We start from the raw sequence: 70,669 nt of genomic DNA, 5'->3' as shown, positions 1-70,669 counted from the left end.
CCAACTGTTTCTGCATAACAGCTGGAAATGATCTTGAAGGTGCTTCTTCTAAACCCATCAGCTTGGCAACCAGATTGGATCGTCTTTCCCTCCTTGAAGTTGTTGGTGAGAAAGAAGAATCAGAAAGCTTATCATTCCAAGCCACAGAAGATTGGCTTGAGTTTGTGGAGTGGAATGTGGATGCTGAATCCAACCCTTCAGTGGTAGTGAACAAATTTTGGCTAATCAGGCTCTCCTTGATCACTTTCTTAAGCTCCTCAGTGCAACTACTTGAAGAACCATCAGCTGAAGGCCAATGTCTTTGGAATCCCATTGGATAACTTTGTTCACCAAAATGATCACAATGTGCAGTTCCATCCATCGGCATTTCATCAAATCTCCCTCTTTCAGGTTTCCCATTTTGTCTTCTCTTCAAGCTAGCCATGTGTTGTGAAGCTTCTTGCACCTTGCGCAGCATTAGTAGAGATTCTTGCAGGTCAAGAGCCCCTTTTAGCAAATCTTTTGCTATATCTTCAGAACTTCCATCATACCTAAGACCCCTAGACCATGAATCAATCATGTTGTTCAACCTTTGAGCCCCTCTAGATACCTCCATGAGCTGCAAGGATGATGGATCAAAACACCTTTCTGCGGATCCTTTTGAAACCTTCTCCTCTTTGTCTTGTTTGTTAGCCAATGATGTCTCAGCCGGCCTCCTAGTTTTTGTCTTGTCCTTCATTTTCTGTGAACTGGTCCTGTATTTCCTTATAGCCCCACACTCAACTACCCCTTTTGGATCATCACATGTCATGAATGGTCTATACATGACTGAGTCTTGAGGGGATATTCTGTCACAGAAATTTCATCAACAAACTGGGTGTCTAGTAATATTTTAACAACCAAAATAAACAACAATTGTTATTAAAATCTCAGAATACTTACATGGTCTTGTCCTCTTGGATCTCAGTTTGTCTACATGAGACAAAAATGAGGCTTGTTTTTTTTCCAACTGAAACATGTGCAATTAATTAATTAGTCCTCATCGAAACAACAATTCTAGCAAAAATGAGGAGGTAGATCAACATAGAAACAAACAAAAAAGGTCTCGATCATTAGCACACTTGAACCATGAAAATGAAACTGTTTGCATATGTTTCAAATTGGACTCTTGAAGCAAGCACAGAAAGAGAGTTGGAGATCTGTGTGTAATTCTCCACTGAAATCAGAAAGGACCCAACTTGGAAATGATTCCAAAAACTCCAACTTTAATCACACATCATCATAGTATCCACGAATCCATTGGCAAGCTAAAACATTTTTGCAATTCACACTCCATTTTTTCGTTCCCAGATTAATATAAAAAAACAAACATTTTTCTTTTGTTTCTCCTCAGAGTTGATGATGGAACCAAATATTCAACATTCTCAGAAACTCACAACAAAGAAGCTAAAACGCCAACCCTTTAATCCAAAAAGAAGTAAGAATTCACGGTTTCATGCAACACTTACAACTTACCCTTGATTTTCCTTCAACTGTTCATCACAATCAGCAGCACCTATCCAAACCCAGATGAGAAACTCATGAAAAAAAAATAAGAAAAAAAAGTTGCATTTATGGTGAGGAGGAGCCAGGAAGGTTTAGAGAAGCTTCGTCCAAGGGAGCGAGGTGCAAGCAAGAGACTCAGATCCACATGGGAGGAACAAGACAGTCAAATGGTTGCATTGACTTTGTGATTGGATGAATGAAGGGTAGATACTAGCAACAAACAACCTTGAGCTTTCAAAAAACACCACACAGTGAGTGTTTTGCTTAGCATTGTTTAAAGGGATTTGTTTAGAGACAAGAAAATCACTGAAAGATCATGGATGTGAAAAATGGCAGCAAATGGCTTTGGTGGTACACATTGGTTGCAGAGTGCCAAAGAAGCAAAGCAAAGCCTGTTTCAAAAGCACACGGGTCAGACAATCAGAGTGGAAAAATGGCTCCACGCAAACCAGTTGATCAAAACAAAAATTTTGGTACTTCTTTTCTTCTAAAGTTATTATGTCATTATTATTTTTTTAAACATATTACCATAAAAAGGTAGTTTTCATGAGACCCTTTTGAAAATCAATAAACCAATGAGAAAATAGTTCATGTCATCGTAAAGTAACTATTACAAATTTATTAACTTTATATAAAGTTACAATTTTTACAAACACCATCTTCTTATAATACTAAATTATTGGTTTAAGTAATATAAAACTCTAATTTTGTTAATTATAGTGAACATGGTCATTGAGCTTCTTCAACATATTGTAAATTATCCATATCAGAAAAAAGTTAAACCTGTGTAGTGATATCAGTTAAACTCTATAATAAATAGTGCAGTTAGAAACCTGGTCTTTACGGCACTCTACTGTTATGAAGACAGAGATTGGTGAGCTTGGCCATTTGATTAAGGTTAAATTCGTTATTTGCTGTCATACATAAATCATTGCCTCTATCATATAATATCTAGCAATGCCACCATATGATCTTATGTTTAATATTTGTTTATAATGTTTTGTCACATTGCTTGAGAAAAAAAGTGTCTTAAAACAGTGCAGGTGCAGATAATTGATGCAAACAGACAATAAAAAAACTAGGAATTCAGCAATGCAGACAACCTAATAAATCATCACTAGTTCTGCTAAGTTTTGTTTGTGTCGGTATGGAAAAACAAATTCATGTAAAGTTATAGTAAAATCATTTTTCCTAATCCTAGAATACCCCTTAATGAGATTTTAATATGAATCTCTGAAAACACTAAAGTTTATTTAAAAAGTTAACTTCTTTCAACCAATACCACTTCTTTGCATACACAGAAAATCATAAATGTGAGTTGAAATATTAATATATATGTTGTCCCAATATTAAATTTTGAAAGATAATCAAATCCTCCCAAACAGGTTCTAAAAAATTATGAAATGTCTTTAGAGAAGGAAACAAAGTTGCTGATTTTCTTGCAGAAACATGGTCTTCAATCCAGATAGGTGATAATTAATTGAGTTTTATCAAGTTTTAGTCCCTTTGCATCACTGAAAAAAAGTCCTTCTTCATTATAATATTTTCATTATTAATTTAATTACAATTATTGTTATTAAAATTTGAGTCACTGGTTACATATATGAGTGTGATAAACACAATTAGTGTTGAATGAATAAATAAATAAATATAATAATAAAAGCATTTGAAGTCAAATGTTTACTTATAATGAAATATTAATTACTAAAGATCCACTTGTCCCTACACTCCAACTAAAGTCTAAATTGGCCGGCATATAACTCAATCTTCAAACCAAATTCTCAATATTTAATGTTCATAATTATTTTCATAAAAAAGTTTTACTTGTTGCCTCTTTCCCAAGCATACCAAGGAAACAATTTTCCCATCATTTATTTTTTAATAAAATTTATTTCACACTTAATAGTAAAAGATAATATTCTATAACTATTTTAAAATTATTCTAATAAAGATAGACGTCTTTTAATTAAAACATTTAATTTAGTCAGAAACAATAGTTAAATTATTATTTTGCCTTATCAGGTTATCTTCTTTCCTTTATCTCTTCCTTTTTTCTTTGTATTTGGTATTATTTTCAGCTACATTCTCATATTGATTACAATTCCGCATATTCTTCAATCAATCTCCGTAATTAATTAATGTTCCTTTTTCTTTATGAAAAATAAATAAGATATTTTTCATTAATTTTAGATATCGGTACTACGAGGATCAACTAACAATAATTTTTTTTTTATGTATCAAGTAGATGAAATTGATGTCAAATTATTGTGTTATATTGATTTTTGTTTAAATTGATGGGTGCATTTGGTTCACTGAACAAAGAGGAAACCAATCCATTCATTGTTCACACACCCCATATGTTCATCATAATAATAATATTCATTAAAGCCAAAGTGTTACTAATTGCATTAGTTGAAAAAACATATAACCCCACCTATATCTTTAATGTTGAAAAAATTCCTCATTGCATGTTCTCAAGTACAGTGAGTAGCTATGAACAATATTTCTTCATACCTATAAGATTAATTAATGTATTAATTTCTTTCATGAATTTTGCAGAGCATGTATTAAATAAAAAGTAGTCATAATAAACTAAATAAACCAAACTGTACAAATAACAATTGGCAACATACCACACAAAATTTGCCACCCAAAATGTCTTATTATCAAAGGAAAACATTATTTAACAATACTTTTTTAATATTAAAAATTAGGGTTAAATAGGTTTTTGGTAGTTATAAAATTGGATAACACACATTAACTGCCACAATGAAATTAACATGTTTATTGAATATTGAGTATCAAAAATACTATTTTTTTTAAGATACCATTTTTATTAAAACAAAAAATTATTTAATCTTACAAATATAAGTGCAACTTTACCATTTTAAGATGTTTATTTATTTATTTATAAAGTGTGAAAGAGACTGCTTTAAAAAACCAAATCAACAAGAGTTTATTATTTAATGCAGTTTTTACAAAATATATAAAAAATTAAATTAAAATATTATATCTAATCTCCGTAAATGAGCTTTTGCAGTGTTTGGAATAACACTACCATATGATAAAAAAAGAAGGCAACAAGTTGAATTGATTTTGAAGCTATTTCTTACACTTTGGTTACAGAAAAAAACTGTAATTTCCCAAACAAGCCCTTATCTTCAATGAATTCCAAGTTTTCACTCTTCAAATGAACTTCATCTGCATTTTACACCTGTCAAGTGGGTACCCTGAACTCTCAAACAAGTTATTGGAATCACTTTTTTTTTAAATTAAGTCACAGGACTCTTGCTGCATTTCACATTTTGGTCCCTATAATAAATGTAACTCAACCCTCACCACTTTCTTTTTTCCTTGTTTGGTTACAAATTTGAATTGAAGTCAGAGTCTGTTATTTTAAAAAGGGTGCAACTTAGACTTCAATGCTTCTCTCTAACTAAGCAACACCCAATGAGCACAAAATTATGGTTGTTGCAATTCAATATGTGGGCATACCAAATTAATTGATTAAAAAAAATAAAGACATTTTATAGTATATAAATAAAAATAAATTTGATCATCTATAAATATATAGTCTCACATATGGATGACAATGTAAGACGGGTCATGCAGGACGCCCCGCAATCCGCTATTAACAAGTATGGAACAAACTCACTAATCTTTTTTGTTTTTATCAGCAAAGAATAAATAAAATAAAATGAGACACTTCAGGGTGTCACAACCCTTATACAAAACACCCCAAAACAAGTTTCCTAACACCCTACCAACACAGGATACACTACAAATCAACCAAAATAAACCAGTCCGAGATATAGAAGCCCCACAAATACAGTTACAACAACCCACCATGAGCTCACACTCCCAAAAAAGGACATGCACCGCACAACTAAACAGGATCTTTGCCAGCAAACAAGCAAGCTCACTAATCTAGTCTAGTGATCTGCTTAGGCTCATCCTGCATAACTCGCAGTCTGTGTAGGCCATGTGGGCTGACCTGTTACTAAAAAAATGTATGAAACAAACTCACTAATCTAGTCTACTCACCCGTTTAGACTCATTGCGCATAACTCGCAACCCGTGTGGGTCATGTGGGCTGGCCCGTGTCTACCTCTTATACGGGACGGACTAGTAAAAGGAACCTACATTCTTTGTATAGGACAAACCAACTCAGTGCATATTTTGTAAGTCAAACATGAAGTGAGCCTATGTAGAACGGACTAGCCCGCATTGACATCCCTAATCTCTTACACGAGTTGTCAGGTCTCGCAAAATCAATATCGTGAAAAATATATAGAAAGAAAGTATTGTGCTTCCCGCCTCATGAAGGGACATAGTTTTACAAAATAAAAACTTGCAAAGATGGGCAAAAAGTATGTGCAATTGCATCTCAGTTGGATTTAGACAAACGAGGAAAACAAAAATTGACGTGTAAGCTTGGCCCATTCCTCAATTATGGTCTTCAACTCTAAAATCAGTGTAGCCTTTTCCCTACTAAATGCAACTTTTTTTTTCTGCTTTAAGCTGTTAACTTTCCCCAATCAATTCCCCATCATCTAATTCAAATTTTTCATGTTCTCTTCATTTCTGGTGGCTAAGCAAATAGAGTGAAATCATGAATGAAAGAGGAAAGTATCTTCAATTTCAAAATTTGTGGTTGATTAAATGTGAGCAACATGATATCATGAAATTTAGCAAATACGTATCTCACTGAGACATTGAAGACAAAAGAAGACTACTACTACTTTGTAGCATATAGAATAGAAGGGTCACAAAATCACAAAAAGCTAATTAGCTACCAACACTTTTGGTTTCCCTTCTCATATATCAATCAAACTTTGCATTAAATAATTGGAAGATAAACAAAGCAATTGTGTTTTGTTTGTCCAAAGTTTCTTCCACATCTTCAAAATCTCTATGGAGACACACCATCTGCAAAATTTGAATTTAAACTTAGACAAAGTATAGGTGGCAACATTTGCAGGCAATAATCTTGAGTACAGTTATGTCTTGTCATGTGGAGCTTGTGCAGAGACATTACATGGTAATACATTTGCTTCACTCAAAATTATAACATGTGACAAGGGAAAAGCCAACAAATGCACATATTTATAATAAATTTGGTTAAATTTGTTTTTACTTAATGTATTATAACACGAAATTAGTTTTTATTCCTGTTTCAAAATTTAAATCATAGTATAGAAATAATTAGAATTGGTCATTCTATATATATGATTGTTAGTTTTTTAAAAAATTAATAGTTTTTTCAAAATTCGTCGTTATTTTGATTGCAGACTAATGTCTGCAGTAACTACTTCCGATTGATTGATAAAGTGAAACCTCAAATTGAATCAATTTCATATACAAAATGACTCATTCCAATCATTTTCATATTACATACACTTGATGATTTAAAGTTCATCACGATAATATGTATGAAAAAAAATTCTGAAATTTCATTTTTTACAATGTTTTCAAATTGATTATTTTTTTATATCAAAATGAACGATTCCATGATTTATAATTAAAAAAAAATATTTATGTTCGTATTATATTACAAGGATGAAAAACATATTTAATCTTAATAAAAAAACAAAATAAAATTATTTCAAATTGTTTTCAACTCAATGTTATGTAATTTGTTCTTTTTTAACAAGGCATGTTACAAAGTGGACTTTAAACTTAACTCAACTTCATAAAACCGGCTAATGGGGTGAGGTTTGCACCCACTTATATACAATGAAAGGCTCTAATATCTAGTGGAGGTGGGATCTCCATCAAGGAAAAAAAAGACTTTATGAACTTCTTTTAACTCCATTTATGTGACATTTTTATGCAGATAAAAACGACTGAGATAATTCTTAACCTGCATAATAGTAAGTTAAGTGAAAGTTTGTATAATTTGAAAAAAAAGTGAAGTAGAAAGTGTTGGAGAAAAAGAATGTATGACAATGTTATCTGGATTTGAATGATGTTGAACAGAGATTCTCACACACATGGTCCCACTGCTACAAAAGAAAACAATAAAAAGCCAGCTGCTGCTTGTATTTTTGTGAGCCATGATGAGTGTTGGGAATGAGACATCTTGTTCTCTACCTTCTTCTCTCAATGCTCATTGATTTGATATTTTTGTAGCCTTTCTTTGTTTTTATCTACTTTGTATATATATGAAACTAATTCTTCAATAATTTCATACTTAAACTCATTTATAATGCAGCATGTATAAGGAAAATGATTAAAACTGTAAACTAATCATGGTAAGATAATGATAGTTAGAGACTGTTACTGATAAAGCTAAACAAAGTGGTTGTTCATCTCTCTTTGTCAATAGTGATTCTTATTTTATGTTTTTCTTCTGCCTTTTTCTTGTCAATAGTTAGTTCTAGATCTTCCAAAGGTTGACCAAATCATATGTTTAAAAGCTTAGAACAACTTATTGCATAAACTATTGTTAATTAAATTCAATGGTTGTTTTCCCAGTTCTTGACTCAGAAGGTGGTAAAGGTTGAAGAGTTTGATTTTAGAATGAAAAATTTAAATAATTATCATAAAAATTCACAGCTTTTTACTTGTAATAGTTTATGAATGAGGAAAATATAATACATCTTTTTCTGTATTATTATAAAATTTTATGTTGTTCAAGTTTCTTTACTTTTTTTTAATATTGTTTCAAGATGGAGTTAAACAGAGTGTTAGGAGAGGCCCACATGTGAATTCTTTATATTGCAAACTATAATTCTATTAAACTAAGTTATCTCACATAAATAAAAGCGACATTAGAATTAAGAAAAGATTTTTTATTTTATGTTTTTTCTGCCAATCTCTCGACTGAATATGTGATAAACGTAGATGAATTTACTTGCATGATATTACTGATAAAAAATGAGAGAAAAAAAATTATAAACATTTATAAAAAACACTTATTTTTTTAATATTCTTATAAAACATAGACCGTCATTCTTTCTAGGTATATGTGAATATGGTAAAAATTTTCGAGTTTTTCCATCGGTGATGATGTATTTGTAGAAGATTATTGGACGTTCAAATAAGTTAGAATACAAATAATTTTGTATATGTATATAAGTAAATGAATAATGAGATAAATTTACTTCCCGAGAGGATTGATATTTCTATATATGAATAGTTACTGCGTAACTATAAAATATTTGTCATTACTGTTTAATCGATTTTCATTCAATAATATATTATATTTTGTAAATCTCTATTATTTATTTAGGTCATTCAATAATATATTATATTTTGTAAATCTCTATTATTTAGGTAATGAGTATTACAGTAAATTTTACTATAATGCCATGTCCAAGAAAGGTGCGAGACATGACCAAAAAATCATATGTTTCCTCCTTTTTAAGTTGAAGTTAGTGTCTTACGTTGATGTCTACTTCAAAACACACGTCTTCACATAGATTTCAATTTATGTTTCAGAGGATCACGTGTAATTATAGAAGTATGCACAAGTAGATATATGAGTAGAAGATTTTTTTGGCAATAAATTCAATCGACTCTATAATATTACTGAAATTTCAATTTGATTGATTGATTTGAATCCATGTGAAACAAAAAAAAAAATCTAGTTTCTAACTGTTCTTAACAGCAATTAAAAATCCTTTGGAAAATTATAAACATGACTTTATATATCTTTTACATGTTTAAAATTAAGAGTTTCGACTAAGTAAATTGACTCCTACGGGTAGAACTCATTAAATAGTTTAATTTATGATAAATGATAATTTTTGTAACTCTACACAACTGAGCTGACTCACTTAACTATATATATTTAGTTCTCCAACTTTTTTTTAACCTATTATATAAACTACATTGAAAATGCTTCAATGTTTTCAGAAGCTCAACTCCATATTTGAGTTTAAAAAAACAAAAAAAAATATTATAAAAATGTTCCAAATCTATCTAGTTTGAATTTAAATAACAAAAATATTATAATAAATTTAGGGATTTAAATGGAAAATAATAGTGAATCAATTTATCACCAATAAAATTTGTAGTGGCAGGGCTGACCGACATTCTGACGTGTCTCAGACACTCTGACCGAACCGTCGGAGACACCATGCACGGTCAGACTGACCGACACATATATCTCAAACCAAGGTCAGTGAAGTTAAACTACCATTAACAATTAGGTAATAGGTAATGCAACTATAAGTGTGATTCATTCCACTAATCAGGCCCAATGAGGTAAGCCCATTAAAATAATATAAATAACACACATTCCAAGGAACAAGTACGTCATTATTACTATACACCTACCCGAGTGTCGAATACCCTTTACTGACTTGACGTCGGAGTGCCTTATGCAATATCTCCTCCATTTGACATTCACCTGAGATTGAGAGCCGAAGGAGTATCACGAAGGCAAGAAGGATCCCGGTGAAGCCCTAACAACCTACCTGAAGGAAGGAGAAAGACGAAGACTTCAATAGTTCTCTAGGTCTCATCTCCCTAGCAGGAACAAAGTTCAAACTTGTATATATTGTCTAGTTTTAAAACATTGGCGTTGATGGTAGAAATGGAAAAGTAATTCCAAAGACGGATATTCGCTCATTTGGACTTTGACAAGATGAATCCTTGTTCCCCATAGTTCTTGACTGAGGCTTTATTCCAGTACGTTCAATAGTCTCACTTTGTTGACAAATTAAGGTCAAGAACAATTTAAATACATATTTTGATGAGTTGGCTAATTTATGATTTATTCATAGAGAATCATTTCATTGGTATAATAGGCTTCCATCTAGTATGTTATTAAAATTCTTTATGAATATGTTATAGTTTACCTATGTATCGTTTTTATTAACATATGAGTTTTTCTAATAATATTTTTTTCATGGGAGGCAGATGATTATTGTTACTTGAGGTGTCAACCTACCTGAAATGTCAAGTTGCATAATCATGTCTAACATGAAAGCATTTTTATAAAAGAAATACATATTCTTTCCTTAATCTTTTCGAAGTGCCTTTTAAAGACAACCATTATCCACCTCTAAATTCCAAAAGAATATTATTTAACATTACAAAACTACAACTGAGATTGCAATTTTAATGATATATCTTATACATAGTTTAATTTTTATAAAAGAATTTATTAATATACGGTTCAAATACGAGCAAATCATTGAATGCACCTAAACCCGTTAAATGATGAGTCAGGTTTTAATTACACAAGTACTTAAACTCTTAATTTCATATTATAATTCCATCTTACTATTCTATGATATCTCTCTTTTACTTAGAACTTGTAAAAATATTTTTCATGAACAATGGAGCCCCATCATCATATGCATAGTAGCTAAGTTTGTTCTGTTCTAATTATAGTCATTTTGTTGCTCTCCGTAAATTAATCCAAATTTATTTTCAAATTAACAGAAAAATTGTCAACCATTCAATGTATTTGTCTAAATTCTGTTATATTCAATTTTCTTCATCCATTCACTCTTTGAACTTCTTTTCCTTCAATTTGTTTTTGTATTTTTGGCACTGGTTTTGTTGATCAAGAACAGTTTCTATAAGGGGTGGCAGAGAAATAGAGTATGGAAATAAACAGCTATTGTTAGATTGATGATTCTGCTTGTCATTTATGGAAATCAATGGAAGTATGAACCTCTCATCCGTTCATTCAGAAACAAACTCAACAGATTACTGCTATTATCTGCTTCAAACATGAACACCACAATTCTATGAAACAACATCAAGTTATTCATTTTCTCTTAAGTTTCTCTGCTGACATTCTTTGACATAAGTTTTCTATAGAAGGGGTTCTTTTTCCTCAAATAGTACTTTGAAGGAAATAAACATCAAGAAGAGGGAACACAACAAACATAGCTTCAAGGCCAACATTTCACCTTCCAACTACTTGTTCCTTTGTTTTTTTTTAAAAAAAACAAAGGTAACAGTGTGACACTCAAAGAAGGTCGGATCAACGATGGTTCGGGCTTTTCATCACCGAAGCAGCATGCAGAAATCCAAATCTTTTCATTTCAGAAGGATGTTTGAGAATTCAGGGAAACATGGTCATGGTTTAGGTGATAAGGATCATGATGAAGCATGTGAAAGTGGGAGGATATACTCAAAAAGCCTTGACTCTAGGAGCTCATTTAATCACTCCTTGGAGTTTCATGTCCCAAATAGCGATCATAGTCCAGCAGCAAGCTTGGGAGTTGAAGTACCTAGAATGCCTCCAAAGAAACCAACAGGTATATTTGATCTTCCTACTTTAATGCAAGTCAATATTGTGCTGGATTTCAGATAACAGTTAAATTAATATGATCACCCTCAAAGTGATGAAATGAAATCATAAAGTGTTTGTTAGTAGTTATAAGAAGATCAAGAACACTAGGCATAAATTGCTAAAAAGCCTTTTTTTGTACTTTTATTTCAGACTCTGACTTGATGAAGGAAAGGTTTGCTAAGTTGCTTTTAGGAGAAGACATGTCAGGTGCAGGGAATGGTGTTTCTTCAGCATTGGCTCTATCAAATGCCATAACAAACCTGGCTGGTATATGCCTTTATTTTACTTCCAATCAATGTGTGTCAATTGAGTATTTTATAGTTCCTAAGAGCTTGTAAGGGGATTGAAATGGTTTCCACTTTTCCAGAAGAGGAAGTGTGATTTAAATCATGGGGTTTGATTTATGTATATATAACTAATCGATACTGTAGTCATCTCAATTCAAATTCAAACACAAGAATATTTAAAGTGTGACTGACTGAAATTTGTTCTCTCAAGTCTCAGTGAAATTTGCAGTCAATAATTTGCTTGTTTCTGATGCAATGCAGCATCTGTTTTTGGAGAAATATCAAAGCTGGAGCCAATGTCCGCAGACAGAAAGTCAAGGTGGAGAAAAGAAATTGAGTGGCTTCTATCTGTCACTGATCATATTGTTGAATTTGCTCCATCACAACAAATAGCTAAGGATGGATCAAGCATGGAGGTACGCAACCTTATTATGTCTCTACCTTCTTACCCCTCCAAATTTAAGACTAACATATTACTAACTATAAAGCAATATGTTATGATATTGTGCAGATCATGACTACTCGGCAAAGAATTGATCTGCTCATGAACATCCCTGCCTTGCGCAAGCTTGATGCAATGCTCATTGTAAGTTGTTAAATCTTATCTGAATCACTTTATTCAAATGGCTTCACTTCACTTCACACTCGAGACTAATTGGATATGGATGAAACAGGACACCTTACACAACTTTAGAGATCAAGATGAGTTCTGGTATGTCTCTAAAAATGATGAGGATTCTGAGGCTAACTCTAACAGCCTAAGGAGGAGTGACAAATGGTGGCTACCAATAGTTAAAGTTTCCCCAACAGGGCTGTCTGAAGGGGCCGGAAAATGGATACATTTCCAGAAGGACAATGTTAACCAAGTGCTTAAAGCAGCCATGGCAATAAATGCTCAGATACTATCAGAAATGGCCATCCCTGAAAACTATATTGAATCTCTCCCCAAGGTAATATAATTAAACCAAAACGAATCTCTAATTGGCTTAATAATTTCATTAGCACTCAAAACTTGGAACTGGGATCAATCTTCTTCTCCTTCATGTCTTTGTCAGAATGGTAGAGAAAGCCTTGGCGAATCAATCTACAAGAGCATTACAGTGGAATATTTTGATCCTGGGCAATTTCTCTCAACAATGGACATGTCCACAGAACATAAGGTGCTTGACCTCAAGAATAGGATGGAAGCTTCCATTGTGATATGGAGAAGGAAGATGACCAACAAGGATAGTAAGTCTTCCTGGAGTTCAGCAGTGAGCATAGAGAAGAGGGAACTCTTTGAGGAGAGAGCTGAGACCATATTGCTGATGCTCAAACATCAGTTCCCAGGACTTCCACAATCTTCACTTGACATTAGCAAAATACAATACAACAAGGTGAAAACAACACTGCAAATAGTTTGTTCATGTTACAATATTATGTCTAGATGATCACTAACAAACTTTGAATGCTTTCAAAATGAGCACAGGATGTGGGACAAGCCATCCTAGAGAGCTACTCAAGAGTTATAGAAAGCCTGGCTTACACAGTTTTGTCAAGGATTGAGGATGTCTTGTATGCTGATTCAGTGGCAAAGAACCCTTCATTGGTAATGAGCAGCAGAAGGATTTCATTGGATTCTTTACCAGTGTCTGGGAAGACTTCACCAAACTCTCTGGATGAAAATATGAACTTTCACTCTTCAGAGACACCACCTTCAATGACTCTCTCAGACTTCATGGGTTGGAGTTCAATCAAGGAGGAGTTGGACACAAGGAACTCCACAGGAGATTTTGATGAGTATGTGGATGAAAAAGATGAAAAGAATGCAACTAAATCTCCTAATTGTGCAGCCCCTCAGAAATCTTACTATTTGGAGAAACTTGAGTATTTGAATGCTTTAAAAGCTCCCATGGCTCGACATTAATATCAATAACAAATTGGAATGGGGTAGGGAAAAGAAATATTAGAAATATTGGAACACATTAAAAGGGAAGCTATTGTATAAACACTCATCGAGGCTTTGGTTATGCAGGAGTATGATCCTTCTTATGCTTCTTATTATAACCCGCTTGTACATTATGTAACTCAGACTTAGTTGTAAATTATTTATATCTTTACTTCAAAATAGTGGAAGATTCATAGTCCTGGTAAAATCACCGTTGAAATCTTCACCCTTAATTGGAACCCAATTTGCAGTTTATTGGTACCTGAATCCTGGTTATGTTCAAAAGTTCAAGTTCAAAAAGTATGAACATTCACTTGTGCTAAAAGCCTGAAACTAAATCATTATAACCATGATGATTTTTGCTACCAAAATTCTAAAACTAACTACTTTCAAAGTGCCTCAATATATAACTATTTGCAAATAATGTTTGGTTCTGGAATCATAACTTGCATTGAACTGCCCCATGAGTACTTAAGGCTAGTAGCACTTGAATTACAATCAATATAGTTTTTCATTGGATTCGTTTAGTACGCCGTATGAGCCATAAGATGTCACTGCCATGCAAGGATCTTCTATTGCGTGCAACCTTCTGGGAACCCTACAAAAGAAAATAAAAGCCTTTCACAACTACAAATCTATGACTCATAAAAACCAATTTATTAGGTAACATGCACCTTGAACATGAAACAGGTTAGAGTATAGAAAACAAACTCACTTGAAAATGAAATGTAGGATTTGAAACTTTTGTTAAGACTGATAAACCGTCCCGAACAGGTACCACTATAGTTTTAGAATGGAAAGAAAATTATGTTAGAGATGCAACTAAAAAGAAAGCCGTGTAGAATAACAAAATATTACACTTTTCACATTAGAAGAACATGATGTTGTACCCATGGTCAAATTGCTATGTTTGTTCAATGTAGTAACATTGGTTGGCTTCAAATTCTTATCTGCATATGGCTTTTGGGTGTACAAGAAAAGTGGCAATTCCTCCTGCTTATCTAGTATGTGTTTATCTTCTACTTTTGAGGGATCTTTGGTTTTAGAATCTCTGCATTGGATAAAATAAGAATATATTGAAGACCAAAGTGAAATGTAAAATATAGTTCATTTTCATGATGAGAATGTCATGCTCTTTCTTGGTTCTGACAATTAGAAAACATTTGTTCAGTTCAGACATTAACTACTGTCAGATTCATGAGGGTATTGAGGAATGAGTACCTTAATCTCTCACTGCTTGATCTCTCTAGGATGGGTGCTGTTCATAGAAAGAAGGTAAAAAACAACAACAAATAAATGGAAAAACATTAATGGACTGACAATATAATGTACTTGATTAGAAACACTTTTGTCCCTTTCAAAAGAATTAAAAGGTGCATCAAATCTTTACGTGAAGATAAATATCGAGAATGGAATCTTGGCACTTTCTCCCTCCATCTCATCTTTGTGAGCTCAAGCTTATCAGCATATTGTTCACACGAGAAAAGTCTCTGTTGAAAAGGTCCATTCAAGTAACTGTTAAGGATTTGCTACATATGTTAAAGTTTTATGTCTTTTTCTTCTCCATTGTAACATATATTTTATGGCAATGATATTCTTACATTAGTTTTGTACTTTTTCTATGGAAACTAGTAATCTATTATCACATTTGTGATCATACATTTTTCATCACTGATGTGTAAGATATCCTGTGAATAACAAGTTACTTTTTTCAAATAAACATAAATCAATCAGCAAAATAAACAAACTATTGGCTAGCATGTATAAGTGGTTTAATGTTACAAATTGATTTGAGAACATCATTGTTCTGTTTTCTATGCAAATTCTAATTTTTAGATAACATGCTGTAATGTATATTTTGAACAAGTGCAAAGTAAGAATACTAACTTGTTTGAGGCACTGGATTCGTGACTCAGCCTCAGAAAATGCATTTGTTTGAGAAATAAGGCCTTCAAGAGTAGCTGAGACGTTTCCGAGATGATCAACTACAGTGACTATGGCCCTGCATATGTATTCTTTTGTGTTTTCCATCACACTGCAATGTACACAAATTCCACTCAGTCAAGGGTCACAGAACAAACTCTAACAAAATTAGAAATGAAAATGATGTATAACAGAACATGTTTGAAAACCCAGTTGTGGAGGGATATGAAAAAAATAGAGTATATAGATACATGCAAATATCAACTAATAAATCATTTTTATAAGGTTAAATTAAGTAAAATCTCGCTCAGATATCACAAATGTTTGTAAATTATTCAAAACAAAGAGAAAAAAAATTAATGACTAAAATCTTGCCATGTACACATGGACCACCATAGCAAGGGAGAAATGAATCTTGAACCTCATAGCAAACTGTCAAAGATAAAAACACAAGGCTAAAGCAAAAGGCAGAAAATAACATTCATATAGGTATAGAGGAACTCACTCTCTCTTAGCTTCACTTTTCAAGAAAGTTGTTTCACAATAATCTGCAGCATGGTGCAGCTGAGACTGCAGCCCTCTTAGTTCCTACAACCACCATAACCAAAACATGGAACTTCATTAACAGACTGTAGAAATACATACAGCACATTACTTCTGCATGTATGTAGATAGATAGATAGATAGATAGATAGATAGATAGAGAAACACAAGTACCTGAAAAGACTTTTGAAAGCGCATGTCTTCTTCTACTTCAGCATCAGCTTCTGGTTTATCAAGGCAAGGAGACTTGAAACTCACCTCCATCCTCTTGCTGCTGATTCAGAGGAACAAACAAGAGTTTAAGCTGTGAAAATAATGCTTGGGAGTTCCTTATCTTTTCCTTATGCAGAATGAGAGCTGTGGATGTGTATATGACTAAACTACATGGCTTATTTGTGTGCATCTTATAAGGAAGTGACGAAGAGGACTCATGTCAGTAATCTAGGTTTGTGTTGTGCCATGTTGAAACAAACAAAAATCATTAAAGAGCTGATTAGCAAGAACAAAACATATGGTGGAACGTGACAAACAACAGTTTCAGTCCCGTGACATTCTGTTTTTTCTCTTTTGTTGAGCTTTTATGTTAAAAGGCATTGTTATGGCTGACACTACACTAGTACTTCCATTACACATTTTATTTTATACCCTTTTGAAAATTGACTGAACAAAACATTGAAGCTTAGAACTACTGATTTGGATTATCTTCTAAAATTCTTTTGATAAAGGACAAGGTAATGTTGCATTTACATCTGTACCATCTCATATATATATATATATATATATATATATATATATAAAAAACAAAATGGCTCATAAATGGTTGAGATTTTTCAGATTAGGTTTGAGATAAATGGCACACCCAACTATGCAAAGGGTTGATGTGATGGGCAGGCACATTTGTAAAGGATGCCACTCATTGAAGAAATGACAGAGTGACAAGTGTCTCAATTAAGCAAATGACTAAAAGATATTTGTTTTGAAGTTGGATTTTTGAATTGATAAAAGTTCTTGAAATGTGTCCAAATTAATTCTAATTTATAAATTTCACAGTGAAAATGACTTTTACTTGATTTTAATATTCAAGTGTTTTCTAGACGACAGTATATGGTGATGAACATGGTTTTTACTTGCTTCTCACAACATTGACCACCACACAGAAAGCTAGCAACCATGTGCAGTGCATGAAATGCTGTTCTTAAAATCAACTCAGAGACTATAGGGAGTTTTTTTTTTCCACTTTCTACAATGAAAGTTTTTAGTTTTATTTATACTTCCAGCAGCATGTGCATCATGAAAAAGTTTTTTAATGAAGGTTTTGATTTAATTATTTGAATGCCAATGAGAAGAGAAAACTTGAATGGGTTGGTGTGGAAGAGTAAATCATAATCATTCATTTCATATTTTGACTTTTAAAGAAAACATACATATTAATGCTGTTTTCAACCTTATTTTGAAAATCAATTTTAATAATGTTCAATGCATTTAATAAAATACAAATAGTCAAAATAAATCAAAATAGGGAAATATAAATTTTATTTTCATTTCCCTAAATTTATAGAAAAAGTCATACATATATATTGTTTGGGGTAGGATTGCACTAGAGCAATTATAGAAGAATACAAAAGAAATAAAACAGAAAATTTTAATTTAAAATATAGTTCTTTATTTTGATTGGTGTTTGCACCTTACATTTACTACCTCCACTCATAAAAAATATACATTCAGTAACAGTACTTTTCACTGTGGTAATAAAAAATAATACTTTTACACTCCTTAAAAAAATTCCTCTCACTTAGTGAAAAGTTTTTCTTCAAATTGGTTAGGTTTGCTTGAAGAATGAGTTGGGCCATTGGGTGAGGAATTGGGCTCATCATGGGGAAGAAGGTGGGGCTATTATTTCTTGCGTGTTTCTTCCTACACCCCATCATTTCTGGAAAAGACTCTTTCTTCTTAAATGTTTCCAAAACATACTTTTCAAAAACACATTTTATGAATCCAGATTTATTATTTTTGAAAATCAAAAAGATATGTTCTGGAAAAGATATTTCTTAATGATTTTTTCGTCTTTTAGATTTTTTATTCCATAAACATTTTTACTTATAGAACACTCCTATTTTGAAATTATCTAAAATTGTCAAGGGTAATTTTAATATTTCGAAGAATGTAGGGTTGCAAGAAGAAACACCCTTACTTCTTTCATAGGAGGATTATTTTTTGCACCTTCATAATTTTCTTTTGCAGCCTTATAAATATATATATAAAAAAATCTGTTCTTTGCACTTTTGGTTTATGAATAAAAAGGCTTTCAGGTGTACATAGAAGTATTTTTTTATATAATTCAAAAATTGTTTTGACTTTTAAATTATATAATCTAATGTTTTTTTTACTTCTGAATTATACAATTTGATTTTTTTATGAAAAAACTTTAGATTGTATAATCTATAAATATTTTTTTTAAAAAGTTTAAATTGAGTAATTCAATAATAATTTTTCATAAAAAAAAATTAGATTCTACAATTCATAACACTTTCTTCCTTTTAAGTTTATTTATGACACAACACAATGAAATATTTAAAAATGATATAATATTAAATACATAGTGATGTAGAAGTTTGTTGAGGGAAATGAGACTTGACCAGCCACTTTCTTCCATTGGGTCCACTCATCCAAATTTCCTATTTAATTTTGAAGAAACCACATTTCACATTCCCTTCAACTACCTATCAAACATAATGCATCACAACTCTCATCCCTCAAGTCAAATTCTCAAACTAATAAACATTTTCTATCAATTAAGTTTTTCACCCTAAAAAACTTTTTTTTTTAAATATGTTTTTTCTTTTCAGTTTTATAATATGAAATTCGTTTTTGTCTTTAATCTAAATCTTAGACCATCCATTAATCTATTTGTAGATGATTGTTAGTTTTTTTTAAAGATTGATAGTTTTTTTTTAAAAAAAATTGTTGTTGTTTTGATTACAAATTGATACTAGTGTAACTATTTCTAATGGGTTGATGGAGTGAAACTTCAAATTGAACCGATTTCATATACAAAATGACTTATTCCAATCATTTTCATACTGCAAGTACCTGAATAATTTAAAGTTTATACCAGAAATAAAAATCAATTTCATGTTATAATACATGGACGAAAAACATATTTAATAATTTCTTCTATCATCAACATTTTGTATAATCGAAACATCATCTTTTTCTTTGATTAATCATCGTAGTTATAAACATTCTCTCCAAGACAAAGCAAATGAAGTGAGAAGATAAGGGTAATTGGGTTTGGATGAGATGGTTGAAATAAAGATGATAATAAAGAAGAATAATAATATATTCACAACCTACTTCAATATACAAGCTCTGATTGATAATAAAAAATAAAGATATTTTTATCATTTCATATGAAAAACTAATGTTGGTACGAAAATAATTTATTTTCTTTTCCAATAATTTTTTTAATGCACATCATCAACAATAAAGATTTTAAATCTATTGCATTTTTACAAAATTATTTATAAAATAAAAATTATATCCTTATTTAATTTATATGAGGAAATGGAATCTCAATCAATTTTTATCTATTCATTCATCTATTTTTGTTTTCTCTAGTTTAGTTTATTGTTGTTCTAACAACCACTATCTTAAATTTATGCAAAGATCCTCAAATTCCAACCACACTAACCATGCTTTTAACTTTTTCAACCATTAACAACAACAACAACCCTCTCAAACTCTTTTTCCAACTGCATATTCACATTCTATAATCATATATCCATAATTAACTCTAATCTAAATAACCTTCATTTAACAATAGAACCATATTAATTTTCTCAAACACATTTTTCAATTAAAACTTATCTAAACTAATTTTGTAATCTCTATTCCAGAAAAAATTAAAGATTATGTGAAAAAGCCTCAAAAGATATTAGCAAGTATATAATGATAAAATATTACACACACAAAAAATTGAATAAAATAATGATACCTTAATACTAATTACATTTCGATACTTAAATAAATTATTATTTTATTATAATATAACATTTTATTTTAAAAATCAGGCTGTAGAATAATTATTTTTCTTTGATGTTAAATAAATTTTATTTTTTATATAATGATACTTTTAAAGTATATATTTTAAAATATTTTAAAATATTTTAATTTAAATTGTGAATTAATTAAACCTAGACAAACAACGTGATTTGGCCATGTCACATGCATTTTTTTTTTTGTTTAAATGCTAATCGGAGTGTGTCAGTCTTTTAGTTAATGAATACATATTTATTTTACTAATAAATTTTAGAGTGAAAATGACTTTTATTTGGTAGAAATTAAACTATTAATTAAAGTGAAGAATTTAATTTATGGTATTGTCAATTTTGAATTTCAGAATTTTGTCAAGAAATTGTCTTCGGTGAGTTGAAAGAGAAACATCAACTCTTTAATTGTCTGAGGATACTGGAATAATAACTTCTAATAAAATGAAAAAAAATATATAAAATTTTATTTTTATTTATTTTAAAATTTACTTATAAAAAAACTTCAAGTCATATAATAATTATTTTTTTATACACTTTCTTAATATCTTATCCTTAACTTTTGAATAACTAATTTTACGATAGTTGCTTTATTTTAACCGTGTTAACCTTTGTTTTCTATTATCATAAAAAAATATAGACACATGAATGCTATAATATACATATTCCCACTAATAATATTAATGTTTTCTAAATAGAACAACAAAAAATCGCAAAATATTTTTTTTCTCCTTTAAATCTATTTTTTAAGTTTGGATTTAATTTCTTTGAAAAATAAAAAAGACTGAAACCAATTTTAATTTTTTAAAGAAATAAAACTATATTTTACCAAAAACAAACGATAAGCTTCACACAAAACAATGAATAAGCCCTTATCTAACTAAAAATGAGATCGAACATTTAATAGATGATAAATAACTTTTAACTATCTTTTAAAAAAAATATTTCTTTTAACAAGTAATCAATTCATTGGCTGGCATAACAATTTTTTTCATAAAATTAAAATGAAACACCATTACAAAGTTATTACTGCAAAAATTCGTAGATAATAAAAAAAATTCGTAAGTAAAATAAAGTTATATATGAAAAAAATAAATTTAGCATAGATAATTGTTACCTAAAAAGTATCTATATGTGAATTACATATGATAGTAATTGAAATTATATATATAAAAAAATATATTAAAGATCTTACATATACAGTACAAACAAAATATAATATATAGATAAATATAAATATAATGAAATTGAATTAAATTCAAATCTTATTTTAAAAGAAAATTAAACTTAAAAGTAGAATCTGTATATAAATTTTAATAAATAAATTATTAAAATTTTAAAATGTTGAGTTTAAGGTACACTTATTTATGACGTGTCTTAACCTTAATATTTATGACATGTCTTAACCTTAATTATTTTATATAACTTTATTTTAAATTTATTATTATTGTTCTAACAACCACCACACTAACCATGCTTTTAACTTTTCCAACCATTAACATTTTCCAACTGCATATTCACACTCTATAATTTTATATCCATAATTAACTCTAATCTAAATAACCTTCATTTAACAATAAAACCATATCAATTTTCTCACACACATTTTTCAATTAAAACTTATCTAAACTAATTTTTATAATCTCTATTCCCGAAAAAATACAAGATTATATGAAAAGAAAAGATAAAAAATTAACAAGTACATAATAATAAATTTACGAGAAGCAATGATAACTTAATATCGATTATATTCATTTGACATTTAACTAAATTATTATTTTATTATAATATAATATTTTATTTAAAAAATAAGTTCTAATAAATTTTATTCTTTATATAATGATACTTTTCTCAAAGTACATATTTTAATTAAAATTGTGAATTAATTAAACCTAGAGAAACAACTTGATTTGGCCATATCACATGCATAAGTTTTTTTTTTTTATTTAAATACTAATCTGAGTGTGACAGTGTTAGTTAATTAATACATATTTATTTAGGTTATGTGGAATCTTGAAAGAGAATCATACCCACTTTTTCTTTTTAACATTAATACTTATTAAAATATGTTTACTTTTGAAATTGACAGTTACCACAATTTATTACTAATACTTAATTGTGATTAATCATGTTAAGAGGGTTCGAATGTTAGAAAATCATTATTACTTAAAATAAGATATTAAAATTATTTATCACGTATTTTTCTAATTTTTATTTTTTACGGAACACATTTTTGAGATTTGGTCAGTGAAGTCAAATCTATGTGGAAGTGCGCTAAAACCATGTGCAACACATTTTTTTAATATATGTATTTTTATTTATTAAAATTTATAAATATAAAAAGATGATCTCGATGGTTAGTGTTATTATGATCACATATCTTTTCTATAAAGTGTATACTATTTTTTAATTTATTATAAAACCAAGATGAAACATGAAATATTTATCAACTTGGGCCTACAGAGTGTTTGTACAATTGATTTTTCTTTTTTTCTCCTTTTTCTTGTGTTCAGATTTGATTTTTGGTGTAGTGTATTTTTAAAAGGTTATCACGCTCAAGTAAATATATAATATTTAGGTGAAGTTAAATATTACTTTGGTCTAATATTTTATCTATATTATGTATAATAAGTTATATTATTAATAAATTATATTTAACATATATTATTATGTAGTGTAATTTGTATCTTACAATATTTTTTTTTTAATTTTTTCCAGTTCAGACTGATAAATACGTTTCAAAACTTTTTGCCTTAGTTCAATTAAAGGCTTGGTCGTGGTCACTATCCAGTCTCACATTATGCTTTTCTCTTTTTTTGACTGGTGTCTTGATCCTCTAGTCTGTATGAAGACGATTTGTTGATGTTTCTTTTAAGGGTTTGTTTTTTTAGATTAGATCTCAAAGTCCAGTTAAATAAGTTGACTTGAGTTTTTTTTATACGGGTTGAACCACTTCTGAAGTGGTTCATATTTATTGGATTTTTTATTATCAATAAAAAAAAGTATTATTATAAAGAATTTAATTTATTGTATATTTTTTATTATTTTAAGATTTTTATACGGACATTTTTAATATCAAATGTTATCGGATCATCACTTCCGACCAATTTAGTATTTATATTCTTAAAATTAAAAATGTTTTTTTTTCTTTTATTGAGAATGTATAATGAATATGATAGTATTCAAGTCTGCATGATTGTATAATCTTCTAAAAATAAATAAATAAAACTTAAAAAATGTCTCTGAAATTATGATATATTAATTAATGTTTAAGGTTTCAAAATTATGTGTGAAATGATATATTTATTTTTTATCATGTAATAATTTCTTCATTTTTTTTCACATTTTCTATTCGGTGGGGAAACACCCCACGAAATTCATTGTCTTCTAAATCGATTGCCACTTTCCATCATAGTCTTTGGCCTTATCCTTCTTAAACCCATTTTGTGTTCTCTCAGTTTCATGTGAAACAACATAGTTTGATTCGAAAAGGAAGGAACTTGGGACTTGTTTCTCTCAGAGATGGCGTTGCCTAAGGTTGATTTTGAGGTTGGAGCTGATGGGGTTGCTGTCATCACTATGGGCAACCCACCCGTCAATGCTTTGGCCATTCCAAGTAAGCTTGATTCACCAATTCTTCATTCTCTGTCAATTCTATTTTTTTGATTTATTTCATGAATTGACTATGTGTGATGTTTTGATTGTTTTGATCAGTTATCATGGGGTTGAAAGACAGATTTGATGAGGCAGCAAGGAGGAATGATGTGAAAGCTATAGTTTTGACCGGTAAGTGTCTAGGTTTATTTGGATTTTACATGTGTGATGATTTTTTGGTTTAATTTTATGATGCTGCCGACATTGGTTTTTATACAATTCATTGTTCAAGTGAGGAATTTTGCATGTGTGATTGTTTTATCTTGCTTCCACCATAATTTCAGGCAAAGGTGGGAGATTTTCTGGTGGCTTTGATATCAGTGTTATGAAGAAAGTTCACGATACCGGTAAGATATGATAGTATGATCACACATCCGTTTTGCAAAATTTAGATCAGCTATGGTTATGAGTCTTGAAAGTTTTTGAACTTTGAATTAACTGTATTTGCTGTTTTTCTTGGCAGGGGATTCCTCGCATCTCCCTGATGTTTCAGTGGAACTAGTAGTCAATGCGATTGAAGGTTGTAACTTGTAACTATTCTTTTAGTTTGGGCTTACCTTGATGGAGACATTTTCTTGGTGCTTCTGTAAATGTTACTTTTGCTGTTTTATTAATTAACATTATTGACAAATTCAGATTCGAAGAAGCCTGTTGTTGCAGCAGTAGAGGGGCTTGCTCTTGGAGGTGGCTTAGAACTGGCTATGGTTAGTTTTTTCCTAGTTGAGGAGTGATGCTGTTCCTTTAAATAAGAATTGTTGTCCAGGTGTCTTCATTAGTGCATGAACTGTAACACCTTGTCGGTGTGTAGGGATGCCATGCACGCATTGCAGCTCCGAGAGCTCAATTGGGTCTACCAGAGCTGACTCTTGGTATTATTCCTGGATTTGGAGGTAATCAAGATTTGCATGCACGTATATTCAAGATGAGGAACTTTTCATCATTTAGTAGCACTTGCTCAAAATAATATTAACAAAATTTGTAATTTTTAAGGAACGCAACGTCTTCCAAGGCTTATTGGGCTGTCTAAAGCTGTTGAAATGATGCTGGTAAGACACTGACCATTGTTTTTCATTTGTTTGTGTTCCCACTGCATTTTTGACCGTGGTAGATGAACCCCAAAACTTATTTAGTGATTTGTGAAATGTAAAAAGAAAATTAATAGAAAAAAGTGGGAAAACTGGAGATCTTACTTTGTTAGCAAAGTGTCACAAATAATTGCACACACTAAATTCAATGAATACAACTTTGGAAGAATAGCTAGAGAGGAACAACTCTATGATTTGTGGTACTTTGGGATCTTCATTACTGTGCTTAACTTTTTTGCAGACTTCATTCTAGTAAACATTATTTTCTTCCCTGAAATTTATCATGTATATATATATGTGTGTGTATATATATATATATATATATTAAAAAGCTTTGTGATGCAGAACAAATATGTTAATTTTAATGTTGCATTTCTTGCAGAAATCTAAACCTATTACGTCGGAAGAAGGGAAGAAATTAGGACTTATTGATTCTATTGTGTCTTCTGAGGAGTTACTAAAGGTATCTAGGCTGTGGGCTCTTGAAATAGGAGAGAGGCGCAAACCCTGGGTTCGTTCACTTCATAGGACAGACAAAATTGGTTCCCTGTCTGAAGCACGTGAGTTGTTGGGAACTGCCAGGCAACAAGTAAAAAAGACTGCTCCACATTTGCCTCAGCAGCTGGCTTGCGTAGATGTGATTGAATATGGAATAGTTCATGGTGGCTATAGTGGTGTGCTAAAGGTATTATTGGTTCTAAGATATAGTCTTTGTTCAGAAGGAAATATGTGCTTTCTTCCTTCCATTTTTATGCACTTAGTTTCTTGTCATATTAATTTCTAGTCCGAGATAGATGTAGTTTTTGGTCTAGCATTGTTAGCATTCACAGCTTATAACCAGTTCTAATTACAGGAGGCAGAAGTATTCAAGCAATTAGTTGTGTCGAACACATCAAAAGGTTTAATTAATGTCTTCTTTGCTCAGCGGGCTATAACAAAGGTACATGGTTAGATATGACCTTTGTGGGTTTGGGTTTTTAATATGGATTTCTCATTTTATATTGACTAAACTTGAGGAAACAACTGACTACTCTGTTTTGGCAGGTGCCTGGTGTAACTGATATTGGTCTTAAGCCGAGAAATGTTAAAAAAGCTGCTGTTGTTGGAGGAGGTCTAATGGGATCTGGCATTGCTACTGCTCTTCTACTTGGCAACATTCATGTCTTACTCAAGGAAATCAATTCTGAATTGCTTATGAAGGGAATAAAAACAATAGAAGGTGACTATTCCAGTCATGTGAGTGAATTAGGAATAATTTGATACAGGTGATCAATTGGTTAAGTAGGGATACTTGGATGCAGAAGACCAATTGTTAATTGGTTGAAGTTAATAACAAGTTGTTCTTAGTTGCTGTGAGTAGTGTCTTCCATAGTCTTGGACTTGTATGTACAAATATCATGCTCAGCAGAATTAGTCTTTGGGGCATTTTTAATATGCACCTGCTATCAAATGGTTGGTTTAATATGTATATCATCAATAGTACATTTTCTGGACATTGATTTGTTTATATAATCTAATTGCTATTAAAATAGATGTTAGTGAATTAATGCTCTTTGCTTTATGTATCTGTTATTTGTCATATTTGAAGGAAGGTTTTCTCCTTTGTAATCATTTTAACGAAATGCTAGGCCTTTATGAAAAGTGTAAACTACTCACAGTCTCACCTTTGATACATGTGATAATCTTGTAGACTTTTTTTAATTTATGTTTGCTTCATCTTGCTTGGCAGGAAATGTTAATGCCTTACTAAGAAGAGGAAAGTTGACGAAACAGAAGGCAGATGCTGCACTGTCACTGCTTCAAGGTGTTCTGGATTACTCAGAATTTAAAGATGTGGACTTGGTTATTGAGGTTGGTTGCCTGAAGTACTTTTGTTTTACTGGGAAAATAGGTGACATGTTTTTTAATTTTGGATCCTTTCAAAAACTTAGCAAAGTGCTTTTCGTGTTAACATTTATTCTTCAGTTCAATTCCTCAGTTTCATGGCACTGAATACTTTTCAAACAGTGGAAATATTTAACATTCAGCTGAGGATATATGTAATGGAACATTTCTTTGCTTATACTGTTGTCTGTTCAAATCTAAATAGCATTAATTTTCTCTCTCTGTAGGCTGTAATTGAAAATCTCAGTCTCAAACAAACCATATTTAGTGATCTTGAGAAGATCTGTCCTCCACACTGCATTTTAGCATCAAACACATCAACTATTGACCTTAATCTTGTTGGTAAAATGACCAGCTCTCAAGATCGCATTGCGGGTGCTCATTTTTTCAGGTTATCTATCTCATTTTTCTTATTATCTTGATTTTTAAAATAAAGAGGACCTTTTTTATTTTCTTGATCAGTGAATTCAGTTTACGAGGGAGTATTTTTGTGAGAATAGGAACAAATACTACATTAGATTTCTTTGTATTGTTGTTTTTATATGCTGAGAGAAGTCAACAGCGCTTGATTCATAATTTATAATTTATGCCCCTTTGGCACGTATTCCTGTTCTCGGGGGAATTAATGGAATGTGAAGTCTGTCATGCTATTCTATGTTGAACATTATGAAAAAATATGATTGAGCATCTTTTTATGAATAATTCTTGTTGAAAATGCTGGGCTAGTGTTTTGGGGCTGCAGGTGGGTGCTGTAGCATGTATGTTTAATTTCTGGCAGCAAGTTATTCCTTTAGATTTATCCATGATAGACTTGCTTGATCCACCAGAAGAATTGCCCCCGACTTTTTAGAGTATTCTTTTATACAAGGGATGTAGAAGCTTTAATTACTCCTCTTTATGAAAACAATATGAGAGCATAATATTGTTGGTTGATTTTAAAAAAGTTCTATTTAACTGTAAGCTCTATATAGTGAAGCCACATAAGTTCCATTCTATACTTTCTGGTAATCTATTTCCTGCATTGATGTGAATGACAAAGAAACTACATTTTTCAGAAATAGGTTCTATGATTTCTTTGGTCAGAAGAAGTAATCCAGTCCTATATTTCAAAGAAATTAGGCCTGTCAATAGGCTAGTTTCCTGATGGACTTGGTTGAATATAGTTGAGCCAAGCAAAGAGAATTCAGATGACTCTAATGAATTTAGTTTTATAATGTATTTGTTATCTTTAAATTGGTTTTCTGAGGCTTATCCCAGTTAAAAACTGGTTATTTTCCATTGTCTCCTTTCCTCTGGGATCCATGTTCATGTGCTTTATGGTTAATTTCATGATTTCATGTCTAGAGATCCCACACTTGATCATAGTCAAAAGGCAACTATAATTATTTAGTTAATGTAGCCACACTTATTGCCTCAAGCATATACAAATGTCGTTTACTATAAATGAGGTAACTTGTATACTGCACACTTACCCTACGCTATAGAAGTTTCTGAATTCTGGTAGTTAATGTCAGCTTAGATAGTGAAATTACATTTGTCTCTTGTACTAGGAACATGTTTTAAACAACTGTTAGAAAACACGTTTTATGGAGGCTTTCTAATTTCATTTCTTTGATATACAGTCCTGCCCACGTTATGCCTCTTTTGGAGATTATACGAACTGATAAAACTTCTCCACAAGTGATTCTTGATCTGATAACCGTTGGTAAAGTCATAAAGAAGGCTCCCGTTGTGGTGGGTAACTGCACAGGCTTTGCAGTGAATAAAACATTCTTCCCATATTCACAGGCTGCCCAGTTGTTGGTCAACTTGGGAGTTGATGCTTACAGAATTGACACATTGATACGCAACTTTGGCTTTCCAATCGGTCCTTTCCAGTAATCCTCTTTTCTCAGGAGTTCTGTATTTTCGAAGATACATGTTAATAAATTTTTTACACTTTTATGGATTTGTTAATTGATATTATTGCTTTGCCATGCATTCCCAATATGTGTATGCAAATGATACCATTTCACTATCTTGAAGTTTCTAGTTGAATCCTATGTTATAAAAACTGTTTCAAGCCATCGCCGCATTTTGAAACATGCATTTAAATCTCAAGTCACCAATACTATGCTAAAATTAAGAACTGGTATAAAAGAAAAATTTAATGGTTTCATGGGTATGTGAGAACCAAAGCATTAAATATTGAACTGTGGTTCCATAGTATGAAGTCAAACTTTCTGTTATTTGCAGGCTTGCAGACTTGGCTGGCTATGGAGTTGCTGTTGCTACATCCAAAGTATTTGCCGATGCTTTTTCTGATCGCGTATTTAAATCTCCATTGCTTGATCTTTTGATCAAATCTGGGCGAAATGGTAATTGTGTATCAATGTTCTTTTTAATAATTTTTACTTTCTATGTACAGGGAATGTAATGAATGATTTGTGACCTTGGCTATCTATGTTCTACCAGGCAAAAACAATGGGAAAGGTTACTACATTTATGAAAAGGGTAGCAAGCCAAAACCTGATCCTTCAATACTACCAATCATCGAGGAGTCTAGAAGAGTTTGCAATATTATGCCCAATGGAAAGGTTGTTTTATTTGGCAGTGTCATATTAGAAAATATTACTACTCCCATTTATGTTAGCACTGCATTGAAGTTGACATAATAGCTTTCAATGTGTTGGTTTAATCTTAAGTTCCCTCTCTATCACTAGTTGGAAAATATATATTTGTCTCTCATTGAGTGAAGGAGAGCTAATAGTATTTGTTTTATTTGCAGCCTATATCTGTTACTGACCAAGAGATCGTGGAGATGATTCTCTTTCCAGTAGTGAATGAGGCATGCCGTGTTTTAGAAGATGGAGTTGTTATTCGAGCATCGGACCTCGACATTGCATCTGTTCTTGGAATGAGCTTCCCCAATTACCGGTTGGATTTCCTTTTTTTCAATCTTTTAAATTGACATAACTAAGAAAAGGGGACAAGGAAATAAAAAGCAATAACCAATAAGGAACAGCAACAAAAAAAAAAGAGATGTTATTAAAGAAAGGCAAACTGTGCTACTGGCTAATTGTGAGTGATATGCAGCACTGGGTAACTTCATTGGGAAAAACAAAAATAGGATCTGTTTGAGTTCTTCTTTTATGCTTATTATGCATCATCCTAGGACCAATGAAGTGCATGAATCACTAAGAAAAGGCATCACAAGGAAATTGCATGATTGTTACATAATTAAGTATAGCAATTTGCCAAATGTTTGAACTCCTTATAACCTGCACTTGCTTTGCTGTCACTTGTTTTTTGCAGGGGTGGCATTGTTTTCTGGGCAGATTTGGTTGGGGCTAATCATATCTATACCAGCCTAAAAAAATGGACACAATTATATGGTAACTTCTACAAACCCTCAAAGTATTTGGAAGAAAGAGCGCTCAAAGGCATTCCTCTGGTAAGATGCTTCTTCTTTCTACTGTATTCAAATTTCTTGAAATTCAGCTTTAATAATGTGTATGATTCAGTCCTTGATTATCCAAACATGTTCAGGGAAAATGGGAAAGTTTCAATGATTTCAATAACTAGTTTTTTTAGTAGTTATAAATGTATTATTACATAGGAATAAGATTGTCTTTCTTATCATACAAATCTTGCATTGTTCAACAAGATAAAGTGCTTGACTTGGTATTTTGTATTGGTTGCAGAGTGCACCTGCTTCATCTACCCCAAAGCCAGTGGCGCGTCTATGATAAAGCCCAAGTGTTCCAGCATGTTGGATGCTCGTTCTACCATAGAAAATGTAACAGATAATAAAATTTGCTTTCTTCCCAGTTTTAATAATATGATAAAATTGGTTTTGCAAAAGTAAAATTTTATTGATCATGCATCTTAAGTAGTTGTGATTCAAAGTCCCTTTTCTTGAGTGCTGCTGAAAAGTGTTTAATGCATTTTGATTGAACATATTAAGCTACTAGTTTGTTTGGATTTGCTACGAACATACTCTTTGTTTAAATGAGAATTCGAACATGCTGTAGCAGTTACAACTAGTGTTCCAGTGATTTTCTCCCTTGATAAAAAATGATTTTTTTAAAACTTGGTTTAGACAATTTTTTTTTTTAAAATTAAAAACCTTTCAAATTAATTTCTCAATATCAGTTTTCGCAATATATATATTATGATGTTGAAAATGATGAAATAAATGATTATATATAACCTAAATTTGATTATGAATTTTTTTTTCATTTTTCTACTATTAAAAGAATAATAATATGAAAATAATAAATGAAGTACTTTGCTTTTAACTTATTTTTACTTTAAGTATTTTATTTTCTTTCATTTTCCGCTACTCACTTTAACATCTCACCATTGGAATTAACTATTATTAATTACCTTTTATGTTAACTTTAATTTTTACTTATTTGAATACAAGTGATGTCAAATCACCAACCCATGAAAAAATATGGTGACGAATGAATAAAGAAAAAGATTTAGTATAATGGAACTTCTAATTCACTGTGTTTCTTACAAAATAAGCAATTACCCTCTCCAAAATCTATAAATAATAGAATTGAGGGACCAATTACCTCTCACAAAAGAAATGAAAATAAAATAAAATAAAAAGAAATGAAAAAAATAAAATAAAAAGAGAAATGAAAAAAGTAAATTAAAAAGAAAATCTGAACTTTGTTAAATAAAAGGAGGAACTAAGAGAATGATTATCTTGGATCTAATTTCAAGCATAATTATTTATTTGTTATTTTCTCTAAAGAAAGTCAACTCATTCTGCATTTTTAATAAATGAGGAACCAACTATTATTACAAATGGATATACCAGTGATAAAATATGTATAACAAAAAATGATTTTTTTTTCTTTTAATTTAAGTTTTTCTTTCAAATTTAAAGAAAGACAACTCCTTACATATTTATGTTTTACATAAAAATAATAAAAATAAACAAGAGGGAATATCAATCACTTTTTAAAGTTGCACCTTATCTTTAATAACTTTCTAAAGTTCTTTTAAGTTGAACTTTATCTTTATGCACACATGATTAATCATTTGTGATTATTTCTGGAATAAAAACAAAAACAAAAAAGAAATGATTTTTGTTACATACAAGTTTTTTTATTTATTTTTTATTTAGGTACCAACCTATGTTATTTTGTTGTTCTTTCAAAGTCTATTATTAAAATACCTATTTCAAATTGTTTTAACCACTTCTAATTGATGCAGTGAACTAAATTTATTTTAAGTTTGTAAAACTTACTTGTTTTCATGTACCAAAATAAAATATTTAATTAATTATTTTCAGAACATATGAAATTATTAACTGTTACTTCATTTAAATCTACTCGATTATCATATGTTGATTGAAAAAAATGTATGATAAAGTGCATTCTATTAGAAGAGTATATAGATAACTTAAATACATTCCCACTATAAAAGTAGTGAAGTATTATCATTCAATTTTACAAAATAAAATACTTATATATTAAATTTTAATTATATTTTGATAAACTTAAATTTATATGATAAATGCATTTTATTTTTTAAAAAGTCCTGTTCATGGGTAAGAATACTAGTTGTATACAATACAAATCTAAAATATTAAAACACTGAATGGCCTAACCAAAGGCAGTAACAAACTTATTGAATTATTACAGAGAGCTAAACTCAGCTTAAAATATTGCTGTCAATACAGAGGACACAGTAATGAACAAAGCAGAAGAAAAGGGAGACATTGAAAAATCCCTGAATAAAAATGTATATTTAAATTACAAGCTATGGAAGTCATTCAAAGAAAAATCTAAGCGATATACTTTATGAAATTATAACTCAGCAATTTACAAGCATCGCGATAAAGCAATGTTGAAGCTGAAAAATTAATTTAGATATCTATGAATGACCAAAAGGAGGACAAGAAAATAGATAAAAAGAAGAAAAAAAATTGATCCTACATGGGCTAATGGTGGGGTCTGTATGCTTTGCAGACCTTTTGGATGAGGCAGAAAATGAAGAATGACAATGCTTTTATAATTATATTACAGAGAAGTTCTAGCATACCTTGAAAACATTTTCATTTCTTCTTTCAATCATATATGTGCGCATCCTTCTAAGTTAGATTATTTTCATATATCTTTTTCGATTTTGACCTTAGATTCCCCATTTTCAGAAATATTGGCAGGGATCATACTTGTCGAAGTTGTTGCCAAAGGTGAAGCAGCAGGTTTGGTAACACCATTGCTACTGGCTCCATGTTGACGCGAGCTGGCATTTCCAACGCCATTGATGATTGGGTCCTTTTGATTCTCTAATTCATTTCTGGCCAACGAAGAACACTTTGTTTCTGAAAATGAGAATCTAGAAATTAGTCATTTTTAACAATAAAGCAGGTACTGAAATTATATGACAGTCATACCATACAATAATGCATTTAATACCAGAGTCAAGCACCCAATAGGTAACGTTAGACTGGTGGCATCAGAAATTTCAGAACCATTTGAAATGACAGCCATGTAAAACATAATAATTTAATTGCACAATGGAAAGGTCTTCTTGCCAAAGCCAACACCAAGGGATTTTAAGAATGTTAACAAAAGTAAAATTATACGGAAAGGAGGAAAGGAAAGTATTAACTTGCCATTGATTTCTCCCATAGTGATAACCCTATTGAGAAAATCCCTAAACTTTGTTAATACAATCCTTTCTTGCTCAGCATAGACCTCTGTCATTCCTTGTCCATAAGGAAATTGTGAAGATGTATTGCAAGCATGAGCCATTGGCCCAATGGGGGAGGCGGCTGTCATGAACATTGTATCTTGCTCATCACACATCAAGGCTAAAGTCCCAGGAGACATTGGCCTTCCTTTTGGGACATCAGCACCATCGGAGCTGGAATCATCTGGGCTGATTTTATCTGTTTGGTTTGCACTCGAACAATCATCAGCCACAGTCTTCTCAACATGACCTTCCATTTGATTTGGTGGTAATGGCTCTTGACTTGACGAAGCAAGGGATGTTTCTGTCTGATCTTCTGCATGCTTTTCCATTAAAATTTTCTGGTCTGGTCATAATAATAACAATAATTGATGAGAAAAAAAGTAATTACTGATGTATACATTAACAAGGCTGAAGTCACTTGATATGTAATAAAAAGCATCAGATGAAAATGAACCTAGCAGGTAGTACCCCAAAAATGTAATACAAAATGTCCCACGACGGACCCTATAGCAGCAGTGTTTCATGACTTGCTTCCTCATTATTGTTGTACAGATTGACAAATGTGAGATGGACAAATGTCATTATGTAACTTTCCAAAAATAAAACAAAAATTAATAAAGATGGATTATTTGCTAATGAACTTCAATTTCGACTGTTATCCTAATGCACAAAACAGAGTGAGTTATTTAGTTATAAAAGCGAATCCTTGATGAACCATGTTAGAAAGAATGTAAATAGAGATATTACATTTTGTGTATTATTATGTAATTACAATAATTAGGATAAATGTTATTAGAATATGTAATAGTATCTTGATTATATCTTTAGAATAATTTAGACCATCATAGGTATTATCTGATAGGATTAGTCAAGATTACTCTCCCTATTTCTTTGGTTTCCGTAGTTCCTTATTATCTCATTATATTTTTCCTTATTTAGTTAGAATTATGATCTAGTATTGGTATAAACAAAGGTTAGTAGTTTATGCTGTGTAATACATCTTATTAAGTTAATATCAATTTCAAGCGCTTGCAGAGGAAAAAAAAATAAAAAAAAATGAAATGAATAATTTAAAAATAAATTTTAGAAAACTATGAGAGTTTTTACAAATTAACATATGTGGAAACTAATTTCAATTTTGCTTCTAATTTTGTTCTGTTAAAAGTGTTAATGGAGAAGGAGACTCCTTCTCTCCTTTTCCTCCCTCTATGCCTAAACCCTATAATTTCAACAAACATAAATCCTTGTATTCATTACTTTTAGTATATATAATGCGGATAATGTAAATTTATATTCTCCGCTGTATAATTGACACAAATTTCATCACATTCTCTCGTTCTTCTTCATTGAACGAGGAAAACATAATGGACGTTCAGAGATCAATAGCAGCAGTGGTGATTGGTGATGTAGGATGTCAATTTACCTGTAAGTGTCTTTGCAGCTTGTCCTGATACTAGCACCAGAACTGAGCATAGCTCCTTGAGGTGCTGTGGTTGAATAATGTCTGCTAAAAGAGACCTTTAACAATAATCAAGTCAGCAATTAAGCGTAGTAAACTTATCATCATTTCAAATATGTATCCAACATTACCTGTACATAAATTTTGAAGGACCTAACGTTGCAGTTCCAACACGAGCGCCTGAGATAGGTGACAAAGATGAAGAAGGTGCTGGACCTCTGACATGGTTTACCTGGCGGGCACTAAAAAATGTTGATAGTGTACACAATTTCAAAAATAAAAAGCGCCCATTAATCATACTGAATTAGTAATAGCACATTCACTATACATTGCAGCACACATCATAAAAAGGTCTTGAAACCGAGGCTTTTGACCTTGAACCTAATTGCCTCTATTCTATCCAATTTAAATAAAGGGAGCTAAGTTCAATTTAGAAATTCAAGTTTAGATGCATCCTTTAAATAAAATGATAATGATACCAACTCCTAACAATAACATAGTTATGTGACTAAAAATAGTTATGTAGACTGGACTAATGTTGTCTATTTCACTGATTTAATCAATCACTTAAAATAAACCCCTATGCTAGTTGAATTGTGCTATGAGCATGTTTTACCTGTTGTCCCAACTTGCTAATGGATGGATCCTTGGTTGTAGGCCAAAAGAAGAGTTCCTGACCTTTTCTTTTCTTGGATACCGGAGGTGATGAATAACCAGAGGAACCAATAGCTCCAGTTATGGCAGCGTTTGCCGCTTGCTGAATATATGCCATGTTATTTTGATCTCCATGAAACAAAGCTTGCCTTTCTTCACTTCCCTCAAAATTCTTGCAGTCCATGCATTTACAATTTTCAGAACAAAGAATGTTGGCTTGAAAGCATTCGCAGTACTTCTTGAGGCACCCAGATTTTTTACAATGACACCCCTTGTTATGTTTTCCTAATATTAAAACATCCCCAGCCTCCTCCTACATTTGTTTTCAGTCAGATAGTCAAGACAAGAAAAAAAACATTTTTTAAAGTATAAAATACAAAAAAAAAATGTTCTAGTTTCAACAAGTTCTACAAGGAATATTAAAGTCCAAAAAACCTTTATTTTCCATTTATGTAGAACATAAATCAAGGCACTTGCCAAGTATTTTAATGGTAAGCTCCTGCCTTTCCATTAAAATATAGCATGAAAAGTTCAACTTCCTGCTAAGACATACTGTATAGAAACATGATTGAAAAAGTATATATTTAACTGAGTTACTTCTAAAATTCTAAGTAGATTTTAGCATTTTAAATTGACTTTATATCCTTGAGTTGCTACAAAAAGCAGATGTAAATAAGGAAACTAAAAACAAAAATGAATTTGTTTCATCAAGAAGAAAATTCTTTTAATACAATGACAAAAGGAACAACTGATCAAAATTATAACTTGAAAAAATAAAAATCAACAGAGCAAAGGGCATGAGCCAACAGAAAATTGATTTTTCACTCGCGTGATTCCATGATTATCAATTATGGGATGTTGCACCCAATTGAAATAGCAACAGCATGCTTTTACTTTACTATGAGAAAAAAATCACACTGAGAAAGTGACCTCCCATTATACACAGAAAATATCCCTTTTTCATAAAATTCCACAATGACCAGAAAGAGACAGATAATTCAAGAACAATCAATGTCTGACATTATCAGAACATAATTCATCATAGTATCCTCCAACAAAAAGTTGAAACTTTTATGATCAATATAACCACTATATATAACTGATTTCGTCATCCAAACAATAAAACAGTAAATCCAAAAACTACTAGTCACAAAAAGTTAGAACTAAGCACCCTGCTATCACGTGTTCCATGTGGGCTACTAGCAATTTTGGGCCTAAATGCATTTGGATTGCGCTCCAAGGTAGCTTCAACAGCTTCTCTTCTGGCAGCTTCATTTTCAACATTGTTGAAACAATTTACACAGTTGCAACCATCACAATATATTCCTGATGCAAAACATTCACAATACCTGCTCAAAATACTTCAAAAATTAGCTTCATAAAGCAAACAGTAAGTTGCAACAACAAAATGTCTTCTGTTGAAAGAAATAAATTACTGAAGACAGTATTTTTTTAACATAATACACTTTCAGATTCTTTAAAAAAAAATATATATATATTGCTGCACCACAATGGTTCAACTTCACTTTGGTGATGGAATCAATGACTTCATCAAAGAACTACCCATGCATATATAATAAGGAATTTGACAGAAACAGAATAAAAACATTTTCCAATTTGTTTTCTGGCAGGAGTGATATTTCCATTTTCCTTGAAATTTTGTAAGTATTCAATATTATTGAAAGAGAAAGTTTATTCCAAAAAATTGGATGCATACTCAAAGCAGGCCACTGACTCCCATGGCTGATTGTTCAAGCTCACCTAGGTTTATAGTACCCTATTCACTGAGTTGCTTAGGTTAACACTTTAAATCTGCCTTCAAACACACCAAACTGATTTCATCTTTCAAACATCGGGGAGACGTTCCCAAAAAACAAAATCAATGGGAGAAACAACTAGGAAGGAAGAGAAAAAAAATGGAGCAAAATAGCAATGAGTCCTTTAATGAGGCAACTTAACTAAACCAAAAAAATCAATTTTCTAAAGTAAAATAAGTAAAATCAGGAATTGATTTTGAGTCTAAACCATAATAAAAACAAATAATGAACAAATGATGAGTAATTTATGAAAATTCCTTTTTTTGTTGATATAAAAAAAGAAAAAAAATTCTGACAAGTTACTAATACTCTACGAACAGCACCAAGACACTGTGTTTAGAGCTGAAATGTTGAATTATTACTGTGTTACAAATATTATGTTCATATATATATGTAATTTAGAAGGTTTTTAGTATTATTTTTATAAACAGGTAAACTATTATGTGTTCACATATTGAGTCTACAGAGACTCCATGAGTTTATGTAAACTTTAGAGCATGACAACGCACACACCCACACACTGTTAGAGAGAGAGAGAGTTTTGCTTACAGCTTTAAGCATTTAGAGTGTTTACAATTGCACTGCTTTTGCTTCTTGGGTGTAGCATCTTTCATTTCAAAGTTAGGTCTTGATCTAGATTTTGGAGATTCTGGTTTCCTGAAAAAGTAAAGGTTAGTTAACTGAAGATCAAAACATATAGTCAATATCACATTCAGAGTTATAATGTACCATTCAACCAAAACTTCAAAATACTATAACTAGGAAATGCCTATTTCAATTCAAACAGTAACTTCATAAAATGTAAGCCTTACAATTGTGAAAGAACTGAGTGAACAACATTCACATTGCATGAGAAAAAATTTGGAGAAAAATCTAGATCACTCCAATTGTGCGAGATAATACTTTGGAAAAAATAGCCAGACATAGATTGATGTTATACCCCAGTCCCAAAAGGCTCCTCTTTATGTGAAGGTATGGGGGAGGGGCATGGTATGCAACCTTACCCTTGCATATACAAGAGGTTTTCTGGATTTGAATCCAGGACTCAACTTTAGCATTGCGCCAGGGCCCACCCTCTACATAGATTGATGTACACAAAAAGAGAGAAAACATATTATAAAAATAACTTCCAATCATGTAGTGGCCCAACCAACCAATGTCTATATGGGGGTCTGTGATACTTTCATTTCGTTTTTTGATATTTTATAAGATGATACATATAAGTTTTCTATTATATCCATATCCAACTTTGTAACAAAATTCAAATCTCCCCCACATCACACCTGTATCTTATTGAGTATACACATGTCATATATAACAATAAATTTATAATACTTACATCTTATAACGGTACCAAACCATTAAAAGCTCAAAAGCGAATTGAAATTACTACAAACAACTTCATAAATTGTGTTAGCAAGAAAGCCTACAGTTCTAAAGTTCCTTACTAATGCGAGACACTCAAAACAATTTAAACCTCCTACCATCTTATTCCCAGTGGAAGAAGAAACCACAGTTACAGCAAACTAATGAAAACATGTGAGTCTGGGTAAAGTAAGAAATAACGGAAATGATTGATAAAATTGCCATTTTCTACTAGAAAACCGAGGCATTCCATATGCATTAAAAGTTCAACTCACACAAAAACTAAAATCCTCCAAACAAACAGTGACTCCCTAGATAAGATGACTGCCACACACTAATTTTAAAACTAAAACAAAAGACTCCATTACATGAGCATCTAATTTATGGATTTTGAGGTGTTCCTAAGAAGCACACGATCAAAATTTCACTCCAGACATCAAAATTCAAAACAGAAAAGATACAGCAAATCATTTAAAAAAGAACTAGTTTCTACAAACTCACCCAACCCTTGCATGAGGCGCCTGCGGCGGCAACGGCAACACCGCCACCGGCTGCTGCTGTGGATGCTCCGGCGCGCCCGTGAAATCGAGCTGCCGCGCCAGCTTCCTTGCCGGAACTTCCAGCGCCGCCGTGGACACTACCGCCGGCGCAACAACTTCCGACGACAACGCATTCTTCGGAGCGCAACCTGCTCCTTCGCCTTCACCCATGGCACGCGAAGCAAAACAAAAATCCGAAAACTCTCACAACGATTTCCGAATTCCGCCGAAAAGGACCTAGGATTACGGCTTTAGAACGAAACAAAGCGTCGATAGCTTCGAAACGCAGCTCGAATTCGAACACCGCGCGCGGATTGCGCAGCTCGTGATTGATTGCTGCGTGTGTGACGAAATTGAGAGACGCGTGGATCCAAACGCTGCGCTCGAGGAGGCGGAGCTGAAGAGAGATAAGGTTGTTGCAGAAATTATAGACAGAGAAAACGAAGAAGAAGAGTGAGATTTGGAGAAGGAGGAAGAAGCAGCAGAAGAAGAAGAAGGAGAAGAGAAGAAGAAGAAAACGCAACACAAACACACACACTCCCTCTCTCTTCCAAGCTTTTGAAAATTCAATTTAGTTGTAAATATTGAACGGCCAGATCGCATTGCCCGTTTCATCTGACGCTCCACAAAGCATCAAATCCATCGACGGTCACGGTTCGCTGAAGCCACCACAAGCTAATGCCGTAGTGCAATTACTCTGTAGGATAAAGATATCTTCTATTTTGAAAAATATAATTATTATTTTAAAAATAGTTTAAAGGTATGGTAAGATTCAAACATTTTTTTTTATATTTTTGAGACATTATATATATATATATTATTTAATATTTTCTCTATAAATTGTTGGAAATATTTATATGAGAATTTAATATTTCAATATATATATATATATATATATATATATATATATATCAGGCAGTTCTTTAATTTTTCTAATATAAAATCAATATTTTTTGTTTAAGTTTAAAAGTTGACTTTGTCCATAACATTAGTTAAGTTTTTTTTATTCCTTAACGAAATTTGATATTTTTAGATTTTTTTTTGTATAATGTATAATAATAGAAATTAAATATGTATTTTAATTATATTTTTTAAGAGAAACACACGAGTCCAATCAATTAATCTATAAAAAAACAACATTGATTCTATAATCGAAGTCTTTATTCTTAAATGACAATGTTTTGAATTTTCGTTTTGCATTAAGTTTTTCTTGTAAATCTAATTTTTTTTAATTTATTTTAATTTAATATGAGTTTTAATCCACAGATATCAATTACTCATATTAAAAAAATTATTATTTTAAATATTTTATTTACTCTGATAAATTAAAGTTACTTGTTCTTTGCTTATTAGTTTAGTATATGTAATAAATTTTAAAAACTAATTAAATGAAATGGCTATTTAAAGAACAACATATTTTATGGTAAATATACAGGTAAAAAATATTAAAATTAGTTTATTTTTTTATAATTGAAATGCCTTAAAATTTATGGATGACATAATAATTTATTTTTTTGTGGTGAGGAATTATACGGTGCAACAAGCACCACGGTGGGTAGAAACTTGAGTAGAAAGGCGACATGTGTGCTTTGTCATGAACACGTGGAAGCTTCTTATTGGTCTGTGTCGAATAATTGAAAAACGCACGGGTTGAAAACGAGGGATTCTTTTATCATTAATTTTTTTCAGATTTTGGGATTAAATATTTTCTTAAGATTCTTTTGCTCAGTTAAAAGAGAAAATAAAAACAAGTTGGCACTAAAATAAAAGGATCCTATGAAATTGTTGGCTTGAAAAAGAAAATTTATACAAAGTTAGAAAATATTACTTTCATTTTATAATTATAATATCACATAATTAAATTTTAAAATTGTTTCATTATCAATAATTTTAAAATTATTTCATTAACAAGTTGAATTGATATTGATCATCTATTATATATAATCTTATGTATAAATTAACAAATATGAAAAAATATGTTAAAAATCTCTCATATTATAAATTAATTTTGTAAAATTGAATTAATTTAAAGAAAACTCTCAACATATTAACATTCATAACAGTTTATTCTAAAGAAAAAGAAACCTAAACAATAATTATGTTACTTGAATGTTAAATCACATTAATTATCATAGATTTGGTATAGATTCTTAATAAAAGTTAAATTGATTTGTGTGGGAAATTTAGTGTAACTCACTTATCACTCGAGTTAAACTTATATACTCAATCAGATTGATTTTATGAGTAAAGAGTTTATTTATTTTTTAATTATAACTTACTATTCTAACTCATAAAGTAACTTACAAATCTACTTATAAACTTAAACATACTCATTTAATTATAACAAAGGATATTATTAATTACAAAATATTTTATATATAAATATAAAATTAAAATATAAATGAATTTTGAAACTATTAATATATGTCCTTGTTTAAAAAAATTAACTTATTGATAATGTAAAATAGGATAAAATAATATAACTATTTAAGTTTTATTATTTATAAAGAAAAAATATATTATTGTGTAATACAATTTTAGATTCTTTTAAATAATTTAATTTCTTAGTATTTTTAAGTATTTTCTAAAGTTTGCATATGTTTTTCTAGTTAGTCGTTTCTTTTATTTAAATGAACTGGTCTAATTAGTATTAATCAAATTTACTTTATATTTATTTTTTAAAATTTAAGTTTTTAATTTAATATATTGTTACATTAATTTTTTTTTAACAAATTTTATCGTTAGTAATTTTTATATAATATCATATAGTAATATACTTATTTTATACACAGTTTAAATTAAAAAATAATATAACAATTAATTATAATTTTAAGAACGAACTAATTAATAATAAGTAATACAAAATTAACAATAATGTAAAAAAAATATTAGGAATAATAAAAAAAATTATATAAGTCACTTTTTGAAGTATTTACTGAACACTGTTACACTTTATCACTTATTTGTAATATAATAAAAATGTTGATTCATCATTTTAATTTAATGTTTAAGGAAATTAATATGTCATATTTACTTTATTTTTTTTAGTATTTTGTAAATTGAGTTAAGATGATTTGCTTTTCTTTACCAACATGTGATGGGTTTATAATCTCAAATTTACATAATATTGATAACAAACTAATTGTTATTGAAAATGTAATATAGACAAAACTTGTAAGCAACCACAGTGTCTTTAGTTTGAGCATAAAATAAGGTTATTGTATAAAAAAATAATTAAAAAAATAGATCCTAGTAAAAATAATAAACTAGACCTTTTTAGCAAAAACTAATTAATGCAGACTTCATACTAAGACCATGAATTAATCTGAATAATTATGATATTTAAACACTCTTTCATAAATCTGAATAATTATGATATTTAAACACTCTTTCATACAAGCAAACTGTAGCTGTTATTCACTGGTACACACTGCAACACATTGGAAACTAAATGGTGCAAAATTATTTGCTTCCAGAAGAACAGCATTAACAATGAAGAGATGCAGCAAAAAGAACACAAGTGTAACAAACATCAACTCCACTGTCACATTAATTATGCTTTTCCTTAAGGATCAATGGACAGAAGGAATGCATATTATGGAAGTGCAGAATTCATTATGGATGACATGAAGAAGGCTTTCAAAGATGAATTCTAGAATTTTCATATTCCTCTTAACCACATGAATGACATAAAATGCCCTATCTGAAATAGCACAATTAGAGATACAGATTTGACATGGATACAGAGATATATGTATAATTTCTAAAATATAGAACACGGACAGCTATCTATATATTATATAATTATAAATTGATAATAAAGATTTATGTGTACAAGTATGTTTCAGTTTTTTTGGAACAGAAAGATGTTCTTCATGACTGATTTAAAATGATTTATTCCTTATTTTATAATCATAATAAAAGTTTATACAATAAATTTAAGTTTTTAGAAAATCAATGTATTTCTTCTTTTTAAAATTGTGTCAGAACTGTGCTTAAATTGTCAGAAATTCAACAAATATTTTTTAAATTAGACACTTCACCGATACGTGTCCTACGAGTATCGTACAAGTACCAGTGTGTTTGACTCGAACACACTATTTAAGAGGAGTGTCCGAACCTCATAGACTTGAGACCTCTATCGTTTAGAGATAAATCATTGAATAAGACGGTTACATTTAAGAGGATTTTTCTAGTAGAGACTAAAAATTTCCTCTTTCAAAAGAAAAATGTAGCTAACTTTCATATCTGTCAATAGTGAGGCTCTTCCTAATCCTATTGCCTAATGTCTAGCTAGCCTTGTACCAAAATTCTTTAAGCAATGTAGAATTGTATTCCTGTGGTGTAAGAGAAAAACTTTGAATGATGGTTGCAAAAGGACACTGAATAGCTTGAAAGATTGGTTAATGGGTGGTGGCCAAACAACAATTAAGGCTAAAAATGTAAACTCTAAACCATAATGAAATATTGTACAAGAGTTCATAAACATGGAAAATAGAATTAGAACAAGTCTTAAACCAATCACACTGAAAAATTATCCTAGTTTTCCTTACAGGGTTAAGTCATAAAACTATAAATATGAATTAAGATGAAAAATATGATAGCCACCATTATAATGCTAAAGGCATTTAGGTATCATAGACTCAAATAATGGAGAGGGCAATGTTCACTAAATCATATTCTACATATTATGAATGAATGGTTCAAGATTTTCCTCCCATATTTTTATCAGCTAGGTCACTAGACTAGGTGCCAAAATAAATAAAGAACCTGACCCCAACAAAAGAAACAGTGAGGAAACTTAATATTAAGTTTTTGACATTTTTTCTATGTAATTTTCAAGTGCAAAGCAAAGTGAATTATTTGATTCTGTTGCATACACTTCAGTATTGGGTGAAACATGAAGAAATGCAGAGAGAGTATAAAATTTAAAAGAAAAAAAATTGTAAAAATTTAAATTATATTCAGAATTCCATGAATTTTATCTAGAATCTCCCAAGTAAAACATATTGGTATGTTGTACTGTCATGAAGGAAAGTAAATTTACCCTCACACTAGATTTTTGTTCATGACATAACACAGCTGAAAGCCAGATTCTTATTATATTTACACCATTCTGCAACAGCCAAGGACAGGTCTAACATTGTGATTTTGATTTTGCTTCCTAATTATAGTCAAAGGCTGTATTCCAAAAGAACTTGAACAAGTAAAAAAATGGAAATGGCAGCATACTGTCAGATGCTTATGCTTTGACTATCATTTTGCTTATGTTTCCTTTACACATCTGTCTCTTGTAAACCATCTGCATGATCTTCAGTGCTACCTTGCAGCTTCTAAGATTTTCACCTAGCTCGCATTCTTCTTCGAACGATTTAGAATTTCACTGGCATCTTTTAGAAAACCAATGTTGCCAAGCATTGGCAACCAGTTGCACATTGATCATTTTATGAACAATATACTTCTTTTCCATTGTAGTGACAAGTAATTCTTCAGTTTTCCATTTTTGTTTTTCTTTTCCACCCTTGGTATTAAAGTTTCCTATTTGTTTATCAGAGTTCGTTGTTGCAACAAAATGAAAAATATTACCAAGGTAAAGGGTGAATCGTCAAATAGTATTCAATCTCCTCATCATTCCCATTCTATGAACAATTATTGAGTCCATAACTAGATTAAAAGTGTCAACTTTCTTGCTGGATGAAAGAACAAATTAGAGCATCCACGTCTATCTACATGAATTTGACCATGAAATTAAGCAAGTTATATTTAAGAACCCCACAAGAAAAAATGAACCTACATTCCTTATAAGCAATCTCCACCCGCCAATTTACCAGGTTTCTAAGAGGCTGTCTGCAACAAGCTAGTGTCCTATTTGTTACTTTCAACATGTACACGAGTCAACTTTTAAAAAGCCTGTGGAGCCTAACTGTGAAACTAAGGTAATTTGAATATGCTGCTGGACAAATTCAGGAGATTCTACTCCCTCTAATTCCATTTGTGTGAGGTCCAGGAGTGAAAGTAGAACTTTGTTTGGTAAGGAAGCAGATGGTGGTTATAGGGGATGAACACAGCTTGGATACTGATCATTCCAATTTGATGTGTCCCTTTTGGTTGACATGAAATTTGCTGGGGTCAGGAATGGTTACAACTCGTTTCATTTCAAATTGGGGAACTGATAACCAAAACATTCTTGCAATCACGATCTTTAGTGTTGTCACAGTTTTGCTATATGAATGTGGTATGACCTCCCCCAAGTGGTATTTTTGGCCTAAATTCCATATGCACCATCAAGAAGGGACAGTGCTTGAAATCAACACTCTGAAATAGTAAGGAAGCAGAATCAGGTCCCAAAAGACAAATGCAGACCACAAAGAAAAATATAACAAATAGAAGGAATAAAAATAATAAGGATCATCAATATTCAGGGTGTGTCATGAATTCAGACAACTTGTAAAATGTTGAGAGGTCGACTTACTGGAATGCTTTGTAATTGTCCTTGTTCAGTGATCAGAACAGGCAGGCTTCTCCTTGCAGCAACTGGGATAGATTTTAACTTGTGGAGAGCTTGTTTTGCTGATACACTGGCATAGTGCAAACATGGAGATGTCCTGTCCATTATCTGCTTGGTTTCATTCACTGATTTAACCTCATATTGGGTGAAGTTTTTAGAAAGTGGATATTTTGATAACTCAGCCAGATACAGCCAGTCAGATTCAATCATGTGTCGCACCTCAGGTATATGACCAACTACACAAGATGTGCAACAAAAGCTCCTGGCTTCCTTGCTCAAATCCATTTCATAATCCACTAAACCAGAAAGTTCATCTTCATCAATTTTATTTTTCAAACTCCACGTGAGAATGAATCGATCCATAAAGTAACAAAATTGTCCTGGCTGAAGAGATTTTCTAGAAGGGGTAACAATTTCAACTCCATGCTTTGATGCAGGGTCATAACTTGTCTCAGTTTTAGACCTGAAGTTAGCAGTTTCTTGCTTCTGCAAAGCAAGAATATTAGAGTAGGTTGATTCACTGATTATGTTTAGCTTTTTGGCTTCCGTCAAAATTAAAGTAGGATTCACATCCAAAAAGTGTACATCTGAAGCATCTGGAACCAAGTTATTTGCAAATGAGTTTTCATCCTCTATAATTTTTTCTAACTCATTGGCAGCACAATGCACTTCTTGTCCATAAGAGAGAGACTCAAAAAATTCCATCTTTAATGGCAAAGCACAGTCATCAGAGCAGCAGCAGACCAGGAGTCTAGACCCTCTAGAACCAGGATCTGGACAAAGGTAACAACCTGCTGCTGTGATAGAGTTCTACAGGATAATTGAAGACAAAATGAGAAGTGATAATAAATGTTGAAATTAATTAAATATTTAAATAAACTTGTATGTTGTAAAGGAAATATTAGATACAATTCTGTAATTTTGTTAGGAAAGCAATTTTACCTTGCATGGAAATGTACGAATGTAGTCCATTAGCAATTTCATAGCACTGCCTCTGACTTGCCTTTGCCTTTGTGATACAAACTAAAACATAAAATTTGACAGCAATTACAAGTGTAATACACAAAAAAGGATTCAAAACTAAAATAATCACATAAAGATTAGAAGCACCTGTAAGACCAAGGAAAGAAATTTCATCAGGCATATGTCCTCAATTTTCAAAGGACACAGAATCTGTAAATCAATAACAGCATAACCATGCTGCAAAAATAAACCACGCAATGATCCCAACAAACATAATAATAGTAAATTTCAGGGACAGATTAATATAACTTAAGCAACAAACAGACAAAGGGCTTATATTATTATTTTCCATAACAACATCGACATGATATTTAGTTATTCAATACTTAACTTCAAGTGTTATTCAAATAATCAATGAATAGAATAAGAAGTTAAGTGACACTTACATCCTTGATAATCACGGCATCATGTATCAAGCTATAGCCAATTTGATCAACATATGTGCGTGTTATTCTGCATGCAGAAATTATTGCTTGAAGCTCAAACTTGAATTTAGCTGGAAATATTAAAAAAAAGTCATTTAGACAACTCAGCCTGTGTTTTCCATATAAATCACGACCATACCACCTGATCTTCAAGACCATAACAAAATGTTAGTGGATATATTAGCTCAAACTCAATTTTCAGCATGCAGTACAGACAGATGACAACTTCTCAGAATATGTTGTGCTTGCCACAGGTCATGCCAGGAGGCTTACAATGTAATTGCTGTGAATCTATCTAAAATAATCACTTAAGAAATTAGTGCTGAATGCCAAAAGAACTCCCTACTGAAAGGAGTATGTTAGCAAACCACCCATTAACAAAAGTTTCCAGAAGAAAGAGGTAGAGTCGTGACTGAATATTACATTACTGCCACATGCAGTCATTCATAATAGAGATTGTCAGGTGGACAATTAATTGCGATAGTAGCAGACAAGAGACAGAGATTGTAGATGTCTAGATGTCAATAAATTATAATAAAGGGGGAACTTGTATAATCAAGGATAGAAAACCAGATTCATTTTCTCCCCTTTACTGCAAATACTGATATTTTTTCAATTGCACATGCACTACGTTGTTTATGAACCACGTTTACAGACAATTTAATGAGTTTGGGATGAACCAGAATGAGTGCTTTCCATCCAAAAGGGATGATTGCTAGAAGATCTTAACAAATTCTTAGAGTAACATTAAAGAAGTCACGAATCGCATTAACAAAACTTACAAGATGACAAATTATTCAGCACCATCCGTATCCTATTACGTGCATATAATGGGCTCTGATTAGTAGGGTCTTCCACCCAATCCTCACTACCTCCTTGGCATATCTGTACAGATGATTTTTTTTATCATAATTATAACGTAAGATCATGAAAAAGAGAAATCCATATAAAACTAATATCTAGAACCAACCTTGTACATATCTTCCTTTGAAAATTCCAGAAGAGGCCGCACAAGAAGAATGCCCTGGTTTACCTGAACTTCCTGGACGGAATGTGTATATGTAGGGAAAATCTGGGAAGTAAAAGGCATGCCTGCAAGTCCAAGCACACCACTATTTCGAGAAAGCCTTAAAATAAATAACTCGGCCTGCATTGTTTCTCAACAATCACTACATGTCTAACATCTTGAGCAAGCCTTAAAAGGTTACAGGATAATAAAACATCATTAGTCATTTCTCACTCAAAAAGCACTTATGTCCTAAGTATTTAACCACATGCAGACTGTCTATGCCCAAACATCAATAAATCACTTCATAAATACCTAGATGTTGGAGAACCACCTTAATTGTGATCACCCATTGCCCGTCTTAGAGGTGGTCCCTTTGGGAGTTGCCTTAATTGCAACCTCTATGGTGGCCATATAATTCCACACCAACTAGTAATATAGCTAAAATAAAATATATAAGTTGGACACAAACATCGCCTTACAAGTTGATTTTATAAGGTTAAGTTATACCCCATACCCCATGTTCTAAGACTAGAGTTCCTACAGTGACATGCAGTTCATGAAAACAATGTGGGAAAATGAAGAAATGCAAATATAAGTAAATATAAAGCATCATCAATCATACCTGATCATCAGCATGATGTGCAATAAGCAATACCCCAATCTGGTGTTTGGCACAAACTTCTTGAAAGATTTGGTACCTAACGTTCAACAAACCATAATCTGCAATTAGTATACTTTATCAAAGTTCCTAACTTCCCAAAACAGATATCTAAGATTTCTTCAATAAAATGAATAGATGCAATAACCTCATTTCACGGGCAGCTTCCTGCAAATGACCCTGTTTTGGTCTGCCTCTTGGCCAATCACAGCTGGCGATCTCACACCTGATTCCTGTAATAAGTGTCCATGTTGTGTAATGTCAGCCGAACCTATAGCTGGATAAGTTCAAGACCTCGAGTCATGTTACCACACTATGCAATCACTGGAAAATGAATCCTCTCTTGTTAAATTTGCACATAGCATTGCCGTGTAAAATTTGTTATATCATTCTCTTCGTAAACCTCCACAAATTTTGATAAACTCTCGTTTATTTATTTAATCTTTATAAAGAAAATAATTTACCATTGTTTTTCACATGGCTCATAATAAGGTCACGTGAAAATCTAAGAAGAAAATATCCATATTCCATTCCTGCAATAAGAGACAAAGCAACCAAATTTGGACAACGAACCCATTTCTGAAACTCGGTGAGAAACAACGTGGGCCTCCTGTTTGCTCTCTGCTCGAAGACCATGATCAACAATTATCGCCAGTAGCCCATCTATGAGACCACCATTCTCAGTCGTGACAACATTAGCACCAGCAGTTTTCCATCTAGCAGTTAACACACAGAGTGCCATACTGTCAGGGCCACCAGAGACTCCCAAAGCTGATAGGAAAAAGGCATCATAACATCAAACAGTTAACATACAATGCAGTGACTTATTAGTTCACGGCATCATTAGCAAATAGACAAGATTCTAAAACTTTCAATCCCTTTTCAATTTATCAGCATACTACTTTAAGTTTGATTCTGACACAAGTATAATAAAATGGGCACGCACCAAGTTGAGCAAATAGCAAAATTTCCAAAAAAGATTCATTTTTTCTGTATGATATGAGAAGTGAGACAGAGAAGCTGACCAATTTGGTGATGGGGTTTGAGACCAGCCATGGCCATTCGTCTGGAAAATGCTTCTGTGTATTTGGACATGTCAATTGAACATTGGGAAGAGGAAGAAGACACGCTGAAGCAGCAAGCCAATGGAAGTAGATGATGATGATGATAGTATTGATGGTGCACAAGTTTAAAACCAAATGAAAGATTGAAACTTTTTGGTGGGGTTTTGGAGATGGAAGCAAAGAGACAAGTTGCTGCAGTGAGAGTTGAAGAAGATAGCATTAGCTCTCGCGCCATAGCCACTTTCTGTAACAACAAAAATCACTTGGCAAGCTTCTATTGTTTCACTACCAATCCAATAAAAATATTTTCCATAAAAATAAACAATTTTAAACAGGTGCTTCTTTTATTTCTTAATTTTTAAGTCAACAGTATTTTTTTTTTTAAATATTGCAATATTCCTCTACCTTTTATTTATTTATTTTATAGTAAAAAGGTCGTATCATTAGTATAATAAATATATATAGATATAGGTTTTGCAGACATAAACTATTTAGACAGTGAACCCATTAATAAACTTATGAACAATTTATGATTTATCATGATTTAATTTAAATAAGAAAAATTAATTTAAAAAAGATCATCACCAAATAAGCCTAAATCAGTCGAAGTCAACTGATATTAATTTTAAAAAGTAGAAATAAATAAACAATATGAACAATATTTTATTATGCTTTTCTACTTTGTATCAGTTAAGAGTAAAGTGTTGAGTTTCATAGAGAGATTAAGTAAATTTCTGACTAACCATAATAAGAAAAACTTTTTTTATAAATTAAGAGTAGATTATAGAGAAATTTGAAAGATATATCATATAATTTTTATGTTTGAAGGTATTTATGAAAAATATTAATAATTTCACTCATTTTTTCAATACAAAATAAAGTTATTGTATTTTAATTACCAATATATATGTAAGAGATAGAGAATTATATATGATTTTAAGTTAGTTAAAGTGAGATTTCTTAAAAGAATATAAAAGGAATCTGAGATGAAGAATATAAAAATATAATTAATAGTTGATGTTAAAAAATAATAATAAAATGTTTGAGAAGAAGAAAGTCTGAGAAATGAAGATGGAAGAAAGACAAGAGGAAAGAAGCAAAGACTTTGATATGATTGAGACAAAGTGATCCCAACATAAACCAAACCAAACATCAACGTTGGCAAAAACCTGTTTCTGTGTTTCATCTCTGTTATATTCTCTATCTTCAATGTAGGAGCAGAACAATGGCCACCATTTCTCACCAATGGAGCATCTTTTCACTCTCTCTCCTCATTCTCTGCGTCGCCCTCTTCCAAACCCTAACACCCAATTCCGCTCCTCCCCCTCCCAATTACATCGTTGCCTTCCGCCACTACGCCGCCGCCGACCGCCACCGCGCCTACCTCGAATCCGCCCTCAGCACTGAGGGATGGCGCTGGATCCCGCGGCAGAACCCGGCGGCGCAGTTCCCCACTGATTTCGGGCTGGTGGCCATCGAGGACTCCGGGGTGGTCGACGAGATTCGGAATCTGGGGTCAGTTAAATACGTGAGCTTGGATGTGAGCTACAAGAGGGGTTTGTTGACGAAGGATCAGCCACGTAACAAGAAGGTTGGGGCGTTCGAGGATGGGACGAAGAAGCGCCCTGGGAAGATCTTCACTGCGATGTCGTTTTGCGAGGCTGAAGAAGAAGATGAAAAAAATGTTGGCAATCGCAGCAGTTCCGTCAAGTGGGGGCGGGAATTGTTGTTGCAGGTTAAAATTTATGGTTTTCTTTGTTGGGTGTTTGGGGGAACGGCAAAGATTTGAACTTTGATTTGGTACCTTTGGTTATGGTTGTTGGCATTGTTTTGTCTATGATTTGTCAAAATTGATTTAGACTTGTATAATTTAATTACTAACCTGCTATATTAAAATTTAGTTTAATTACTAATCAATTTTAATATTCAACATCAATTTTGTAGACATTCACAGCTATATTTGAATTTATTAATTGAAAGTGTGCAGTTGCTTGTTTTGAGTTGTTTTGGGTTTTGGCAGAGATCACAAGTTACGTCAATGTTTGGGGCTGAGGATCTTTGGGCGAAAGGGTACACTGGTGCCAAGGTCAAGATGGCTATATTTGATACTGGCATTCGGGCTGATCACCCTCATTTTCGTAATATCAAGGTAACTATTGATTTGAAATAATTGCTTTTGGGTTGATGGTGGATGAGTTGAGTGATGAGGAAATTTACAGGAGCGTACTAATTGGACCAGTGAAGATACTTTGAATGATAATCTTGGACATGGGACTTTTGTTGCGGGTGTAATTGCTGGTGTAGATTCTGAGTGCCTTGGTTTTGCACCGGACACTGAGATTTATGCATTTCGAGTGTTCACTGATGCACAGGTAATGCCTGTTGAATGCTATTGTTGAACTCTTTTCTTGCTTTGGAAGTGGGAGGTGATTGAGTTAAAATCTCTGACTGCATGGAAATGACATTTCTTTCACCCGGACTCCAAAATACCGACATTGTAGATGCATGATATAACAATGAACAGAAGTTTATAAACCTATAGTAGAAGCTAGCAAGCTCTAAGTGGAGAACCTAGATGCATCTTCATTTGTTATAAAAATGCACAATGTTTTTTTCCTCTAGTTTTTCTGCTTATAATTATTTTATTCTAGAATGCTTGGCAAGATTTTGAGAAGATTGCATTCAGCCTGTTGCAGGTATCATATACATCATGGTTCCTTGATGCCTTCAACTATGCAATTGCAACCAATATGGATGTGTTGAACTTGAGCATAGGTGGACCTGATTACTTGGATCTCCCGTTTGTTGAAAAGGTAAATTTCTTGTGCCTATCTGTTCCTGCTGCTCATTAATTAGTATTATTAAGTTCTTTATTTTGCTTATTTTGAGGTAGAAAATTATAATGTATTACTTACGAAGATATGATGGTATTATTTGGCGAATAGTTATAACATGACATGTTAGTTTCTCTGCTGTAACTTATATTTAAAGAAGCCATTATTTGTTTTTGGTAATTGTGTGCAGTAATTATTTCTTTCACATAGTACCGAAATGTCCTTTATAGAGCTTTATGGTAACAGATATGGGAGATAACAGCAAATAATATAATCATGGTTTCTGCAATTGGAAATGATGGACCACTTTATGGAACTTTGAACAATCCAGCAGATCAAAGTGATATCATCGGTGTTGGTGGTATTGACTATAGTGACCATATAGCCTCCTTTTCCTCACGTGGCATGAGTACCTGGGAGCTTCCTCATGGGTAACATCCTCTTATTAGTTTGTATCGCTTATATTTCACTGTTCCTGCTTCACTGTCATTTGTTGAATATTTCTGATGGCGACTTCTGTATTATTTTCCCTAGCTTTTTTTGTGCAAATAGTTTTAGCTGTTGAAGAATGGATATTTGAGTTCAAACAACTAATTACCCATATTTCGCTGAGGCATAATCTCCACTTACAATTTGTAGCGATCCTATTTGTAGAATTGATGAGCTTTATGAAGCCTCAGTCATTGTACAATGACGTGTTAGATGTTTAGCTAATGTGAAAATCTTTTTTTATTTACATGAGTTATTCTTGTCATCTGTATTTTTCTGTAACATCTTTAATTTGTATGCAAGTTTACTTTCTTGTTAATAATTTTTTAAATTGTATTAACATCTGTACCTTGCAGTTACGGCCGCGTGAAGCCAGACATAGTTGCATATGGACGGGACATTATGGGATCAAAAATTAGTGCGGGCTGTAAAAGCTTATCAGGAACTAGTGTTGCAAGTCCTGTAGTTGCTGGTATTGTATGTTTGCTTGTCAGCATCATTCCTGAACCTGAGAGAAAAAGTATCTTAAACCCAGCAAGCATGAAACAAGCATTGGTTGAGGGTGCTGCAAAGCTTTCTGGGCCTAACATGTATGAGCAGGGTGCTGGCAGAGTTAATCTGTATGTTCTCTTTTTTAGCTTTCTATTTTATTTGGTTTTAAGATATATCTTGTTGGGACACACAATTTACCATAGGAAAGCAATGGTTGCCGAGTTATTGTTACTATGATAGTTCTCAGCATTTTAGAAACTAGGCTAGGCAATGAATTAGCATGAGTGTATGTATATATACATTCATAGTTCGTTGGTCAAACCATATTCGATCCAATTGGAAACATATATGCAATGTTATTGAACTTGAGAGTCTACATAGACTTGTGGGGACTCCATACAACTCAACTTGCAGATTTGTAAGAGTCTACTTCCTATGAAAAAGAAATAATACTTGTAAATAGCATACTTGTGAGCTTTTAACTGTGTCCATGGTGTTGTTTTGAATGAATTTTCTTTTGCTCACATGGACTCGCCAACTCAGTCACAAACTAGCAAGTCTGCTCGATTTTGCCCATGTCTGCCAGACTTAGCACAAGTCTACTCCAAAACTGAGTTAACTCGTGGCCAGTCACTAGACTCATAAACTTGTCCAAGTTTGCAAGATAAGCAGTGATTTTGGTAACAATGCATACATGTGTGTGTCTGTGTATATATATATATATATGTATTTACAAACTAATATAAAAATTATAAGAAAACAAATTAGTTAAACTAAAACAATTTGTTCAACCAGTTTGACATACTGATTTTTTGCCTACTAAACAGGTTTCTACCTGTATAAAATGAGCATATGGTTGGGTTAATTGGACTAGACATTTGACCATTTAACCAATTTTCTTCTCAAGCTGACCAGATATATAAACAATTGTAATTGCCAGATACATAAACAATCGTAATGTCCCAATACTTTATGGAAGCTTTTTAAGTAGTTCCATATAGTTTTAACCAAACTGAGTTCCTTGGTTTTAGAAACTTCTTTAGCTGGCTTCCTGCGGGGACCTGAAGGACCACAATAAAAAAAGCTTTTGAAATTATTGGGATTCATTTACGATTTTTTAACTGCAATGATTTAAAAATTCCAAAAACTAATTGGGACTTGCCAGATTATCTAACTGTTCTTAAATCATGTCTTATTCTTCAGGTTAGAATCATATGAGATTCTTAAGAGCTACAAACCTAGGACAAGCATCTTTCCCAGTGTTCTTGATTATACAGATTGTCCTTACACATGGCCCTTTTGTCGTCAACCACTCTATGCAGGTGCCATGCCTGTCATCTTCAATGCCACCATTTTGAATGGAATGGGTGTTATTGGATACGTTGAAAGTCCACCAACATGGCACCCTTTTAATGAAGAAGGGAATCTTCTAAGCATACATTTTACTTATTCTGAGATCATTTGGCCTTGGACTGGTTATTTGGCTCTTCACATGCAAATAAAGGAAGAAGGTGCACAGTTTTCTGGTAGGATTGAAGGTAATGTGACTCTCAAGGTTTCTAGCCCCCCGGCTCAAGGTGAGAAGGACCCTCGAGTTAGCATCTGTGTGCTTCAATTAAAATTAAATGTGGTGCCAACACCACAACGATCAAAACGAATTTTGTGGGATCAGTTTCACAATATCAAATACCCACCTGGATATATTCCTAGAGATTCCTTGGATGTTCGTAATGACATTCTTGACTGGCATGGGGATCATCTGCATACAAATTTTCACATCATGTTCAACATGTTACGAGATGCTGGTTACTATATTGAATCACTCGGTTCTCCTCTTACATGCTTTGATGCTCGGCACTATGGAACACTTCTGTTGGTGGATCTTGAGGATGAGTACTTTCCTGAGGAGATTGAAAAACTAAGAGATGATGTTGTAAATACTGGATTGGGATTAGCTGTCTTTGCTGAGTGGTATAATGTAGATTCCATGGTAAAGATGCGATTCTTTGATGACAATACACGAAGCTGGTGGACCCCAGTCACTGGAGGTGCTAATATTCCTGCACTTAATGATCTTTTGGCTCCATTTGGGATTGCTTTTGGAGATAAGATTCTGACTGGTGATTTTTCGCTTTTGGGTGAGCAGAATCGATATGCATCTGGGACAAATATAGTGAGGTTTCCAAGGGGTGGTTATGTTCATAGCTTTCCGTTTTTAGATAGTTCAGAAAGTGGAGCCACACAGAGTGTGCTGCTAACTTCTGGCTCAACCAAGGTGTGACATGACACCTAACTCATTAATTATTGATATTGAAATAAACATTGATAAATGTAGCCTCTGAAGGAAGAAAAGAGGTTAAATGTAAAATACCTTCTAATTTCGAAATATGGTTTCTTTTTGGTGAAACAGGCAGATTCTCCAATTCTTGGTCTCATGGCAATGGGCAAAGGTCGCATAGCTGTGTATGGGGACTCCAATTGTTTGGACAGCAGTCATATGGTTACAAATTGTTTTTCCCTTCTGAGGAAAATACTGGATTTTACCAGTGAAGATGTTAGAGATCCAACACTTTTCTCTGATTCAATTAAACAAGACTCTCCCTTGTATGAAGCTGACAATCAGTTGCCATCCCGCAGAAGTGATGTAAATTTCTCTTCATATTCAGCTATTGTGGGTAAGGAAATGATCTGCGGGACCGACACAAGGTTTGAAATCTGGGGAACTAAGGGCTACAGCTTGCAAGTCAGAGGGAGAAACAGAAGACTGCCGGGTTTTCCTGTCATTGATTTGGGGAGCGGTTTCAATTCATCGTCTGACACTTCTAACACTAGACGACCAAGGTTGACAGTAAGAAACAAGGATGATTCTCTGGGGAACAGGTACTTAGGCCTGTTCTATGAAGACGAGGTATGAAAAGAAACAACTATTGTATTGGTCATTTACTGTTGATCTTTATGTTTGTGATCAGATCATGCATATTACTAATATTCTGGATTCTTTGATCCTTCTTGTAGCCTGATGCACCTATTCTGGTTGTTGGTCACTGGCTAGTTCCTTTTGTTGTCGCAGTAACTGGTTAGTAAACTACATGTATTTTTACCATCCATTTTTAGACCATTATATCTATGTTGTTTAAGCTTCATGCATTTTACTTCTGGCAGGTGTTTTGCTATTGAGTTTTTGGCGAATTCGCCAAAAGAGGCGTAGACGAAGGAAAGGATCAAGTTCTGGTAGATTGGCCAACATATAGTTTAGAATTACATTAATCAATGAAATTGTAACACTAGCCTCCAAAGAAACCCCACTGTAGCATTAGCAGCATAGTAACATCACTCACCAGCATCACTGTAGGAAAATAGCCAAATAAGTTGTGCCTTGTTTCCTAGAGTTGTAACATTTTTGCTGTTTTGGATGCTTTTCAAATGAACAAATTATCTGATAGTGAATTCATTTTGTCTAATGTTTATGGCTATTGGTTCAGCAGAGTATTATAGGTAATTAATAACTAATTGTAATGTAGTTTTCTGTTTTTAAGTAGGTTTCTTCTTTCCTTAACCTCTTAAACTATTGAAGTGTAACTTTTAGATACCTGGTTGTGTTCTTGTTTCCTATAACAATGTAAAAACATGAGATAAAGGTCTAAAGTCGATTTTCTTAATGATTTCAATTTCTACTTGAAAAGAACATCAAATATATAATCTCTAAAAAGAAAAAAAAATCATTTATAAAATATAATGAACAGATAAATAAATTAAAATTGATTTTATATTGTAAAAAATTTACCTATAGAATTTGCTTTTAAAATTGCACTACACTCGGAAAAAAGACCTTCGAATCTAATTATTTTGTTTTCATATTATCTTCTCAGTTCAGTTTCGATCTAAATAAAGTATTTAATTTTGAGAAAATAAAACGATTTTTTTTTGTTTTTCTTACATTGAAAAACATAGTAATCGAAAAACATAGTAATATATAATTCAAAATAATTTAAAAACGATAAAAAAATTGATGAAATAAATAATTAAACTAAAATAGTAGTTCAAAATCAATTAAGAAAATATGTTTATTTTTTGCTGAAAATTTAGAAGAAGAAAAAAATGATTTAAAAACTAACAGGGAGGTATGCTAAAAGCCACACCTAAACTGGTTTTGAAATTCTACTGTTAAGGAGAAACCAACACTGCACAATAGAATAGAAAGTGTAGATGAATCAAGAATCATGCAAGTGGAAGAATAAAAGAAAAAGCATAAACACTAGACAGAGAATTAGATGCTAGGGAATCAATAATTAAGCTGAAGAATCAATAACTAAGCTGAAGAACAACGCTTCCTTTACAGTGAGAGTGAAAAAATCATTCTAAAATCAGTGTATTTATAGTTTTTGCAGGTGAACATCAGAGAAGACAAGAACTAGTTTTGAATAAGTGCACATTCACTACACACACACCTTCTTCAACTCATCCATTCCAATATTTTGTGGTGTGCTGCATCTATTCTACACACTAAAACATGGGAAACAACAACGTTGCTTTTTACCGTCATAGGGGGAATCTTCCTTTTCCATGCCATGTTCAACTGGGAGGAGATGCTACCATCAACTTGACCACATCTGTGTGTTACAAGGGGGATGATGGATCATATGGCATTGAGGGAGAAGTTTCATACACCGTTTAAGGGTCAACGTGCAACCTCGCGTTAAGAAGATTTGTTGACAAAAACGGCCATGTCAACTACGTATCGTTGCTTCTCCATGACAGCATAGCATTTTTAGACAGAGAAAAGCTATGCATGAATATATGCAAAACCGAAACCGGTTTTATTACGATGGAATATAAGTCTAAAGTCAGTTCCATCGGGTGGACGAAGACGAAGAAGAAGGTTGATGCATGGGGTGGTGTTACGGAGACCAAAGTTTACTTGTATGGCACTGCAAACAGGTGCGGTCTTCTTGTTTGGAGGTGCGGTCTTCTTGTTTGGGAGTGCAAAGTTTTATGATTTGTTAATGGACGTGCCACCTTACCTTGGTTGAAATAACATATGAAAGTACTTGTGTGAATTTTTTTAGCGCAATACGGACCCGGAAAAAATTGCAGAAAGTATGGCGAAATTTCACAAGTTTGGGTAAAGATAGTCTTGCTTTGCACAAAATTTCTGAAAAATTCTCCCGAAATAGATTTTTCCTAAAATTCTACGTATGAATCTCGACTGAATTTGGGACAAAACGTGACAAATTTCTGGTCAAACGGATGACTATTCACCTAGGAAAAAAATAAAACAGTTTCACACACAAACGAACCTTCCTTTCGGCCCTGACAGTGATCAATAAAAAACTTACTGTAAACCCTGTGGGACGAATCTGGGGCTCAGATCTCAGCCAAAACTCGATAGACACAATGACCAATGTTTGGTAAAAATTTCATTCCAAAATACCCATGTTGTAAGGCGTAGTAAGTCCCAGACCAAGAGTGAACAAAACTGGTGTTCCGAAAACAGAACGTTGTGGCTTTTCCACCCCGTATATTGTTTTTGTGATTTGTTTATTGACGTGCTTCCTTACCTGGGTGGAAACAGCATATGAAAGTACTTGTGTGAATTTTTTTAGCGTAATACGGACCCGCAAAAAAGTTGCAAAAAGTATGGCGGAATTTCACAAGTTTTGTTAGAGGATAACCTTGGTTTTCACAAAATTTCTGAAAAATTCTCCCGAAATAGTTTTTTTCTAAAATTCCACGTAAGAATCTCGACTGAATTTGGAACAAAACGCGACAAATTTCAGGTCAAACGAATGAGTATTCACCTAGGAAAAAAATAAAACAGTTTCACACACAAATGAACCTTCCTTTCAACCCTGGCAGTGATGAATAAAATATTTACTGCGAATCCTGTGGGACGAATATGGGGCTCAGATCTCAACCAAAATTTGATAGACACAATGACCAATGTCTGGTAAAAATTTCAATCGAAAATACCCAAGGAGTAAGGCGTATTAAGTCCCAGACCGAGAGTGAACAAAATTGGTGTTCCAAAAACAGAACGTCGTGGCTTTTCCACCCTGTATCTTCTTTTTGTGATTTTTTTATGGACGTGCCTCCTTACCTGGGTGGAAACAACATATGAAAGTACTTGTGTGAATTTTTCTAGCACAATACGGACCCGGAAAAAAATTGCAGAAAGTATGACGAAATTTCACAAGTTTTGGTAGCCTTGGTTTGCACAAAATTTATGAAAAATTTTCCCGAAATAGTTTTTGCCTAAAATTCCACGTAAGAATCTCGACTGAATTGGGGAAAAAACGCGACAAATTTCAGGTCAAACGGATGAGTATTCACCTATGAAAAAAATAAAACAGTTTCACACACAAACGAACCTTCCTTTCAGCCCTGGCAGTGATGAATAAAAAATTTACTGCGAATCCTGTGGGACGAATCTGGGGCTCAGATCTTAGCCAAAAGTTGATAGACACAATGACCAATGTCTGGTAAAAATTTCATACCAAAATACCCAAGGAGTAAGGCGTAGTAAGTCCTAGACCGAGAGTTTACAAAATTGGTTTTCCGAAAACAGACGCCGTGGCTTTTCCACCTGGTATCTTGTTTTTGTGATTTGTTTATGGACGTGCCTCCTTACCTGGGTGGAAACAGCGTATGAAAGTACTTGTGTGAATTTTTTTAGTGCAATACGGACCCAGAAAAAAATTGCAGAGAGTAAGGCGGAATTTCACAAGTTTTGGTGAGGATAGTCTTGGTTTGCACAAAATTTCTGAAAAATTCTTCCAAAATAGTATTTTTCTAAAATTCCACGTAAGAATCGCGACTGAATTTGGGACAAAACGCGACAAATTTAAGGTCAAACGGATGAGTATTCACCCACGAAAGAAATCAAACAGTTTCACACACAAACGAACCTTCCTTTCAGTCCTGACAGTGATGAATAAAAAATTTATTGCGAATCGTGTGGGACTAATTTGGGTCAGATCTCAGTTATCTAACTCTATTTAACATTATCATAATGCATAAACATAACTAACCTAATTTTAAGGAAAGGATTTTATTTTGAGCCGAAAATTTAGAAGAAGAAGAAAGTGATTTTAAAACTAAAAGTGAGGTATGCTAAAAACCACCCCTAAACTGGTTTTGAAACTCTACTGTTAAAGAGAAACTAACACTACACAATACAATAGAATCGAAAGTAGATGGATCAAGAATGATGGAAGTGGAAGAATAAAAGAAAAAGCATAAACACTAGAAAGAGAAAAGTGGCTTGGAAAAATATGACAGAACCAGATGCTAGGTAATCAATAATTGAGCTGAAGAATGAATAATTAAGCTGAAGAACAACGCTTCCTTTACAGTGAAAACATCATTCTAAAATGAGTGTATTTATAGTTTTGGCATGTGAAGATGAGAGAAGACAAGAACTAGTTTTGAATAACTCCACACCTTCTTCAACTCATTCATTCCAATATTTTGTGTTGTGCTGCATCTATTCTACACACTACAACATGGGAAACAACAACGTTGCTTCTTTTTACCGTCATAGTGGGAGTCTTCCTTTTCCATGCCATCTTCAACTGGGACGAGATGCTACCATCAACTTGACCACATCTGTGGTTCACAAGTGGTGTGATGGATCATATGACGATAACGCAGAAGTTTCATACAACGTTGAAGGGTCAACGTGCAACCTCCAGTTAATTCGAAGCGTTGACAAAAACGGCCATGTCCTTCTCCTATCGTTGATTCTCCATGACAGCACATTTTTAGACGGAGAAAAGCTATGGCTGCATGTATCCAAAAGGGAAACCGGTTTTAAAACTTTCGAATATAAGTCTAAAGTCAGTTCCATCGGGTGGACGAAGACGAAGAAGAAGGTTGATGCATGGGGTGGTGTTACGGAGACCAAAGTTTACTTGTATGGCACTGCAAACAGGTGCGGTCTTCTTGTTTGGGAGGGCAAGAACAATGATGGTCATGAAGAGGTTAAGGCAGTGACTATTGCACACTATTTTGTTCATAGTAGCGGAACAGTAGCTGTTAACAGATCAACTGAAACAACAGATATTGGGTTTTCTGTTGTGGTGAAGATTGCAGAATCTGATGGAAAATATGATATAACAGTGGAGGGTCCTGAACGACACCCTGTTTCTGCATTATTATACATGTTCAATGAAGTGAACAGAAGTGGGATTTGGAAGCCAAGCATGTGCCCTCAGTGTGGTAACGTTCGGAGGAACATGTCTTCTTCGCAGTCTGATAGTGAAGAGAGCGATGGCAGGCAGAGAAATGCAGTAAGAATATACAATGCTGATGGAAGGTTCAACGGGCATGCTAATGGTGCCTCCATTAGATGCAGATATTTCAATATTTTTAGTTAAGGGAAAACCCTAACTTATAAGTAGCTGAGTCAAACAACATGTATAATGTTAATTATGAACTTTATGACATTCTGTGTTGAGTTTTTTTTATTGAGTCAGTCAAAGGAAATTAATTTTTTGTGACTTTAATTTTACTTTATATATTTGTGGATAATATGTGAGGAGAAAGTTCCTTAATTTTAGTTATTTTGGATGAAGATTTGTATGGTATTATTTGTATCCAGTTCACTGTTTATAGAAATGAGTTGGAGGTACCAAATACTATTTTATTTTATTTATATATGAAAAGTGACATATTGAAAACTTGCATAAGTTTGCAACTTTATTTCTTTGTCTAAAATTTCAATTTTTACATAACATGATAAAAATATCATTTTTTCATATTATCAATCACAAATTGTATATTGGAATATGTTGTCAAACTATCATTACTATTTATCTATTATTTTTTACATATATAAAACCTTCATTTCTATAAATTTCTGAAAAATTCTCTCGATATAGTTTTTTCTTGAAGTTCCACGTAAGAATTTCGACTGAATTTGGGACAACACACGACAAATTTCAGGCCAAACGGATGAGTATTTACTTAAGAAAAAAATAAAACAGTTTCACACACAAACGAACCTTCCTTTCAGTTCTGGCAGTGATGAATAACAAAATTTATTGCGAATCTTGTGGGACAAATCTGGGGCTCAGATCTCAGCCAAAACTCAATAGACACAATGACCAATGTCTGGAAAAAATTTCAGACCAAAATACCAAAGGAGTAAAGTGTAGTAAATCCCAGACCGAGAGTGAACAAAACTGGTTTTCCGAAAAAAAAAACGTACTGAATTTTCTACCCCATATCTTGGTTTTGTAATTTGTTTATGACATGCCCCCTTACCTGGGTGGAAACAACATATAAAAATACTTGTGAGATTTTTTTAGCACAATAGGGACCTAGAAAAAAATTGCAGAAAGCATGACGGAATTTCACAAGTTTTGGTAGAGGATAGCATTGGTTTGCACAAAATTTCTGAAAGATTCTCCCGAAATAGTTTTTTCCTAAAATTCCACGTAAGAATCTCGACTGAAATTTGGACAAAACGCGACACATTTGAGGTCAAACGAATGAGTACTCACCTAGGAAAAAAATCAAACAGTTTCACACACAAACGAACCTTCCTTTCAGCCTTGGCAGTGATGATTAAAAAATTTACTGCGAACCCTGTGTGACGAATCTGGGGCTCAGATCTCATCCAAAACTCGATAGACACAATGACCAATGTCTGGTAAAAATTTGGGACCCAAATAGCCAAGGAGTAAGGCATAGTAAATCCCAGTCCGAGAGTGAACAAAACTGGTGTTCCGAAAAAAGAACGTCATGGCTTTTCCACCCCGTATCTTGTTTTTGTGATTTGTTTATGGACGTGCCTCCTTACCTGCGTGGAAACAACATATGAAAGTACTTGTGTGAATTTTTTTAGCGCAATACGGACTCGGAAAAAAATTGCAGAAAATATGGCGGAATTTCACAAGTTTTGGTAGAGGATAGCCTTGGTTTGCACAAAATTTCTGAAAAATTCCCCCGAAATAGTTTTTTCCTAAAATTCCACGTAAGAATCTCGACTGAATTTGGGACAAAACCCGACAAATTTCAGGTCAAACGGATGAGTATTCACCTAGAAAAAAAATAAAACAGTTTAACACACAAACGAACCTTCCTTTCAGCCCTGGCAGTGATGAATAAAATATTTACTGCGAATCCTGTGGGACGAATCTGGGGCTCAGATCTCAACCAAAATTTGATAGACACAATGACCAATGTCTGGTAAAAAAATTTCAAACGAAAATACCCAAGGAGTAAGGTGTATTAAGTCCCAGACCGAGAGTGAACAAAATTGGTGTTCTGAAAACAGAACGTCGTGGCTTTTCCACCCCGTATCTTGTTTTTGTGATTTTTTTATGGACGTGCTTCCTTACCTGGGTGGAAACAACATATGAAAGTACATGTGTGAATTTTTCTAGCGCAATACGGACCCGAAAAAAAATTGCAGAAAGTATGGCGAAATTTCACAAGTTTTGGTAGCCTTGGTTTGCACAAAATTTATGAAAAATTCTCCCGAAATAGTTTTTTTCTAAAATTTCACGTAAGAATCGCGACTGAATTTGGAACAAAACGCGACAAATTTCAGATCAAACGGATGGGTATTCACCCACGAAAGAAATCAAACATTTTCACACACAAACGAACCTTCCTTTCAGCCCTGACAGTGATGAATAAAAAATTTATTGCAAATCGTGTGGGACTAATCTGGGGCTCATATCTCAGTTATCTAACTCTATTTAACATTATCATAATGCATAAACATAACTAACCTAATTTTAAGGAAAGTAGTTTATTTTTAGCTGAAAATTTAGAAGAAGAAGAAGAAAGTGATTTTAAAACTAAAAGTGAGGTATGCTAAAAAGCACCCCTAAACTGGTTTTGAAACTCTACTGTTAAAGAGAAACTAACACTGCACAATACAATAGAATCGAAAGTAGATGGATCAAGAATGATGGAAGTGGAAGAATAAAAGAAAAAGCATAAACACCAGAAAGAGAAAAGTGGCTAGGGAATCAATAATTAAGCTGAAGAACAACGCTTCCAATACAGTGAGAGTGAAAAAATATTCTAAAATGAGTGTATTTATAGTTTTGGCATGTGAACATGAGAGAAGACAAGAACAGTTTTGAATAACTCCACACCTTCTTCAACTCATCCATTCCAATATTTTGTGGTGTGCTGCATCTATTCTACACAGTAAAAACATGGGAAACAACAACGTTGTTTTTTTCCGTCATAGTGGGAGTCTTCCTTTTCCATGCCATCTTCAACTGGGAAGAGACGCTTCCATCAACTTGACCACATCTGTGTTCACAAGTGGGATGATGGATCATATTCCGACAAGGCAGAAGTTTCATACACCGTTGAAGGGTCAACGTGCAACCTTATGTTAACAAAATCTGTTTACAGCAGCGGTGTCAACTTATTAACCTTCATTCTCCATGACACCGTAGTATGTTTAGACGGAGACAACCTATGCATGCAGATAAACAAAACCGGAACCGGTTTTCTTGGTACGGTCGACTTTAAGAATCACAATTCCATCCCGTGGACGAAGACGAAGAAGAAGGTTGATGCATGGGGTGGTGTTACGGACACCAAAATTTACTTGTATGGCACTGCAAACAGGTGCGGTCTTCTTGTTTGGGAGTGCAACAAAAATGATTCTCATCAACAGGCTAAGGCCGTGACTATGGCACACTATTTTGTTAACAGTAAAGGAACAGGAGGTGTTAACAGATCAAGTGAAACAACAGATGTTGGGTTTTCTGTTGTGGTGAAGGTTGGTTTATCTGATGGAAAATTTGATATAAGAGCAGAGGGTCCTGAACGACACCCTGTTTCTGCATTATTATACATGTTTGATGAAGTGAACAGAAGTGGGATTTGGAAGCCAAGCATGTGCCCTCATTGTAGTAACATTCGAAGGAACATGTCTTGGCTCTCTGATAGTGAAGACAGTGATGGTGTTCCCCTACCACCACATCATGGCAGCCAGAAAAATAAAGCAAGCATTGCCAATGATGGAAGGTTCAAAGGGCATGCCAATTGTAGCTCCATCAGATGCAAATATTTCTATGGTTTTAATTGAAGGAAGAACCTAACTTGGTGTGTGTATATATATGTTGCCTATTTCTATGATATTAATGTTGCCTATTTTACACAATATATATTATATAAGAAATTGTGATTGTAATATTATATAGTGTCCATGTCAAAATAAGGTTTCTTTTTCTTCAATGTGGAGCTGAGAAAGTTCATAAAGTTGATGATGATGATGAGAATGGGCATGCTGACTTTGCAGAAACCGTGTGGGGTTCTTGGAGCCACCAAATAATCCCTCCTTTCTCCAAATGCAATCATGAGCTATTTGTGGTTGCATTCTCAATCTTTTAGTTTAATGATTCAATCCATGTTACACTTCAAATGGCTTGTATATATACACTTTTCCATCATCCAACATGCAAATCCACATGGCAGAACGACCAAAATAACACAAGCGGCTTTAAAAAACACGGTACTGCTTATGACTCGGTTGTATTTGGTTGTATTCTATGTTAATGTATAAATTCCTAGGATTGTATTTGGTTGCTCTAGATCGTGGTAGTACTTTGTTGAACAGGTAGTGGAACAATAATAGTTGTAGGTGAAATTTGGAGTGGAGGAGAAATTTGTTTGTATGGAAAGAGAATCAGATCGCTCAGTTGTTGTTTTTGTTAGAAAATAAAAAGGTTGTTGAGGAGGGGAAAGCGTTGTGGATAATTGGATTTGAAAGGATGATAAACAATTGAGATTTTCAGTGAAATTTGTCTATAATTCTTTAAGGATAAAGGTGGGAGGTGTGGACAGGGCTCTATTTGAGAAGTTATGGAAGGTAAAGGCTCTTCCCTATGCACAAATCATAGCTTCGAGGGTGCTAAATAATTGTATAGTAACTAAGGTTTATGTGTTGAGACGAGGAGTTTTATTGGCGAGTTTCTTGTGTCGGTTATGTGGTGAGGAATAGGAGATTGTTAATCATTTATTTTTTAAGTGTAAGGTTGCATGGAGAATTTGGAGTATGTGTTTGTCTTGGTTGGGTTGTTTGTTGGTGAACCACTATGATGTCAAGGTACACTTCATTATGTTTTGTCTTATGAAGGTTAATGGCCCGTTTTCGAGAATCTGGGGAGTGGTGTGGATTAATAATAGGTAAAATCTGGAAAAATCGGAATATGTGTGTTTTTAATAATGGGAGAGTTGACCATACAAAGGTGTTTACGGTTGGACCCGTAACTATCTAGAAATCTTGTGCTGGTTTGACTCTGTTTAGTAGGTGTCTTTGGAGGTTATAAACTGCTTGGTCTTCAAGAGTTGAGTCTGTCGTAGGTAACAGGCCTTTTGTTGCAGCTGGTCTTTTTTCTGGATGTTGATAGTGGTTGGAGGAGGTATGAAATAGGGCATGCTTGGCACTGTTATGAACGAGAAGACCTAAGTTGTGAATTCTTTATTTTATTTTATTCTCCTGTTGTAATTGTTGTTTAGATTTGTTGTTGCTGGTTCTGTATAAGGGTTGGGACACCTCTGAAGTGTCTCTTTTAATTTATTTAATTCTTTGCTGATAAAAAAAAAATCTTAGGCTTTGATTACCATTAAAGAAAAAGATTTAGAATTTTCTTATTCTAATTGGTGCTTGAAACCTCTGGTATGTATGAAAATTGTTTTTTTTATCAATAAATATATACATATGAACCACTCAGGAGTAATCCAACCCATATACAAAGAAAAATAAAGCAAGCATTGCCAGTGATGGAAGGTTCAAAGGGCATGCCAATGGTAGCTCCATCAGATTTAAATATTTCTATGGTTATAATTGAAGGAAGACCCTAACTTGCCTATTTCTATGATACTAATGTTGCCTATTTTACACATATATTATATAAGAAATTGTGATTGTAATATTATATAGTGTCCATGTCAAAATAAGGTTTCTTTTTCTTCAATGTGGAGCTGAGAAAGTTCATAAAGTTGATAATGATGATGAGAATGGGCATGCTGACTTTGCAGAAACCGAGTGGGGTTCTTGAAGCCACCAAATAATCTCTGTCCTTTCTCCAAATGCAATCATGAGCTATTTGTTGTTGCACTTTAAATCTTTTAGTTTAATGGTTCAACTCATGTTACACTTCAAATGGTGTGCATATATACACCTTTTTCTTCATCCAACATGCATGAATCTTGCAATCCACATGGCAGAACGACCAAAGAAAATGAGTTTATTTTTAGCTGAAAAAATTTAGAAGAAGAAGAAGAAAATGATTTTAAAACTAAAAGAAAGGTAAAAACCACCCCTAAACTGGTTTTGAAATGAATGAAGAATGATGGAAGTGGAAGAATAAAAGAAAAGGCATAAACAGCAGAAAGAGAAAAGTGGTTTGGAAAAATATGACAGAGAATTAGATGCAAGGAATCAATAAGCTGAAGAACAACGCTTCCTTTACAGTAAGAATGAAAAAATCATTCTAAAATAAGTGTATTTATAGTTTTGCCATGTGAACATGAGAGAAGACAAGAACTAGTTTTGAAAAACTGCACATTCACTTCACCCACACCTTCTTCAACCTATTCCAATATTTTGTGGTGTGCTGCATCTATTCACACACAAAAAGATGGGAAACAACAACGTTGGTTTTTACCGTCATAGTGGGAGTCTTCCTTTTCCATGCCATATTCAACTGGGAGGAGATGCTACCATCAACTTGACCACATCTGTGTTTCACAAGTGGGATGATGGATCATATACCACTCAGGAAGAAGTTTCATACACCGTTGAAGGATCAACGTGCATGCTCGCGTTAAGAATACGTGGTTACAAAAACGACCATGTCAACTACGTATCGTTGTTTTTCTGTGACAGCATAGTAGATAAGATATGCCTGCACATAAACAAAAGCGAAACCGGTTTTGATACGATCGAATTTAAGCTTGACAACAGTTCGATCGCGTGGACGAAGAGGAAGAAGAAGGTTGATGCATGGGGTGGTGTTACGGACACCAAAGTTTACTTGTATGGCACTGCAAACAGGTGCGGTCTTCTTGTTTGGGAGGGCAAGAAAAATGATTCTGATGAAGACGCTAAGGCAGTGACTGTTGCACACTATTATGTTCGTAGTAGCGGAACAGTAGCTGTTAACAGATCATGTGAAACAACAGATATTGGGTTTTCTGTTGTGGTGAAGATTGCAGAATCTGATGGAAATTTTGATGTAACAGTGGAGGGTCCTGAACGACACCCTGTTTCTGCTTTATTATACATGTTTGATGAAGTGAACAGAAGTGGGATTTGGAAGCCAAGCATGTGCCCTCATTGTAGTAACATTCGAAGGAACATGTCTTGGCTCTCTGATAGTGAAGACAGTGATGGTGTTCCCCTACCACCACATCATGGCAGCCAGAAAAATGCAGCAAGCATTGCCAATGATGGAAGGTTCAAAGGGCATGCCAATGGTAGCTCCATCAGATGCAAATATTTCTATGGTTTTAATTGAAGGAAGACCCTGTGCGTGTGTGTGTGTGTGTATATATATATATATATATATAGCCTATTTCTATGATATTAATGTGTTGCCTACTTTACACATATATATTATATAAGAAATTGCGATTGTAACAGAAGAAAATAAGAAAAAAATAAAATAAATTTGACACAGACTATAGTGATCCATGTCAAAATAAGGTTTCTTTTTCTTCAATGTGGAGCTGAGTGAGTTTCATAATCCTTCTTTTAAAGTTGATGATGATGAGAATGGGCATGCTGACTTTGCAGAAACCGTGTGGGGTTCTTGGAGCCACCAAATAATCTCTCCTTTCTCCAAATGCAATCATGAGCTATTTGAGGTTGCATTCTCAATCTTGGAATTGGATTACCATTAAAAAAAAAAATTTAGAATGTGTTGAAACCTTTGGTATATATAAAAATTGTTTTTTTATCAACTATAAATAATATATACATATGAACCACTTTATGGGTGATCCAACCCATATACAAAGAAACAATGATACTCTAACAACCCAACAACTTTCAGACAACTACTCAATAAACGAACCTTGCCTAAGACAACTATCAACAACGAGCTATAGTGAAGGAAGCCAGATCAAAGGATCAAAACACCGATCGGAAAAAGAAAAACAAGCAAAGGGAAATTTATGAGTGATCCAAGACCAAACCTTCACTTGAATCAAAGAAAAGATCATAATAATAAAAAAAAACTCCACCTTTGAAAATAATCTTATTCCTATGGCTCCAAATTGTGAAATAATCTAGTCTCCCTTATCTTGGTTTATATCTCTAACTCCTTTTTTAAGAAGGAAAAAATTATGTGTTTTGCACAAGGGTCTTTAAGAGTATATCCTCCTATGTGGAGTAAGGGGTTGGTTTCCTTCAGGAGCTTTTATATCTTAATTTAGGATAAAGAGATCCAAAGGAAAAGTATAAGGGAAGTGAAAAATGTTACCTTTTGTTCTTTTTTGTTGAGTTAGTGGGTTGTACAACTG

General features: G+C 32.8%; 7 protein-coding genes across 12 annotated transcripts in view; 3 read left to right on the top strand and 4 right to left on the bottom strand.

Moving 5' to 3' along the window:
* LOC137838086 (uncharacterized) overlaps window positions 1-2,240 on the bottom strand; it is a 4,398-nt gene extending 2,158 nt beyond the window's left edge. The window contains exons 1-3 of one of the 2 annotated variants that reach the window (XM_068647312.1): window positions 1,495-2,240; window positions 922-988; window positions 1-827 (exon numbers count right to left, since the gene is read on the bottom strand). The exon at window positions 1-827 is cut by the window's left edge and continues 923 nt beyond it. In XM_068647312.1, the coding sequence (XP_068503413.1) occupies window positions 1-805 (805 nt within the window). In that variant the 5' untranslated portion in view covers window positions 806-827; window positions 922-988; window positions 1,495-2,240. The remainder of the gene's footprint in view (window positions 828-921; window positions 989-1,494) is intronic. The other variant, XM_068647313.1, reaches the window with a different exon arrangement.
* Window positions 2,241-10,709: 8,469 nt separating this feature from the next.
* On the top strand, window positions 10,710-14,204 carry LOC137838084 (rho guanine nucleotide exchange factor 8-like). 3 transcript variants are annotated; one of them, XM_068647310.1, is made up of 8 exons: window positions 10,814-10,847; window positions 11,055-11,747; window positions 11,933-12,049; window positions 12,331-12,485; window positions 12,581-12,655; window positions 12,744-13,019; window positions 13,125-13,445; window positions 13,538-14,204. In XM_068647310.1, the coding sequence occupies exons 2-8, from the start codon at window positions 11,477-11,479 to the stop codon at window positions 13,973-13,975; spliced, it is 1,653 nt and encodes a 550-aa protein (XP_068503411.1). In that variant the 5' UTR covers window positions 10,814-10,847; window positions 11,055-11,476; the 3' UTR covers window positions 13,976-14,204. The 3 variants fall into 3 exon arrangements, with proteins under 3 accessions (XP_068503409.1, XP_068503411.1, XP_068503410.1); XM_068647309.1 differs by having other exon boundaries at window positions 10,814-10,941; XM_068647308.1 differs by having other exon boundaries at window positions 10,710-11,747.
* A 106-nt stretch (window positions 14,205-14,310) lies between these two features.
* On the bottom strand, window positions 14,311-17,076 carry LOC137838085 (probable protein ABIL5). Its single transcript, XM_068647311.1, has 8 exons — window positions 16,637-17,076; window positions 16,425-16,507; window positions 15,884-16,031; window positions 15,387-15,486; window positions 15,218-15,254; window positions 14,887-15,047; window positions 14,712-14,776; window positions 14,311-14,594 (listed from the first exon to the last, which is right to left on the bottom strand). Exons 1-8 carry the CDS (start codon window positions 16,724-16,726, stop codon window positions 14,508-14,510), a joined length of 771 nt encoding a protein of 256 aa, XP_068503412.1. The 5' UTR covers window positions 16,727-17,076; the 3' UTR covers window positions 14,311-14,507.
* Window positions 17,077-23,793: 6,717 nt separating this feature from the next.
* LOC137838082 (peroxisomal fatty acid beta-oxidation multifunctional protein AIM1) lies at window positions 23,794-31,153 on the top strand. Its single transcript, XM_068647305.1, has 18 exons — window positions 23,794-24,124; window positions 24,223-24,294; window positions 24,447-24,509; window positions 24,626-24,682; window positions 24,799-24,866; window positions 24,971-25,052; window positions 25,153-25,208; window positions 25,630-25,932; window positions 26,101-26,187; window positions 26,292-26,466; window positions 26,977-27,098; window positions 27,359-27,522; window positions 28,754-29,008; window positions 29,367-29,488; window positions 29,586-29,707; window positions 29,899-30,047; window positions 30,426-30,564; window positions 30,815-31,153. The coding sequence occupies exons 1-18, from the start codon at window positions 24,031-24,033 to the stop codon at window positions 30,857-30,859; spliced, it is 2,175 nt and encodes a 724-aa protein (XP_068503406.1). The 5' UTR covers window positions 23,794-24,030; the 3' UTR covers window positions 30,860-31,153.
* Window positions 31,154-32,730: 1,577 nt separating this feature from the next.
* Window positions 32,731-40,218, bottom strand: LOC137838083 (protein tesmin/TSO1-like CXC 5). 2 transcript variants are annotated; one of them, XM_068647306.1, is made up of 8 exons: window positions 39,627-40,218; window positions 38,310-38,417; window positions 37,115-37,292; window positions 35,906-36,256; window positions 35,421-35,521; window positions 35,254-35,348; window positions 33,751-34,173; window positions 32,731-33,456 (listed from the first exon to the last, which is right to left on the bottom strand). In XM_068647306.1, exons 1-8 carry the CDS (start codon window positions 39,833-39,835, stop codon window positions 33,239-33,241), a joined length of 1,683 nt encoding a protein of 560 aa, XP_068503407.1. In that variant the 5' UTR covers window positions 39,836-40,218; the 3' UTR covers window positions 32,731-33,238. The 2 variants fall into 2 exon arrangements, with proteins under 2 accessions (XP_068503407.1, XP_068503408.1); XM_068647307.1 differs by having other exon boundaries at window positions 38,310-38,409; window positions 39,627-40,217.
* A 5,090-nt stretch (window positions 40,219-45,308) lies between these two features.
* On the bottom strand, window positions 45,309-50,641 carry LOC137838081 (uncharacterized). Its single transcript, XM_068647304.1, has 11 exons — window positions 50,313-50,641; window positions 49,861-50,058; window positions 49,436-49,520; window positions 49,252-49,327; window positions 48,591-48,767; window positions 48,403-48,505; window positions 47,582-47,691; window positions 47,283-47,372; window positions 47,115-47,195; window positions 46,137-46,982; window positions 45,309-45,979 (listed from the first exon to the last, which is right to left on the bottom strand). Exons 1-11 carry the CDS (start codon window positions 50,584-50,586, stop codon window positions 45,887-45,889), a joined length of 2,133 nt encoding a protein of 710 aa, XP_068503405.1. The 5' UTR covers window positions 50,587-50,641; the 3' UTR covers window positions 45,309-45,886.
* Window positions 50,642-51,376: 735 nt separating this feature from the next.
* Window positions 51,377-57,627, top strand: LOC137838080 (subtilisin-like protease SBT6.1). 2 transcript variants are annotated; one of them, XM_068647302.1, is made up of 10 exons: window positions 51,377-52,086; window positions 52,372-52,500; window positions 52,571-52,723; window positions 53,048-53,164; window positions 53,432-53,616; window positions 54,031-54,294; window positions 55,370-56,441; window positions 56,577-57,074; window positions 57,182-57,242; window positions 57,329-57,627. In XM_068647302.1, the coding sequence occupies exons 1-10, from the start codon at window positions 51,577-51,579 to the stop codon at window positions 57,415-57,417; spliced, it is 3,078 nt and encodes a 1,025-aa protein (XP_068503403.1). In that variant the 5' UTR covers window positions 51,377-51,576; the 3' UTR covers window positions 57,418-57,627. The 2 variants fall into 2 exon arrangements, with proteins under 2 accessions (XP_068503403.1, XP_068503404.1); XM_068647303.1 differs by having other exon boundaries at window positions 51,382-52,086; window positions 53,038-53,164.
* Window positions 57,628-70,669: the final 13,042 nt, after the last annotated feature.

The sequence above is a fragment of the Phaseolus vulgaris genome, chromosome 4, assembly GCF_000499845.2.
Source record: "Phaseolus vulgaris cultivar G19833 chromosome 4, P. vulgaris v2.0, whole genome shotgun sequence".
In the NCBI taxonomy this organism is placed as follows: domain Eukaryota; kingdom Viridiplantae; phylum Streptophyta; class Magnoliopsida; order Fabales; family Fabaceae; genus Phaseolus; species Phaseolus vulgaris.
The sequence above is the reverse complement of the archived record's forward strand: the minus strand, read 5'-3'. Positions and strand labels throughout refer to the sequence as shown.

Coding starts and splice junctions, on each gene's coding strand:
- LOC137838080 (XM_068647302.1), top strand. CDS start 51,577: ATGGCCACCATTTCTCACCAATGGAGCATCTTTTCACTCTCTCTCCTC. Junction 52,501..52,570: donor CTCATTTTCGTAATATCAAG/GTAACTATTGAT, acceptor GGAAATTTACAG/GAGCGTACTAATTGGACCAG. Junction 53,165..53,431: donor ATCTCCCGTTTGTTGAAAAG/GTAAATTTCTTG, acceptor TTATGGTAACAG/ATATGGGAGATAACAGCAAA.
- LOC137838081 (XM_068647304.1), bottom strand. CDS start 50,586: ATGGCGCGAGAGCTAATGCTATCTTCTTCAACTCTCACTGCAGCAACT. Junction 48,506..48,590: donor CAAAGGAAGATATGTACAAG/GTTGGTTCTAGA, acceptor TCATCTGTACAG/ATATGCCAAGGAGGTAGTGA. Junction 46,983..47,114: donor TTCGTACATTTCCATGCAAG/GTAAAATTGCTT, acceptor ATTATCCTGTAG/AACTCTATCACAGCAGCAGG.
- LOC137838084 (XM_068647308.1), top strand. CDS start 11,477: ATGGTTCGGGCTTTTCATCACCGAAGCAGCATGCAGAAATCCAAATCT. Junction 11,748..11,932: donor GCCTCCAAAGAAACCAACAG/GTATATTTGATC, acceptor CTTTTATTTCAG/ACTCTGACTTGATGAAGGAA. Junction 12,486..12,580: donor AGGATGGATCAAGCATGGAG/GTACGCAACCTT, acceptor GATATTGTGCAG/ATCATGACTACTCGGCAAAG.
- LOC137838082 (XM_068647305.1), top strand. CDS start 24,031: ATGGCGTTGCCTAAGGTTGATTTTGAGGTTGGAGCTGATGGGGTTGCT. Junction 24,295..24,446: donor GAAAGCTATAGTTTTGACCG/GTAAGTGTCTAG, acceptor CCATAATTTCAG/GCAAAGGTGGGAGATTTTCT. Junction 29,489..29,585: donor GATCAAATCTGGGCGAAATG/GTAATTGTGTAT, acceptor ATGTTCTACCAG/GCAAAAACAATGGGAAAGGT.
- LOC137838083 (XM_068647306.1), bottom strand. CDS start 39,835: ATGGGTGAAGGCGAAGGAGCAGGTTGCGCTCCGAAGAATGCGTTGTCG. Junction 37,293..38,309: donor CACTCTAAATGCTTAAAGCT/GTAAGCAAAACT, acceptor TATTTTGAGCAG/GTATTGTGAATGTTTTGCAT. Junction 36,257..37,114: donor ATGGAACACGTGATAGCAGG/GTGCTTAGTTCT, acceptor AAACAAATGTAG/GAGGAGGCTGGGGATGTTTT.
- LOC137838085 (XM_068647311.1), bottom strand. CDS start 16,726: ATGGAGGTGAGTTTCAAGTCTCCTTGCCTTGATAAACCAGAAGCTGAT. Junction 16,508..16,636: donor GCTTTCAAAAGTCTTTTCAG/GTACTTGTGTTT, acceptor TGGTGGTTGTAG/GAACTAAGAGGGCTGCAGTC. Junction 14,777..14,886: donor ACATAGCAATTTGACCATGG/GTACAACATCAT, acceptor CTAAAACTATAG/TGGTACCTGTTCGGGACGGT.